Source organism: Peromyscus eremicus, chromosome 1 (genome assembly GCF_949786415.1).
Source record: "Peromyscus eremicus chromosome 1, PerEre_H2_v1, whole genome shotgun sequence".
NCBI lineage: Eukaryota > Metazoa > Chordata > Mammalia > Rodentia > Cricetidae > Peromyscus > Peromyscus eremicus.
Genome location: NC_081416.1, coordinates 77,225,291 through 77,296,392, shown reverse-complemented (window position 1 = coordinate 77,296,392; position 71,102 = coordinate 77,225,291). Strand labels below are relative to the sequence as shown.

Sequence of the window (71,102 nt, the reverse complement as noted above, 5' to 3'; positions counted from 1 at the left end):
CTGGTATCCCAGTCTAAGTCCACAGAATGCTGGGATTACAGGCACACACCACCACAGTAACTCCATCAGCTTTTATTAATGAAAGAATCCCAGTTAAGTTGTTAATAAGCAGGCAAACAATCAATTCTGTAGCTTGATGTTTAGGATGAAGCCTTGTAAAATGGGCTTGATCCACAAAAATGCAATACAGGATGCTCTTTTTGTCTATGTGAGCTACCAATCATGAAAAAGGAACATATTTTTTTCATGATGGGTGATACAAGAAACTACATTTTAGAATGTATTTTTCAAGAGGAAGAAGGAAAAGGATTTCAAGAAAATTAAGGATGAACACAGATCCTGAGAAAGGCATCATAAAACACACAGGCCAGGTGCTTGCACTGTACTCCCCACATGAGATAGAAGGCAAGGCCTGTAGTGGGCATGTGTGCAGGCTACAGTCTTCACTCTCCCTATGGATCACTAGTCTATAACAAGCATCTCACAGTCCATAGCTTCCTACATTCCGTTGACCTAGACATAACCCAAAATATCATATTTGCTCTTGAAAATCTCCAGGAAAACAACACCTAAAAAAAAAATAACACTGGCCATTTTCTCAGCTATTCCAAAACTGGGCTTTGTAAAGGATGCAGATATCAACAAAACCCTGCAATATATTCTCACCCCATTTACCCATGTTAGAAGTCATTGATCTCTCTCTCTCTCTCTCTCTCTCTCTCTCTCTCTCTCTCTCTCTCTCTCTCTCTCTCTCCCCCCCCCCTTCTTCCTCCTTTTTTTTTAATGTTAAGACAGAGATTCTGTGTAACAGCCTTGGCTGTTCTGGAACAAGCTTTGGAGACTATGCTGGCCTGGAACTCACAGAGATCCTCCTGCCTCTGCCTCCCAAGTGCTGGGATTAAAGGCATGTGCCACCGCCACCTGGCAGAAGTCATTGATCTCAATGGGAGAGGTGACCTTGAGTTTAGGGCCGACCATGTACTGACATGAGGAGTCCTTCCCATTCCTTTTTTCCTTTCTCCAGAGACAAGGCAGAGGGCATCTTCCATGTGCCTCCCATTCTTGCAAGCTTAGTGAGCTGTATATTCTTTTTATTGTTTGATAAGTTCATATATGTATGCCATGTGCTTTGATCAAATCTGTCTCCCATTCTCTCCCTTCCAACTCCTCCCCTATTCCCCTCTATCACATTCCCCTCCAATTTCATATGTTTTAGAAAACCCACCAAGCCCACTTAGTGCTGCCGGTGTGTGTGTGTGTGTGTGTGTGTGTGTGTGTGTGTGTGTGTGTAGGTCAATCTACTGGAACATAGGCAGTCTCTCAGTGTGTGTGTGTGTGTGTGTGTGTGTGTGTGTGTGTGTGTGCATGTGTGTGCGTGTGTAGGTCAATCTACTGGAACATAGGCAGTCTCTCAGTGTGTGTGTGTGTGTGTGTGTGTGTGTGTGTGTGTGTGTGTGCATGTGTGTGCGTGTGTAGGTCAATCTACTGGAACATAGGCAGTCTCTCAGAGGCAGAATCCTTGAAGAAAACAGGTTCTCCCTCCCCCAGAAGCTCACATTTGCCAATATCTCCTCAACTAGGGGTGGGACTTCCTGATCCCTTCCCCCATGTGCACTGGAATTTTGGCTGGCTTGATCATTTGAAGGCCGTGTGCATGCTGTCACAGGTGCTGTGAGGTCACACATGGTCCCATTTGTCAAATGTCTGTGCTGTTCAGAAAGTCAGTTCCTGTGTCTATAAACTGAATTGTGCTTAGACTTCAGGGTATCAGGTCTCATGCTGAGATCCTTGATCCACCTGGAGTTGAGTTTTTGCCAAGCGAGAGGTAAGCATCCGATTTCATTCTTCTACATGTGGCTATCCAGTTTGAGCAGTACCATTTGTTGAAGATGCTTTCTTTTCTCCAGTGTGTATTTTGGGTCTCTTTGTCAAATGTCAGGTGGCTGCAGGAGCAGGAGCTTGTATTTGGGTCCTGAGTTCCATTCTATTGATCATTTTCCCTGTTTTATGCCAGTACCAAGCTGTTTTTAATCACTTGGTAATAGACATCAAGGGATGGTGATATCTCCAGTAGTCTTGGTGTTGTTTTAGATTTATTTTTTAATTCATGTGTATTACATATGTCTACATATATATGAGTTTATGTGTACCACATAAGTACAGGTGCCCTGAGGGGCCAGAGGGTTTTAGGCCTCTTGGAACTGGAGTTACAGGCAGTTGTCAATAGCCTGGTGTAGGTGCTGGGAACTGAACCTAGGTCCTCTTGCAAGAGCATTGCATGCTTTTAACTGCTAAACCAACACTTCAGTCCTTCTAGAAGTATTTTATTGTTTACAATCGTTTTGGCTCCTGGGCCTTTTGTGTTTCCATATGAATCTGTATATTTTTTTTCAATTTTTGTGAAGAGTTGCATTGGAATTTTTATGGGGATTTCATTGAACCCGTAGATTGCTTTTGGCAAAATGTCCATTTTCACAATCTTAATCCTACTAATCCGTGAACATAGAGTATCTTTCATCTTCTGATGTCTTCTTTAATGTCTTTCTTCAGTGTATTAAAGCTTTTGTTTGCAAGGGTTTTTTTTTTTTTTTTTAATTTCCTTGATACCTCCTGTCTTAGGGTTTCTATTGCTGTGATAACACACCATGACCAAAAGCAACTTGGGGAAGAAAGGGCTTATTTGGCTTTCTTTCTACATCATAGTTCATCACTGAAGGAAGTCAGGGCAGAAACTCAAATGGGGCTGGAACCTGGATGTAGCTGGAGTTTTCCTGGTCCTGCCTGGCCCACAATCAGGACAAATCTCTCTCACTTGCCAGTCCCACAGCCACTCAGACCCAACCAAGTAAACACACAGAGACTTATATTATTTGAACTGGCCTAATGGCTCAGGCTTCTAACTATCTAGTTCTTACATCTTAAATCAATCCATTTCTATTAATCTATAAGTTGTCACACAGCTCGTGGCTTACCGGTATCTTAATATCTTCTTATGGCAGCGGCTGGCAGTGTCTCTCTGACTCAGCCTTTCACTTCCCAGAATTCTCCTCTCTCCTTGTCCCGCCTATACTTCCTGCCTGGCTACTGGCCAATCAGTGTTTTATTTATTAACCAATCAGGGCAGCACATTTAACATACAAAACATCCCACAGCACCTGGAGGCAGGAGCTGAAGCAGAGGCCATGGAGAGGTGCTGCTTACTGGCTTGCTTTCATGGCTTGCTCAGCCTCCTTTCTGGACCCATCAATCACTAAGTAAGAAAATGCCTTACAGCTGGATCTTATGGAGGCATTTTCTTAACTGCCCTTCCCTCCTCTCAGATGACTTTAGTGTGTGTCAAGTTGACACAACACTAGCGAGGACACCTCCCATTTCTTATTGGCCAGAACTGAATCACATCCATATGCTGTAGAGGAGCCAGAAACGTGACAGTTGACTTTAGGAATTCAGTCAATTAAATTAAGGAATACAGAACCCTGGGCAGGCAGATTTGCGTGCTCTCTCTCTCTCTCTCTCTCTCTCTCTCTCTCTCTCTCTCTCTCTCTCTCTGTGTGTGTGTGTGTGTGTGTGTGTGTGTGTGTGTCTGTGTCTGCATTTTGGGTCCTCAGATCTTCAAAATGGGACAAAATACACTCAGAGTGAGACTTCCAGACATGGACTAAGCCAATAAATATATCACATACCCTTACATCTCTGTGATCAAATACTTAGACAAATTGAGGAGTAGAAAGGTTTGTCTTGGCTCACAGATTCAGACATTTCAGTCCAAGTCCCTTAGCACTGCTCTCCTTATGGAAGGTGACAGAGTCAGAAAGAAGGGCCCAGGAATAAGACATACCTTTCAAAGGAGTGCTCCAGGGACCTTTCTCCAGCCAGACCCCACCTAATGGCCTGCTCAATTAGGAACTCATCAATGGGTCAACCCAATGATTGTGTCCAAGTTCTCAGGACCCACTTACTTCTTTTTTCAAATCAATACACATTTTTAAACTAAAATATAATCACATCATTTTCCCTCTTCTCTTTCTTCTAACACCTATGTCTGCTTCCTCTAACCCCTACTCCCTCTCAAATTGGTGGTGCCTCTTTTTTTTTTATTATTACTGATGTGTGTGTGTGTGTGTGTGTGTGTGTGTGTGTGTAAATATATGCATACAACCTGCTTGGCCCATTCAGTGTGTCTTGTGTGTACATGATTTCAGGGCTGATCACTTGGTATTGAATAACCAGTTATGGGGCTCATCCCTAGGATCCTTCTCTTATACTCAGTTTATTGCCTCTAGTTCTTTTGTTTGTTTGTTTGTTTGTTTCGGACAGAGTTTCTCTGCTTAGCTTTGGAGCCTTTCCTGGAACTCACTCTGTAGACCAGGCTGGCCTCAAACTCACAGAGATCCACCTGGCTCTGCTTCCCAAGTGCTGGGATTAAAGGCGTGAGCCACCACCACCTGGCTGCCTCTAGTTCTGTCTAGGGGGTGGGACCCCGTGAGATTGCCCCTTTCTGTGTTAGCATGTCTATAAGGAATCCACTCTCAGAAGCCCATCAGCTGACAGGCAGACCCTTAATGTAAGCCTCAGGCAAAACCTGAGATTCTAAACACAGAGCCAGTCAGTCGGCATCCTGAGGTCTCCAGCCTGCAGAGGGTTGCTGTAATCGTCCTACCTTTCATCATCGTATGAGCCATGCTCATCTTTTCTAGACAGGCATAGATACACTATTAGTGCTGCGTCTCTGGAGAACCCTGACAAACACAGCAGGAACCCACTAAGGAAAGGCGAACTGCCAGGCCCGATTCATTCCCATGGCGGTTCATGGGCCGGAGAGAAAATAGTTCTATGAACAGAGGCATATCTGAAGAGACAAGAGAGGAAGGGAGCAGGCTGGGATGGTGATGGAGCTGAACCCTTGACCAGCAGCAGCACGTGGGAAAGCTTGCCCTGCACTTTGTCTGGGCAGCACAGCAGAGACGACCCTGTTGATAAGAGCACAGGTGAGCCAACCCTGAGAAAGTGAGCATGGGAGACCTGGCCCCAGCCCTCACCTCCCACATGCTGGCGTGGGCTGGGGAGAGAGGCCCTCCCTTCACCCTGTCCATCAAATAGCAAAGGAGATGGGCGGGGGGAGTTATTGTTAGGATTCATAAAAAGTATTGTGGAGGTCCACAAAGGTTTCCTAGTGAGAGCTGAGCTTGCTTTACCCAGCAGAGCTGCATTAGAGGATTGTTTGACCATGTGCATGGTTACTAGGTGATTGGAAGGGTCTACACTTGGCTGAGCTAGGGGGAGGTCTTTGCTCCACCCCTTGGCATTTCTATAAAAAGCCCTTTGGAAGAGACAGAAGGGGCTGGTGAATTGGGATCCAGGCCCTCCCAAGGCTATCCTGTGTTTCTGTTTCTCTCCCCTCTATCCCTCTATCTAAATCTCTTATCCCTCTCTCCTCAAGAGTACCCTGGGGTAAAATGTGGGAGCCGGCCTCCCAGCTGGTCTCCCACAAAGTACGTCAGAGCAATGGAAAGTGGCTGGGAGATGTCACTTCTGACCTGGTGAGGCAGGTGTGAGGGGCTGGCTGGGACAGAGCACCGGGAAGGGAAACAGGCCGTGAAAGTGAAAATGAATGCAGGATGGGGGAGACAGGCCCCATGTCAGGTCGGGATGGTCACCAGAGCACAGGAAGTGAGAGAAGGAAGGTGACATGACAAGTCACATCAGCTTGCTTCATCGGATGTTTACTGACACCACTCCTGAGGCTGAGCACACAGAAGGAGAAGTGAACCTGGGCCCAGACAGTAACTTTGGCCAAGAGACAGCTAGGTGGGAATGGCCGCAAGGGAAACTCTGGACTGTGTGAACAAGGGCAAAGCTCAAGCTAGAGTCAAACGCCCCAGAAAGCCGTAGGCAAAGCACTCTTAGAGCCTTCGAGTGCATTTTGACACTGCTTAGCCTGCTGTTGGTACCACAAACATCTGAGGCGGGCTACTTCATGAAGAAACGTGGGTTATTTGTGCTGTGGAGGCTCAGAGCCCAGCAGCTCTGTCAGCTCAGTATCTGGCGAGAATCCTCCCTAACACACCACAGTACGGTGGGTGGCCACACGTGGAAGCATGCGCAAGAGAGGGGAAGTCATGTGGCAAGATAGGAATCTAGAGGGACTCACAAGCCAGCCTCCCCTGCCCTCCCCCTTCTCTCTCTCCCTCCCCCTTTCTCCTTTCTTTCTTTCTTTCTTCCTTTCTTTCTTTCTCTCTCTTTCTCTCTCTCTCTCTCTCTCTCTCTCTCTCTCTCTCTCTTTCTTTCTTTCTCCCTCCCTTCCTTTCTTTTTTGAAAATTATTTATTTTAAAGATTATAAAAATTTCTTATTTACTTATTATATGTGTCATTTACATCTTATGTCTTGGTCCCATTCATTTCCCCGTCTCTTTGCATCTGCCCTCTGCCCCATATACCCCCCAAATATAACAAAATTTAAGAGAAAAAAAAGGAGAATAAAATAAAAATGAGGAAAAACTTAAAAGTCTTGTCATGTAAGCTGTAGAGTGACACAGTGATTCACTCTGTGGCCCCTGTGTCCACATAGCTTTACTTGCAAGTGTTCACTGGCAAGAGTCATTGTCTGGTTCAGAGCCTCTGGCTTCTATATCCTATCAATGCTGGGCCCTTACTGGGACTCCTCCTGGATATCCTGTTGTGGTCCTGTGTTGTGGAGATCCCGTAGCTTTGGGTCTGCAGGTCAGGTCCCTTCACGTGCTCCAGCGGATCATAGATGGGGTGGATGATGGGCGGGCCAAGTCATAACCTTGGGTCTTGGCCTGGGCAGCTGTAGGGTTGGTCCACCAGGTGTGAAATAGGGACAGCTCTCCCATGCTCACAATTTCGGGGCTGGCTCACATACACCTGCGCTAACAGGGTTGGCTCTCTCATTCTTATGACCACAGGACCAGCTCTCCCTCCTGCCCCAGGGGCTGATGGGTAGGTAGGGGGAGGGTAACTCTACCCTGCCCATGCCACCACAAGATGGATTGTTAATGGGGACAGCTCTCCCATGCTCACAATTTTGGGGCTGGCTTACCCACACCTACGCTAGCAGGGTTGGCTCTATTGAGCTGTCCTGTAGGGTGCAGGGCCTGCTCTCCCCAGTATTGCAGCTGGTGGGGGTTAAGGATAGCTCTCCCACTCTTATGACCACAGGGCCAGCTCTCCCACCTGCCTCAGGCATTGACGGGCAGGCAGGAGGGCATCATTCCCCTGCCCATGTCACCACAAGACAGATGTGAAGTGGGGAGAGCTCTCCCATGTTCACAACTTCAGGGCTGGCTCACTCACACTTGCACTAACAGGGTTGGGTCTATTGTGCTGCCCTGGCAGAAGTGCAGGGCCTGCTCTCCCGAGTGTTTCAGGTTGTGGGGAGCAGGGGTGGCTCTCCCACTCTTGTTACCTCAGGGTCAACTCTCCCATTTGTCTTAGACATTGATGGACAGGGTGAAGGGAGGGCTTCTCTCCCCAGCCCACGCCAGCATGTGGGAGGTGAGGGGTGGGGCCAGGTCTCCCATGCTCACTTTCTCAGGGTTGGCTCACCTGTGCTCTTATCAACAGGGTCATCTCTGCTGTGCTGCCCAGACAAAGTACAGGGCAAGCTTTCCCGTGTGTTGCTGCTGGTCAAGGGTTCAGCTCCATCACCATCCCAGCCTGCTCCCTTCCTCTCTTGTCTCTTCAGATATGCCTCTGTCCACAGGACCTGAAACATTCTCTCTCTCTCTCTCTCTCTCTCTCTCTCTCTCTCTCTCTCTCCACACATTTATTTGAGAGGAGGGCACAAAACTAGCTGGAAACAGAAGAGGCCGAACCCACCCCACCCCTCATCCCCAGTTCTCAGCAACTCGGGTCTCCAACCTAAGAGTGAAGTAGGGGAGCAAAGCTAGGAAGAAATACTGGTTGAGCACCAGTGATCAAAGCCAGTGCACCCTGTTCCCATGAAGGGGACCAGCTGCCCCGACGAATGACTATGGCTGAGATGAGATGAAATGGAATCAGCCTGCAGACATGAGCTCATTCGCTGTGACTTGACTCCGTCTCCTTCTCTACCTTTGTACTAAAAAAAATGTATTACACTCTCCTTTTTGTGAGTGTACGCGCACACAGGTAGGGGTCAAAGAACAATTTGCCGGAGTGATGGACCAAACTCAGGTCATCAGGCTTGGCAACAGGTGCCTTTGCCACCTCAACACCTCAACAGCCCTCTATCTTTTTTTTAATTTTTTTTTTTTAATTTTGTTTTGCAGAGCTGAGGATGGAACCCAGGGCTTCAGGCATCCTCAAACAAGTACTCTACCACCGAGCCCCTCCTCCAGGCCTGTGCCTTATTCTTCGCGAATCTGCCTGCTCTTTCCTGAGCGGTGTGTGAGGCGGGGCTTGGGAGCAGAGGACACTCTTTCAAGGGCCTTGGCGCTTGGTCCTGTCACTGTCTTTTAACAGTGACTACCTATAAATGTCCACGATCATATATATATTCACTAGAACCAGAATACCTGACTACAAGTCACCTTCATAATGAAGACATTTCAGATCTGATCTGACAAAGTCTTGTAGAGTGGAAGGTCCCAGGCTGGGGGCAGAGCATTCATCCTGTTGACTTTAACCTTAGCTCTTTCCTCATGGTCACAAGATAGAGGCTGTGGCCCCAAGCTTCCCTCCTCTTGCCATGACAGTGTCTAAAGTCTCTGTCTCTGTCTCAGTCTCTCTCTCTCCCTCTCTCTCTCTCTCCTGTCTTTCTCCCCCTAATTATAGAGAAAAACATTCCTAGACACTTCCTACACACTCCTATTCAAGTTCTGTTCCCTCAGATTGGATCAGATGCCCATGTCCCAGCTCCGAGGGAGGCTGGAGCTAGCATCTAGCATGTTTGGTTGCTATGGGAGAAGAACGGAGCTGCAGCGACTGTTTGATGGTGACCCAACATTACAACAATCAGGACAAAAGGCACTGATGCCGTCAGCCATGGGCCATTTTGTAAAAGCTCCTCCATTTTGGTTAAACCACGTCTATCTCAGAAATGCACGCAATGTGTTTTTTTTTTCTAGACTGTTGCCTGCTCCCCTCCATCCACCCAGCGGTGGCCAACAAAGGGAGGCATTATCACTGGGTTCATTGCTCACCTTCTCTCCCTCGCCACCCCTGAGCATAACCAACTACAGCCAAATAAAAAAGTTTGTCAGCCTTCTGCCTTTTAACTACTCCAGTATGTGAACAGACTTCAGCTCTCACTCCTACATGAGAGTCCCCTCCCGTGGGGACATCCTTTCCCAAACAAGCCCTGCCTTGTCTGTCTTCCTCGATGACCTGACTGTAGCTACGCAATCAACAGTCAGTGGCTTGGTTCAGGTCAGCAATGCTGAGTCAACACAAGAGCAATGTTATCGGGGACCGGGAAGATGGCCCAGCAGCTAAGCGCACACACTGTTCTTCCCAAGGACCCTGCACTGAAGTCAAGCTGCTCACGAGACCTGACTCCAGCTCCAGAGGGTTTGGCTCCTCACATGAACATACTTACATACCCCGCCCCCCACATACACATGTAATTAAAAATAAAATTTTTTTTTTAAAAAGTCAGTGTTCTCTCTCCCTTGCATATATAACAATATAAGCTATATCTCCCTTGTATTGGCAGGAAACTGAGACTCAGAGACGAACTGAAGCCTTGCTCCTGGCCCTGTTGTTAGAAAGCCCAGACTCAGCCTTTGGATACTAAGATCAGTGAGACCATCCATGACCTCAGAAGACCACAGTTCAGAAGAAGGCCCAAAGGGGAAATAAGTCTTCACAACACAGTGAGCTAAGATAATAAAAAGGGGTCAGGGTGTGGCCTCTCCTGCAAGCCAGGCTAACAGGAGGGAGGGGCTACTGGCAAGTGCTCAGAAGAGCCCAGGACAATCAGGGATCTTTGGCTTGGGGGCGCTCCCCCAAAACGAAGAAGCAAAGACTCAGAAGACTGTCTTTTGCCAGGTCGTGGAAGTGTCGCGCTGCCTCGATGGACCTTCCCCCACCTCAGTGTCCCTCTGGAGGCACAGGCAGTGTCCCGCCAACCCTGAAAATGGTTTATTAAACTCTGGGGCTTCAAGCCTTGGCACCAGGCTTCATTTTATTTGGAACAACAAATCCTATGGTATTTCATACATTTCGAGAGAAGTCCCACCAGGCAGCTACAAGCCCAGGTCAGTGAAAAGGCGGAAAAGAGGAGAGCTGTTGCCTATGCCTAGGAGGGAATCCAGGGACCCATATGGGGGAGGCTCAGTCACAGTCAGGTTCTCAGGGCTGAGTAGGAGTTCGCCAGGGGTATGAAAGAGTGGGATTTTATCTTGACCTTCCAACCCTGAAGCAGGGAAATACAGCTCTTAAGAAAGGCAGGAATGGTGGTGGCGCACGCCTTTAATCCCAGCACTCGGGAGGCAGAGGCAGGCGGATCTCTGTGAGTTCGAGGCCAGCCTGGGCTACCAAGTGAGTTCCAGGAAAGGCGCAAAGCTACACAAAGAAACCCTGTCTCGAAAAACCAAAAAAAAAAAAAAAAAAAAAAAAAAAAAAGAAAGGCAGGAATGTGTGAGGGGTGCAGCTCAGAGGTAGTGTTTGCTGAGCTCATGTGATGCCTAGGTCCCTCCTGGTCCAGGATCTGCTTCCCAGACCTAACTGTTCAGGAAGCAGGAAACCAGGCCTGCAGCCAGCAGCATTTACACATGGGCAGTTTCTGTTACTGTAAGGAGCCTCTCCCACCGGAGTCAGGTGCAGCCCAGGTCTGATCTAGGCCAGAGGGTGCACGGTTGCATTGCCACCATCACCCCGGTGACTTCCAGACCACGGGCTGCTCTCTACCCTCCCCCAGACCAACGCCCTGGTACAGAATTTAGGTTCTTCCCTGAGACTCTCCTCTCCCAGGGGTCCCGCTTCCCTAGGTACAAGGGGGAACAGTTTCCCTCTGAGATGACTGGGAAGGAAACAGGTCCTAGTCACCCTACCCTATGCCCCAGGACCTTCAACCAGCCCTGAGCTCAAAGCTGGAACTGGGTCTCCATCTCAGCCTTCTGACCCTGGAGCCACAGACACCCTGGCCACATCCTGCTCTAAAGCAGTGTTTTTAAAGTATCCTGCCACTGCTGGAGGATAAATACAATATACAGCCCTGGGAGTGGTGTCACATGCCTATAACCTCAGCCCTCAGGGGCAGGGCCTGGAGGATAACTGTGCCGGTAATCTTCACGATCAACTTATCCGGCTATAAGGTCAACATGGGTGAGTCTGTCTCTAGAAAGGTTTAACTGAGCAGGGATGACCCACCCTAAATGTAGACAGAACCATCCCCATGGGCAGGAACCTCAGAATGCGTGAAAAGGAGCAGGCAGGCTGAGCACCAACACTCACCTCTCGCTGCTTCCTGACCATGTGATCAGCCGGTTCCTGTTTCTGCCGGTGTGACTCTTCTGCCCTGATGGACCGCAGCACAAATTAACCCTTCCTTCTTCAAGTTGTTTTGTATTTTGTCACAGCAATAAGGAAAGCAAATAAAACTCATAGATTTTCTTGCCTCCCCCTCCCCCCACCTCCATAAGTTTCTCCGCCAATGCAGTAAGCTGGGTCAAGCCCGGTTGAAAAAGCACAGCAACAGGTATATCCAGCAAAGCAACTCCTGGGTGTGTTCTCAGGTCCCAGAGATGGAGGCCAGAGAAGTTTCGCACCCAGGCCAGGGCAGGAAAGTTTTATAGAGTGTAGGTGAAGGGTGATGACGTGTCCACCACAAGCTGGATTTGTGCTCAAGTCTGGTCAAAAGCTGAGCATTTAAGTGGGGGACCTTGGCAGCAGACCGCTTCAGGAGAGGAAGCTGCAATAGTCACCAAGAATGAGGAACTGGGCTTCTGGCACCTTTCCTTTGTTCAGAGACTCTCTGAATGGCAGAGTTTGGAGAGAGGGGGTGGGGGATGGGGTTTCTAGGACCATGCAGGGGCGAGCGGGAGGCTCCAACCAAACAATAGCCTCAAATTCAAGGCTAGCTTGGGCTACATAGCAAGATCTGCCTCAAAATATAAAACAAGAGATGAGAGATAGCTCAGTGGATAATGTACGTGCCACACAGTATGTGGACGAAAGTATGAATGCCCAGAACCCGTGTGAAGCTGGGTCCAGTGGTGGGAGCATCTCTCATCCCAGGGCTCCTATCGTGAGACGGGAAGCCCAAAGGCCAGCTAGCCTGGTACACACAGCATCAAACAACAAAGGAACAACCTGCTTCAAACAAAATAGAAGGCAAAGACTGATGGCTGAGATTGTCCTCTGACCTCTACAAGCACACTGCAGCACACATGTACCTACATAACTATACTTCACACACACACACACACACACACACCTTTAAAATTATCCACATATTGGGTGATGTTGTAGTCACTGTTCTATCGCTATGAAGAGACACTATCATCAAGGCAGCTCTTATAAATGAAAGCATTGAGTTGGGGGCTTGCTTATAGTTTCAAAGGTTTAGTCCATGACCATCACAGTGGGGATCCTGGTAGCACACATGGCACTGGAGCAGTGTGAGAGCTACATCCTGATCCTTGGGCCAAGAGAGAGACTCAGGCCTGGTGTGGGATTTTGAAACCTCAAAGCCCACCCCGGTGACACAGTTCCTCCAACAAGGCCACACCTCCTAATCCTTCTAATCCCTCTAAAATAGTGCCACTCCCTGATGACTAAGCATTCAAATATAGAAGCCTATGGAGGCGATTCTTACTCAAACCACCATAGATGATGACTGGTAATGCTTCAATGTTATATTTATTATCATATTTTTAAGATTTGTAATGAAATGACCCCCTATTTTTTATTTGTTTCATTTGGTCATTCATGAATTTATTTATTTTTATCAGTCATTCAACATCTTTTCAAGATTTTTTTTCTTGAAGACCTGTTTATGAATGTGCTCAAAACATACCAAAATGTTGAAAGGATTAGACCCTACTGTAGCGCGAACTCTAATTGGTCTTAATAATAAAATCCCCGAGTCAGATATCAGGGTGAAAGCTGAAAAATCAGAGAAGCAGAACAGCTAGTCATTAGTGAGACTTCTTACCTCTACCGAATCCTCGGCCTGAAAGGTGGAGCTCCTGTCTCTACCCCACCTTATCACTTCCTCTTTCCACCCAGCCATATCACTTCCTGTTTCCCTCTCCCAAGTGCTAGCATTAAAGGTGTGTGCCACCACTGCCTGGCCTCTAGTGGCTAGCTCCACACTCTGATCTCCAGAGAAGATTTATTTGTTAAAGCACAAACAAAATATCACCACACCCTCCACCTAGATTCTACCAATGGTGTATATTTAAAAAAACATTTCTTTTAGATCAAAGAATGATACAGTAAGGTTTACTCTTTTAAGTCAGGTGTGGTAGGATATAATCACAATTACAGAACTCCGGAGGCTGATGCGGGAAAATTGTTGAGAGTTTGAGTTTATCCTGAGTGACATAGCAAGACTGTGACTAAAAAGGGGAGGTGGAGTCTAGAGAGATGGCTCAGCGGTTAGGAGCATTTGTTCTTCCAGAGGACCTGGGTTCTGTTCTCGGCATCCACATGGTGGCTCACAACCACCTGTAACTCCAGGTCCAGGGGAGTCAATGCCTTTGTCTGACCTCCAGAGGCACCAGGCACCCATGTAGTATCCGCACATGCAAACAAAACATTCATGAACATAAAAGAAAAATAAATAATTCTATTTGTTTTTAAAGATTGGGGGAGATGTCTCAGTACGCAAAAGCATTTGCCACCAAGCTCAACAACCTGAGTTCATGTCCTGAAACCCACAGTTGTCCTCCGATCCACACATGTGAGTTACGTGTGTGTACATACCCACACACAAAATAAATACATGTTTAAAGATTTACCCCAAGGTAAATGTGTGTGCATGTTCCTACTTGGGCATGTGCTTGTATTTGTGTGTGTGTGTGTGTGTGTGTGTGTGTGTGTGTGTGTGTGTGTGTGGTGCTGGGGGATGGAGCCAATGGCCTTGCATGTACCAGCGCAATAGCTGTTGTTTTTCTAGAGTGAACAGTAGAGTGCTCTGCCACTGAGCCCCAGCATGCCCTTAGCCTACAGTTCTATGTATAGTTCAGTTTCCACTGCCCCAATCAATGCAGAGTAGGTTACTGAACCCAAAGCATTCTCCCACACCCTTTGCCCTTGACCTTTCTTCTCACGCCTGGCAACCATTGCTCTATTTTCCATTCCTATACTCCCTCACACAAATAGTACCATATGGAAGTTTGCATTTGGAGCCTGGCTCCTTTCCTGATGCATAACTCTGGAAGAATTTACAACCCAACATGGGGCTCTGCATACCAAAGACCTCTGGTCTCATGGTCAAGCCCTCCTTCCCTTGTATGGCCAGATCCACTTTTTAACCCACCAGCTGCTAAGGGGCAGCCAACTGATTCTATTTCTTGGCAGAAATTTCTTGTGCAATGGCACATGTGTGGACATCAGCAGACAATTTGCCAGAGCTGGTTGGAGGCATGTAATTTGCTTTTTGCTTTTACAGGGGGTTACATTTAAGAGACTGCCTTGAGTCTCAGAAGAGGGTTTGAACTTTGGACTTAAAAATAGTGTTGAGATTGTGAAAGACCATGGTGACTTTCAAAGTCAGACTACAATTCTGGTCAATCTTGTCCCCTTCATTCTTACCCCCATTCTATTATGACGTGGTCCCTATTGCTTGAGGATATAAATTAACTTCAAGAGATGATTGCTTCTACCTCAGGACACATTTTTCCTATTGAACAATTGCCCTCCATTTAGATAAGAATAAATAAGTTATGACTGTGCTTTTAAATGTCTTTTGTATATAAATGAGTGTACCTGAACACTAACATTTTAAGAATGCTAAAGATTTTTTTTAACCACTACTGCCTCTTTAAAAACAAACAAATGGACAAATAGATTTTTCAAGTCCTTAGTTTAGCCAGGCAAACATTAAAACAACAACAACAACAACAAACACTAGTATTCACAGAGCTTCTGTCTGTCTCGCAAGTTAAATCACTGGCATCCTCATACTTTCGGCTGTTCCAAGCTAAAATGATCACAGCAGCACCTATTAAATGTTAATATTCCTTCACAGAAAGAGGAGATGAACAGGCCATCCCAGTCGATTTGACACAGACAAGGGGTGTGTGTGTGTCTACATGACTATAAAAGAAGCCCTCATGCACACTGAGTAACGACTTTTCAGAGTGACTGCTCCTGGGGCCGTCCACACTCCCGTCAGTAACCCCTTACCAGTTCTCCACAAGCAAACCTAATAAACTCACAGGTTTCCTCAGGGTGAGCACTCATGAAATCTACCTTTGGTTTGTCATTGGGACCTTATGAGGAGGGGACAGTCATTGCTCAGTCTCCCCTTCCCTCAGGGGGAAAGTTCTCACAACAGACTGTAAACTCATTTTTTAATGCTATTAGGTCTCGTGGTATTAAGAAATAAAAGAAAATATTAGAAGGATGTAAAGATGAAAATTGTTTTAATAAAGGAAGATTTATACACGCTGTGCTGGATAGTTCTGCATCAACTTGACAGAAGCTAAAGTCATCTGAGAGGAAGGAAACTAAACTAAGAAAATGCCCCATAAGATCAGGTTGTAAGTGAGCCTGTAGACATTTTCTTAATTAGTAATTGATGGGGGAGAGCCCAGCCCATTCCGAACTGCCTTTGGGCTGGTGGTCCTAGATTATATCCCTGACTGCAGTCAGATGTAATGCACGAGAGAAAACATTTTAAATTAATAAAAAAGGAAGGGAGGGAGGGAGAGAGAGAGAGAGAGAGAGAGTTAGAGAGAGAGAGAAGGAAGGAATGAAAGAGAGAGAGAGAGAGAGAGAGAGAGAGAGAGAGAGAGAGAGAGAGAGAGAGAGAGAGCAGGGTGAGCAAGCCATGAGGAGCAAGCCAATAAGCAGCACCCCTCCACGGCCTTTGCATCAGCTCCTGCCTCCAGTTTCCTGCTCCATTTGAGTTCCTGTTCTGGCTTCCTTCGGTGATGGACTACAATGTACAACTGTAAGCCAAGTAAGCCCTTTCCTCCACAACTTGCCTTTTGGACATGGTGTTTCATTGCAGCAATAGAAAGCCTAAGTAAATCCTATACAACGATGGCTGGATGTTTTCAGAATGGAGAAGAAAACTAAAAAGGTTTTGCAAGTTATGAAGTTTATTTAAAAGTGTCTGACTTTTAAAATATTATACAATAGTTAAAAGTACCAAACTTGTATAAATGACCTTCTTGGTGTTGAGTAACCATATCTGGAGGCTATCAGTCACTGTCCCATTGCTGTGAAGAGACACTGTGACCAAGGCAATTATTATAAAAGAAGCATTTAATTGAGGGCTTGCTTACAATTTTAGAGGTTAGTCAATTAGCATCATGGAGGGAAGTGGACAGGCATGGTGCTGGAACAATAGCTGAGAACAATTCCTGATCTGCAGGCAGTAGGAAGAGAGAGATACATGAGCCCAGTGCGGACCTTTTAAACCTCAAAACCCACCCCCAGTGACACACCTCCTCCAACAAGACCACACCTCCTAATCCTTCCCAAACAGTTCCACTAACTGGGGACCAAGCACTCAAATATATGAGCTTATGGCAGTTACTCTCATTCAAACCACCACAGAGGTCTATGCTAATGTGGTCAGAGGGATGAAAGGCAGAACATTTTCCCCCTTGCCTCCCAAGGTCGACTAGGTCCCAGGGGACTGTGGAGCATCTCTTGAAGTATTCTGTACCCATGAGGACTCACCTGTCCTCTTCTTCAAGAAGGCCATGGAGACCCCATCTGGTGCATTTTAACTGGTGTCCAGTCTACAAAGAGGAGGGTCAACACAGAGGAGAAATTTCATCCACACTTCTGAATAAAACAGTTGTGGTGATACATTGTGTACCCTAATAAACTTACCTGAGGATCAGAGGACAGAGCCAGTCACTAGATTAGACACAGAGGTCAGGCAGTGGTGGTACACATCTTTAATCCTACCACTGGGGAGGCAAAGATCTATCTGGATCTCTGTGAGTTCAAAGCCACACTGGGCTACATGAGATTGATCCAGTATAGGAGAGAAGCAGAGCCAGGCAGTGGTGACCCACACCTTTAATCCCAGTACTTGAGGTCTCACGCCTTTGCTTGGGAAGCACACACGATTTTAATCCCAGGAAGTAATATGGCAGGGCAGAGAAATATATACAAGGCGTGAGGAAACAGGAACTCACTCTCCTTAGGCTGAGGATTTCATAGAGGTCAGAACTAGTGGCTGGCTGTTCTTCTTCTCTGATCTTTCAGCTTTCACCCTGATATCTGGCTCTGGGTTTTTATTAAAAACCATCTAAGAGTTGAACAACACACAGTGGTCAAGCAAGATCTTTGGCTCACCCTCATATAGATGGACAACTGGTCAAAGAGTTCCTCCCACACCCAAGTGACCCCTTAGGATCAGATCATCAACTGACTTTGACAGAAAAAAAAAAAAAGATTGATTTTGTGGTCTTAAACGCCCAGCAGGAAATATAAGCAAGATTAAAATGATCAGTATGTTTCTTGGACAGTCCAAGGGGCTTCAGTCTTGAGACATTATACTTAGCTATATGAGATGTTATTTGGACAACTATTTCTCACTAATGATTTTCTGATACACATGCACATATATGTATAAATGTGTGTGTGTGTGTGTGTGTGTGTGTGTGTGCATATATCCCAGATATAAGATAAGATCTTGGTTGACTTCAGCACTACAGTATCTGTCCACAGCTGAGAAAAACAGGCCTATCTGTTGTGGGAATTCGCTCCACCAATGACCTTGGGGTATGTGGCTTGATATAGGCATGGTTTTCTCTGGGTACGTGATAAATCCTTGATACCCTTTTAACAGACTCTTGTCCATTCACTAACACTTATCTTCTTAAGTACTGAGACCAAATCTAAAACCTGGGTCTACCAACTATGGGACACTGAAGAGTACTTCCCATAGCTGTAATGTGGCCCCCAGCACCCTAAGCACCCATGTTACCTGATTAAAGGAGGCCGCCAGATACTCTGTCATCAAATGCACAGGTTTGGGAAATTATTCAGGATATTCAAGTGGGTGCATAGGACTTTGCTAGACAGTCCTATAAAAACGTCCCAATAGGATTCTCCTTTAAATTGTCAATTAGATGCTGACTTTAACTGACTTAGGAAGGTGCTTATTCCTTACACAGGAGTCTGATGTAACAAACAGTACAGACAGTTGTACAATTACATTTTATCTTACCAAACAAAATGTATGTTAATTGTGTTAAAATTTTTTTGCTCATTAACTGTGTATCTTAGTGTTCACCACGAGGTTGTAATAGAGGAGAGTCAATGGCCGATTCTGAGCTTATGCTGGCCAATGAAAAATGTCTCATGCTCTTCCATCAAATGTCTCAAGCTCTTTCAATGGCCTTACATCTTGTAGTGGAAAAAAAATCATCAGTCTCACTAACACCCATGACCACACCCTCTGAGGTCCTTCAGATGTTTTTCTTGCCTGTTCTTTTCCTCCAATAAGGGTAAAACTGCCCCAAATATTTTCTTAACTACACTTTCAATAAAAATTATAATAGTACTAACCATCTCACGTTTTGTATGTCACAATAACGAATTCCCCCCAAGTACCTCCCTTGAGGGGATTTCTATCAGGGTCCAGAACAGATGCTACAAGTGGCTAAGGATTCTAATCTGAGGGATATTCAATAAATCTAAGCACACTGAGTTCATTAGTCCATTCACTTTATTCTTCTACACAGTTTCTTTTCTGCTCTCTTACTTAGCTCCTCTCAGTCCCTCCTGCTCTCAGTCCCTCCTGCTGTTTTCTCATGTCTATCTAGTTCTTTCCATCTCTGTCCTCATCTCTGTTTTTCTCAATCAATCCTATTCTTGCTGTTCTCTCATCTCTATCTAGGTCTTTTCCATCTTCTTCTCCCTCTTTGTTCCCCCAAGCTTATATGGGGGAACATTACTAACATTACTAACATTAACAACTTGTTAGTAAAATCTACAAAGTAAACTCTCAGGGACAAGTATTCTGATAAGAGTCACACTTGGCAAAGACTTGGTCAGCTTAATTGGTGACTGACAACAGCTGTAGATTGTAAAAAGGTCTGGCTATCTCTTAAAGAGATAGCTACAAAGGTTACAAGGAAAGAAATTAAACCAATGAGAGATTTAAGGAAAAGGCAAACAATATGTGTACTATTTTATGTGATTAATAATATCCAGACATGGTTAGTCAGTTAACAGTTTTTTTTTTTCTGTTAGTCACCTGAATCTCAGGACCTGTATGTAATTAGTCTACTGAGCCTAAAGTCTTGCATTAAAAACTGGTGTAGAAAGTGTTAATTGTTATTTGAATCAGAGTAGGGAGGTGCTGGTGGAGGAAGCTTAGGACAACATAGGCGCTATTGATCTCTTGAAGGACTAAAATATACCCAGGCCAGACACCTGCACTGTCACTTCTGGTTCACTGTAATTCTTCTGAAGGGTTTTGATCCAACAAAGCCAGGCACTTGTAATTCTGCTCTGTGAAAGTTCTATGAAGATACTTTATCTGGCCTTTTTTTTTTACCTTGTCAGTGGCTAAGGATGGAGAGTAAGACTTCTAAGTGTCTACAGTCCACATGAAGCAATAGATCTAGTATGAAGCATATTTTAGTATGTTTCTATTCATAAAAACTGTACAGTTAAACCATCTTCTAGACTACCCATAAATGTGTGCCCATAAGACTGAGAGGCAATCGTGAGATTACATGTACACATAACATGGAAATGCACAGTAAATGTGGAGATATCATAGCTGTTATTGCATAAGAAGTTTACAAGAGACAGCCAGTTCATTCAAAAGGCAGTAATTCCACAACGCCTTGATGGTTTCCTCTAACAGAACCCTTAGTTCTGATAGGTTGACTTTCTGAACATTAGTAGTCACTGCTGTATACTCTCATGGACTTTTGCTACCAGTGGCTCTCAATATCACAGATACTACCTCTCCCATATAGCACACTCCGAGAATACACATTATCACCAAATGACTCTTGTGTTCTGATCTTAGCATCTATGGCCCCTTAGATGGACCCTCTGAGGCACTGTTAGCTGCTGTCCTTTCTACATCACCCCTACTGTCAGCTCGAAGCAGTGAAGAGACATCTGCACCCTAAAACCCCTACCAGCAGTCCAGGTAACCTCTGAAAGGGACAAATGAGCCATTCAACTTGTCCCTCTTCTTGCCACTCTGGCCATTTTTGGGGACTTAACAGAAACTGCATCAGTTAACCTCTCTGTCTAGCCAGCTCTAAGAAAACGCCAAAGACATTTCAGAACAGCCCAATGTCTTTCAGGACCAACTCGATTGATTCTTTGGCAGCTGCAGCAGTCCAAATTAAAGAGGACACCCCTCCCCTCGTCCTTTTATCTATCCCCAGGGTCTGGAATGAAAGGTTAATGACCTAAACGCCTCAGGTGAACTCAAATTCCAGACAGGATTTGATAACATCTGCAGGCAGCTAGGAGCTGGGAAGCTCCTCATGAGGTCAACAAATCAACCTCCTTCGGTGTTTACAACTCGGAGACTGGAGAGAAACCATGCTACAGGTGCAATCTTCTACCCCCAAAGTTCCTATTTCTGCCCTATAGCCCTTCCCCACTCTCCCACCCCACCCTCCCTTCTCCTAACCATACCTCGGAGCAGTCATGTCATTTTCAGTCATTTTCATTCAACATATATCTATTAATTTATATGTATGCCAGCATTAATAAAACTTATATTTAGCAGTTTATAATAAGCATATTTTGAAGAAATCATGAATTTTATGTTACTCATTATATAAGTGAAATAAAAATTTATATAAGTATATATATTTACAATCTGTTTTGGAAGGCAATCTTTATCATTAAAATTTATAGCTCAATGAAATCTTATGACTCTAATAAATATTTCATATAAACAATTAGCATTTTAAGTTTTATGGAACATTTAATATACCCAAATATATCATTTTAATAGGTTTTTAAGATGTCTAGAGAACCAAAATTTATAAAGTAGTATGTATTTATCAAGCCTTGATCACAATATTTAAATTTGTGATGCTGCACATGTATTTTAATTGGGTATGCCAAAAAAATTTTTTAGTACATAGTAAAAATGACTTTTAAAAAAGAAAACTGAAGTGGCCATGCTTGTTAAAAAAAAAAAAAAGACAGTTTGTCTCTTTGCACAAACATAACAACCAAAAACATTTGTAAGTAATTCTGACACACAGGACATAATTAGATGAGTTAGGTGCATCCAGTTTAGAAGAAAACATTGAAAATTTATTTCTTTAAGATGTGAGAAAGGCTTTGTAACACAAAACATCAAAAGGTAAGGTGTGACTTATAGACTTGAGGCTCTTGAGGACTGACCCTCCCAACCCCACCCCCGCTATAGTTGAGGTGGAAGTCATGTTTTATTGTGTTCCAGGCTGATTTCTAGGAGGCAAGAAATTAGCTTGGGATGTGTAGATGTTACTGAACTTAGAGGTCACTGCTTGTGCCCTAAGTCATCAGGCCAACCTCTTCCTCAATAAAGGCTAGCTAAAAGAGCCAAATTAAAGGTAGAAAGCAGAAAAGAGATTTATTTAGTGTGGCCACATTGGGAAAAGAGACAAAGAGGTCCAGTAGACCCCTCAGGTCCATCTTCAGAGGTCCAAGGATATGCACATCTAAGGAGTCTCTGCCATGCCTACCACTGACTCACCGTTATCTGGGTTTCAGTCTCATCCTGTAAGATGGTTGGACAAGTTGGAATTGTGTGAGATTTGTTTCAGGGAGACAAGCCCCGCCCCCCCAACCCTGGCTGGTGCTTTTTCCTTCTTCCAGCATGAGACTCTTGAGAAATTCCCATTTTTAGGAGGTTCAATTGTGCTGGCTAGTCTTATGTCAGTTTGACACACAAACTAGAGTCATCTGAAAGGAGGGAACCTTATTTGAGGAAATGCCTCCATAAGATCCTGCTGTAAAGCGTCTTCTGAATTAGTAATGGATGTGAGAGAGCCCAGTCCATGGTGGGTGGTGCCATCCTTGCACTAGTGGTCCTGGGTTCTATAGGAAAGCAGGCTGAGCAAGCTATGATGAGCAAGCCAGTAAGCAGCATTCCTCCATGGCCTCTGTATCAGCTCCTGCCTCTAGGTTCCTGTCCTGTTTGAGTTCCTGTCCTGACTTCCTTCAATGATGGACTACAATGTGGAAGTGTAGGCCAAATAAACCTTTTCCTCCCCAACTATTTTTTGGTTATGGTGTTTTTGTCACAGCAATAGAAACCCTAACTAAGACACCAATATTTCAATAGTCTGATAGTCTGGGAAGTACAAGTGTCTCTTTAGAATATCTTTAGTTCTGCCAGACCAGTCACATGGGGAATCAAGGTTTATGAAGATGTTCCCCCGAAAAGACATGTGTTACTACATATGACCCAGGAGCAAAGTATGGATGGGTCTAGAAAATGTCTATTTCTGATGTCAGTGGAACTCAAACATTTAGTGGGTTTCTGGTTAGAAAAACAAGCAAAGGAACACAGAACCCATGTTTAATGGGATGGGTCAGCCAAATGACAGACAGGGAAACTCACCAAGATGCTTAAAGATGGGTCACAGGATAAATCCCCAGGAATATTGTTGGGCAGACACAGACACAACTTCATTTGGTTATCTTTGACAGTCGGTGGAGTTCTCCTAAGCTTTGGGGACCAAACTGAGAGTTTTGGCTTTAAGGCTGAAAGGAATTTTAGGTCTGGTTTGTATAATAAAGATACTTTACTGTAAGCCTGAGAGTTTAAAAAGCTGCTCAAGAAAAACTATAAGATAGGGAGGAGATAAAGGGGTGAGGTCAGAGGAGACAAGTGTGACCTATTTTAGAGTTATTTTTAGTTTTGATACAAACTCTAAACAAGTTTTTAAATTAATTTTTAATTTTAGCATCCAATTTAACTCACATGTAGTTTTTTAGAGTTCTTTATTATCACCAATTACCAATTTATTGGCTTTTATAGATCATTTTACATTTTAATTAAAGCGGGCTGCCAATTTGTGTTTTTAAAAAAAGAAAGAAAAGAAGAAAATAAAAAGGAAAAAGGAAAAAAAATCATTGCCTAGAACTTTGTTAAGCCCACAAGATGAACCCTTTTGGAGGTAGTAAATACTCAGGGTATCTTTAGATATCCCCATTTTCCCAAATACTGGCAAGTTAGTCAGTAATTATCACACATAAAGCTAGCTAGAATAGAATACCAGATGGCAGTTTATCTCCAAACATTTCCCCTTTCCTGGAAACCTCTGTGTGTGTGTGTGTGTGTGTATGTGTGTGTGTGTGTGTGTGTGTGTGTGTGTGTGTGTGTGTTCTCCTAGAAAATATGTGTTTGGGGTCACTTTTTGTTTTGTTTTGTTTTGTTTTATTTTTGAGACAGGGTTTCTCTGTGTAGTTTTGGTGCCTGTCCTGGAACTCACTCTGTAGACCAGGCTGGCCTTGAACTAATAGAGAACCACCTGGCTCCACCTCCCAAGTGCTGGGCTTAAAGGCATGTGCCACCGCCACCCTGCCTTGGGGTCACTTTTGTGTACTGCTTTTGGGTGTAACTTTCTCAGCTTTCACCCTGAGGCCATCTTCTCTGAGTCTCTGGATTATCTTACACATTTATGCAAACATGAGGGGGACTCACGACACTGTGTGATGAATCTCTCACATGTGTCTTCCTGGGTAAGCCAATATCAGTCCCTTCTGATTCAGGAACCAGGGTTGGGTTTCCTTATGAGGCTATTGTATGTCACGGGGTGTTCCCCCTACATTGCCAAATTTGAATGGGAAGGAACAAGTGCCTCTTATCTTCAGTGTCTGATATGGGGTGCTTGTAAAATCCCTAAGCAAAGGGCTTAGCAAGGTCACAGGAGAAATAACAGAAAAAAAATGTAGAATTTACCATTTGAGAAGAAGCATCAGGAGACAAAGACCAAATGATATTGAATCAAAGTATTTTAAAGATAACAAAAACCAAGACAAAACAGAAAACAAAATGCCTTCAAAGTTTCAAAAGTGAACAAAATCCAATGCCTTTAGAGATGCTACAGCAAGCAAGCAAACAAACCTAAGCAAAATGTCTAGACCAAAATGTTTTCAAAGCAAATAAACTAGATACCTAAAACCAAAAACTATGAAAGCAGACCAGAAAAAGGTATCTATCAAATTAGGATCCTTGATTAACCATCTCAGAATAAACAAATGGATTGTCAGCCAAACCAAGGGTGGTCTGGAGCCCTGGAAAGAACTCAGCAATAATACACAGAGGAAATAACAGCAGATGGCCTGGACTCAATGGGTCCACGCAGGTGATTCCGCCCATGGAACATTCTCAGGCCCCAAGTTGGGTGACATAACTGTCAGTCCAAAACACCATAGCTCACATCTTAAAGAGAGTAAGAGATAGTTTATTCTGGAGCCCTTTTGAGTAACCATGACCCAGGAACACAGATTTAGGTTAACCCTAATTCTGTGTTTCCACATGAAAGCAGTTTCATAGTTTTACAGAACAAAAAAGTCATAAATCAAGGGAAGTTTAAAAATACATTGGTGGTTACATCAGAGAGACAGGTACAAGATGGAGGAAGCTTATATAGGCCTCAGATGCTGTGTCAGAGTTTCTACTTCTGTAACAAAACACCATGACCAAAATCAGCTTAGGAAGGAAAAGGTTTATTTGGGCTTACATATCCTGAATTATAATCCACCGAGGGAAGCCAAGGCCAAGACTCAAACTGGGGAGGAGCATAGAGACAGAATCTGATGCAGAGGCTGTGGAGGATTGCTGCTTATTGGCTTGCTACTCAGCCTTGCTTTCTAGTAAAACCCAGGACCGTAAAACCAGGGGTGGTACCACTCATGAGGGGTTGGGCCTTCCACTATCAATCACTGTGGTGGTTTGAAAGAAAATGGTCCCCAAAGGGAGTGGCACTATTAGGAGTTGTGCTTTTTGTTGGTATAGTATGTTTGTAGGTAATGTTCTTGTTAAAGGAAATGTGTCACTGTAGAGGTGGGCTTTGAGAGTTTATACATGCTCAAGCCACACCCAGTGACACAGTCCTCTTCCTGTTGCCTTCTGATCAAGATGTGGACAGCACCATGTCTGCCTGCATGCCACCATGATCCCCGCCATGATGATAATGGACTGAATCTCTGAACCTTAAGCAAATCACCCCAATTAAATATTTCCTTTATAAGAGTTGTCCTGATGATAGTGTCTTTTCACAGTAATAGAAACCCTAACTAACCCATGGGCTTACCTACAGCCTGATCTTATGGAGGCAATTTATCAACTGACATTCTCTTCTCTCCAATAACTCTAGTTTTGTGAGGGCTAAAGTTATGTTTTAAGTTTTAATTACTGTGCTTAAGAGATCTGTAAAACAAAAATGCCTCTACCCACTTTCCCAAGGACAGATAATTTCTTGGAATGCTGGGGGCTGTTGTTCGTGTAAGATAACAAGTCACGTGTCTTCACCTCTATAAACAAGCGTGCTTGCTCCAGCTGCACAGGATTTGCTTGATCACATGTAGGCACAGAGTACGTAGGTAGGAAGCACGTCAGGATGTATGCTTGCCCCGGACTGGATGAAGGCAGGGAGTATGTAGCCTTGTGGATTTTGCCTTTATAAACAATTGACCAATATAGTTTATGACCGTTCTCTGGGAATCCTGGGTATGGACCCAGCCAGTGTCCATAATACAGTAGTATTTAATAAAGCTTGCTTCAAATTTGGCTCAAAAATTGTGGTAGTGGTCTTATTCTTAGCTGGTGAGATTAACAGTTTGTGTCAAGTTGACATAAATACTAGCCAGCACAGATGCTATCTGATGGCATTCTTAGCTTTGGGGTTTGTGGACGCTAGTAGTCTGCTAAGTTGATAGATTTTAAAATGTTTTTTATCTATTAGTCACAGGATGTTAGTTCTGACAGAAGTGGGCAAGGAATGAGTGTTCCAGGGCCTAAAACTAGCCCTAGATAAGGTCATTATCCTCTGGACCTGCAACACCCCAACCTCTCCAGATCATTGGAATTTTAATAAAGCAACCCATGTTTGCAGACAGGGCCTCTTTCCAGGAACTCCCCAGTCCACACGAGCAATGCATAAGGAGTCCAAATGCTTTTACAGTGCACAGAGTTTTCCATGAGATTCCCACAATACCACAAGTTGACTTCTGGGAAAAGCAAGTCGATGCTGAGGCCTTGAGAGTGGTTCGATATTATTTTAATGTTCTTATTTGGAAATACATCTACATTCAAGAGATAGCCTGTGTAAAGTGATGACATGACAGGGGAAGTGTGTTGTTTTATTATTGTAGATATGAGAGAAAACAGCCAGAGGCATCTGAAGTGTCCAGAGCAGAGAGAGAAAGGAGACTGGACATGGCCAGGAGAGAAGTAAGAGCAGAGTACAGCAGAGCGAGAGAGTGAGAGAGAGAGAGAGATAGAGAGAGAGAGAGACAGAGAGAGAGAGACAGAGACACAGAGAGAGAGACAGAGAGACAGAGAGAGAGACAGAAACAGAGACAGACAGAGACGGACAGAGACAGAGACAGACAGACAAGGAGGGAGGGAGGGAATATTAAATAGCAGGGTTATAAGGAGAATGAGGAGCTGGGGGTAGTGAAGCCTGTGAGCTGAAGGGAGTTTAGGGTAGGGGAGGAGGTGAGAAGGGCTAGGAGGTCAGCATGGACTCTGAAATGTATAAGAGGTACTTGGGACACAAAGGCCAGCATGGGCTTTGGTATGCTAATAGGCACCACAGGGAGCCATTTGTCCCTTTAGCCAGTGATTTTGGCCAGTGATAAGGGAAATGACTCCTTTTGGTAGAGGGAACCACTTCACAAGTTCCTGAGGAAAATGCTAGCTTTTATCTAACCTCCAGATATCCTCCTACAGTCCAGGTTGAGCCCAGGTTGGATATTTGGACTGCCATGGATGGAACTTGGGTCATCGGGGTTGGTGGCAAGTGCCTTTACCTGCTGAACCATCTTTGCCCACTTCCTGCTGCCATGCTGTTAGAATCATCAGACAGGTTTACACTTCTCAGTATAACGTTTACAGTGAAACACACAGATTTCTTTTCTTTTTTTCTCTTCTCTTCTCTTCCTTCCCTTTCTTTCCTTCCTTCCTTCTCTTTCTTTCTTTTTTCCTTCCTTCCTTCCTTTCTTTCTTTCTTTCTTTCTTTCTTTCTTTCTTTCTTTCTTTCTTTCTTTCTTTCTTTCTTTCTTTCTTTTTTGAGACAGGGTTTCTTTGTGTAGCCCTAGCTGGCTGTTAGCCTGGAACTTAGAGACCCACCTGCCTCTGCCTCCCAAGTGTGGTGACTAAAGGCTTGCCACACCACATCACAGCTACACACACACACACACACACACACACACACACACACCACACACACACCTTAAGCAGCCTTTCTGATGCATGTTGACAATATGGATTCACCTGCACAATGCAAACTCCCCCTCAGGCTCTAGCTCGCTCACAACCCCCAAAAGTTCCTTATTTTGACATATTTAATTTTGAAGAATGCTTGTACTTGAATGAGCACTGCCTGAGTCAAGGCACAAGGCACTTCCGTCTCCTAAGAGCTTCTCTTTCTCCTCTTCCAGTGAAGCCTGGCCACTCTGTCAATACCCAGGTGGCCACATCTCATCTCAACACTGTGGATGAGTTTTACCCCATATGGGATTTCCCATAAATGGAAACAGATGATAGGCACTGTTTTTTGTGACCAGCTTATTTCACTCCTGACAAAACAGAAAACGGAGAGGCAGCTGCGTGTGAAATTCTGCTCTGACAATCTTCATTTCAGAACATAAATATTCATAGTGTTAGGGAAATAGAGTTCTGGGTGTGTGTGTGTGTGTGTGTGTGTGTGTGTGAGAGAGAGAGAGAGAGAGAGAGAGAGAGAGAGAGAGAGAGAGAGAGAGAGAGAGAGAGAGAGAGAGAGGTGGAGGGATGGAGAGAGAGAGAGCGAGGTTAACTGACTGACTAGCCTGGGTCAAAATAGAAAACATTTCTCATGTAGCCCAGGCTGGCCTCAAAGTCCTTAGATAGTCAAGGACAACCTTGAACTTCTGATACTGTACCAATGGAATGCTGTATGCGGTACTAGGAATTGAACCCAGGGCTTTGTGCATGTTAGGCAAATACTCTACCAATTTGAGCTATATTCCAGCCCTGAAAATATGTCTCTTACTGTGGATTATAAACAAAATGACTAAAAAAGCAGTCAATTCATCCGGGGTTGCAGCTCTGTAGTAGACCACATACCAAGCATGTTCCAGGCCTGCTTGAACCACCAAAGCACAAAGAACAGTAATTCTTTCCCCTTCTTTCTCTTTTTCATCTGGATTCCTGTTGGGAGCACAAAGGTCCTTGTACCCAAGATCTCCAAGGAAACTAGAAATGTTAAGCATACAAGATTGTCCTCTCGGGCCTGGAGAGATGGCTCAGAGGTTAAGAGCACTGACTGCTCTTCTAGAGGTCCTGAGTTCAATTCCCAGTGACCACATGGTGGCTCACAACCATCTGTAATGAGATCTGGTGCCCTCTTTTGGCCCACAGTCATACATGCTGTATACATAATAAATAAATAAATCTTTAAAGATTGTCCTCTCAAAGGAAAGGGTATAAAAACCTGTTTTTCCACCCAGAAAGCTGGGGGTTGGAGGTGATTAATAGCCTGGTGATCTTGATTATCTGTTGGGCCAGGCCATATCAAGCTTCCATAACCAGGACCGGAGGTGGCTAGTTGTAGCTGGAGTTTTCCTGCCTGGCCCACAGTCAGGATAAATCTCTCTCATCTGCCAGTCCCACAGCCGCTCAGACCCGACCAAGTAAACACAGAGACTTATACTGGTTACAAACTGTATGGCCGTGGCAGGCTTCTTGCTAACTGTTCTTACAGCTTAAATTAATCCATTTCTATAAATCCATACCTTGCCACATGGCTCGTGGCTTACTGGCATCTTCACATGCTGTTTGTCATCATGACGGCTGGCAGTGTCTCTCTGACTCAGCCTTCCACTTCCCAGCTTTATTCTCCTCCTAGTCCCGCCTACACTTTCTGCCTAGCCAATGGCCAATCAGTGTTTTATTTATTGACTAATTAGCAACACATTTGCCATACAGAACATCCCACAGCAGCTAGTAGTTCAAATGACCTCTACACTTTCTCTATTGACAGAGACTACAGAAGATGCCTCCCTAGGCCCTTAAGCTAGTACAGATAGCCTATTTCTAGAACCCATCTTCTTGGAAGAGATGACACATACTTTGAGCTGAGTTCCAATGTGATTATGTCTCCTTGTGCACTGGGTATTGCGTTACACCAGGAAATTTTGTTTTTCGAGATTGTAATGTGTTTAAATATACTAGCAATAAACGGCCTGGCATCAGACTTCCAAAGTTTGATCTAGCCTGTCTAAGTCAAGCTGGACCTAGTTTTCATTCTTACCTCTTCACAGACCCTGCCTGCCATGACACCTGCAGGGTCCCCCACAGGTTCTGGCCAAAAGCCTGTGCGTGCTCTCCCTGGCCCTCCGGCTTTCTCGCCGCTTCTCTGAAGGTCTCTTCCTCTCCACCAGGCAGCTGTTTGCTGACCTCCGTTGCTGAACGCACTGGCTGTCCTGGACCCTAACTCAAGTAGACACAGCATTCTTTCTTCCTCATCTCCATGCGTCTTCTCCCAGAAACTGCTGAGCTCAAAGCTGGCTTGAGCTGTGTTTTTTCTCTTAACTCTTATAAAATTGTCCTTGAACTTAAAAAAAAAAAAAAAAAAAAAAAAAGAGGGGGGTGGGTGAGAGGAGGAGGAACTTACTAATCCAAAGTTCTCATGGGTCAGGATTTGTGATTCTTCCCCCTGTCCTGCCACTTGCCTCCTCAGCCCATATCAGCTACCTTCTCTTCCTTCCCTTGGTCTACTCTTTTCAATTCCACCCTGGCCCTGAAGCTAGAGAACTCCTGCTCACCCATCAGATGTCCTCTTGACTAGTCCTCCCTCTAAAAACCCTTCCTTGCTCCTAGTCTCCTCTCTCTAAACCAGCACTACAAATATCCAAGTTGCTTCGTCACTCTCCTCCAGCTGACCGCAGGCTTTGTGGGGACAGGGGCATGATTTGCTCACGTCTGCAGTCTCTAGCTTCTACAGGTGTTGGCATGTCATGGGCATGAGTAAATGCTGACTGAATAACCCGTGAGCCCCAGGGTTCTGGGTGGCAGGGTTGTAATGCGTCAGCCTTATTCTGTTCCTTTTTGGTTTCTTGTTCTGAACCCCCCTGGAACCTCAGTGTCCCACAAGCTCCTCCAGGTCTCCTCTGTCCACCCCAGGACCAGTACTGTCATTGTGTCTCTTCCTGCAGCCACAGAAGGGTCAACGGCTGTTATCTTATATGGTCAATGGCTGTTATCTGTTAGTGGGAAGTGACACTATGCCTTCATTTTCATGACTTTTGTCCTTGAACTGCCCCCATCTTGCCTCAGTTCTGTGTCTATAGAACTTGGAGGTGTGAGGGCCTATGCACACATCTGTGTGGGGGATGCATTCATAGCATTACACATACTAAGTTACGAACTCTGTATCCGCAGTCTTTCAAATCCTGCCTTCTCTTTGCAGGAGGTCACATCTTTTTTGACAACTATTACAAGTGTGCATGTGTGTGTATGTGGGGGTGGGCATACATGCCACTGCACAATTGTGGAGGTCAGAGGACAAGTCTCTGGCATTGGTTCTTGTGGTGATTTGAATGAGAATGGCTCCCACAGGCTCGTGTTTGAATACTTGGTCCACAGTTGTTAGAGTGTTTGGGGAGGATTAGGAGGTGTATGCTTCTTGGAGGAGGTGTGACACTGGGAGTGGGCTTTGAGGCTTCAAAAACCCATGGCATTCCCAGTTATCTATCTATCTATCTATCTATCTATCTATCTATCTATCTATCTATCATCTATAGCTCTCTGTTTCATAATTGTGTTTCAAGATGTAAGCTCTCAGCTACTGCTGCAACACCATGCCTGCCTGCCTGCTGCCATGCTTCTCACCATGATGGTCATGGATTCACCCACTGCAACTGTAAGGCCACAATAAACTCTTTCTTCTGTAAGTTGCCTTGATCATGGTGTCTTCACAACAATAGAAAAGTAACTAAACAGTTCTCTCCGTCTACCTTTATATGGGTCCTCAGATTAAGCGCGGGTCATCAGGCTTACACAGTAAGCACTTTGTCCCATCAACCATGTCACTAGCCCCAAGGCAAATGGGTTTAAAGAGTGAGTGCCAGGGCCCGGGAAGGGAGGAAGTGTTTGTGTTTCCATGCCTTTCAGTTCAGCAACTTCAATCCTCAATGTTTTTCCTGTGTAGACAAGTGTACTCTGACAGACACCACAGTGTGGTTTAAAGTGAGGGAAAGACAGGAAAGAACCTAAGTCTCTACCAGTAAGAGAGTGACTAAATATCCATTGTGTTAGTCAGCTTCCCAGGAGTGCAACAGCAGCTGAGCTAGTTAGCGCGGGAAGAGGAATGGCTTCTTCCGACTCACACTGGAGAAGAGTCCGCAGGTCCATTGGCCCTGGGCCTTGGAGAAAGTAACGCCAAGCAAAGCTTGACCTAGACACGAAGGAAGGGAAAGAAGAGACTCAGGCCCAACAATACCCTCCAAGGGAAGTTTCTTGTTCTTATTTCCATTTGTCTGTTTGTGTTTTTAGAGATGTGACCCAAATGCACAAGAGAATTCACACAGAGGAAAACTTACAATTTACAAAAGGAAAGACTTGTTTTTGCTCATGGTCTCAGAGTCAGAACATCACAGTAGGAAGGCACATGGCAGAGACTGTCTAATTCAGGAAACAGCAGAGAGGAACGGTCCGTGGACCAGGTAGAACCTTCAAAGGTGCATCCCCTGTGATCTACTTCCTCTAGCTCTTTCCTGCCACCTCCCCAAACAGTGCTACTGGCTGGGGACCAAACACTTAACTCCCCTGACCCAAAACCTGTAGGCCCCACCTCTTGTAAGTGATGGTCAGTCTGAATTGTCAACCTGATGCGATCTAGAGCCACCTGGAAGATGGGCCTCAGGTTGGGTTGTCTTGAATAGGTTAGTTGCTGTGGGCGGCACCATTTCCTGGGCCGGGATCCTGACCGTAAGAAGAAAAAGTGACCTGAGCACAAATGTTTACCTCTCTTTCCTTCCCGAGATACAGTGTGACTGACTGCTTCATGCTCCTGCTGGCTTCGTGGCTTTGTGAACCAAAAGCTACTCTTCCTCCCTTACCCACTCTTATGGGATATTTTCTCATGGCAACAAGAAAAAGACAGCTCTGTCACCTCCCCAAAGCACTGCAGAGAAGATATTTAACATGGACGTTTGAGGCCAATCCAAATCCAAATGCAAGTGCCTGGACAGTGGGCCTGCATGCTGCCAGCAATGGTGGAGGGCTGTCTGTGGTGGGTAGCAGACCTTCTTCTTAAGTGCTGGTGAGTACCCAGTGAGCTTCGTGGGCCACATGGTCTCTGTTGCCTCTATTCAAACCTACTAAGGTTGTGCTAAGGCAACTGCAGGTGATGTGTGAATGAATGGCTGTGGCTGTTTACCAATAAAACTTTATTCATACTTGATTAGTTTTAGAGTCAAGATGCCAAGACCATTTTTTTTTTTCTCATTTAAAAACAGCAGAAGAGCAGATGGGCCACCAGACTACAGTTTGTTGAGTTTACATGACACAGAGACATGGCCAGTTGTTGGTGAGCACTTGAGTTGCTTGGGTGTGACGTGTATATGTAAGCATTGTGTGTGGATTATTCATGTGCGCACGCACACGTAGAGAGGTAGTTATCAAAACATCACCAGTCGTGACTTCTGAGATTTCACATGACTTCCAGTTACATTTCTGTACTTTTCTGCATAGCTTCAACTTTTTAATTGAAGATTGTGGCATCTTTGCTGATGTCATGCTTTGAAAGCTGTGGTGGCATGTGGCATGTCTGTGGCTCCCAAAGTGGTAGGTGTCACATGACTCTGATGATCTTGTCTGGGCTCTCACCTGGGCTGACTGTTTCAGATTGGCTTTAGTTGGGACTGCTAGGGCAACCTTGCTCTCCATGTCTTTTTTCTTCGAGGGAAAGCCCAGCCCTGAGACATTCTCCCTGCAAAGCAGAAGTACAAGTAAGTCCAACCATAAGACTGAGTAGGCTCTTGGTCCCTTGCCGGATACTAACATCCATTGGCCAAGACAAGCCCTACCACTGAGCTCAGAGCCAAAGAGAAAGAGGTCACCCGTGAGACCAGTGGAGAGGGACCTGGATGAAGGAAGGGATAAGAATTGTGACCGTCAGTGCAGACATGCATGCTTTTGCAGTCAGCAAAAGCAGGGATGTCGGAAAGAAGTAGGGTGGCTACCCAATCTTCCACCTGCCTCCACTATGTTATACAAGTGACAAACACCCACAGAAAGGACAGTGACTTTATCTCAGCATCCCAACAAACCTCAGAGGGCCTCCTTGGCTCTAATTGGGCCACAGAGCTGTCTCTGGGCTCATCAGAGGCTGGAACCTTGCTGTACACTGATTGGCTACCCAAGAATCATCTTCTGTTCTGATTGGCCTTCTTGGCACCATCCCTTGTTCCCATTGGTCACCCCAGCATCATCTACTGTTCTGATTGGTCATCCCAGCATCAGCTTCTGTCTGGTTAACTACCTTGGCATCACCTACTATTCTGATTGTCCCCCCTGCCATTACTTGCCCACTCTGCTGAAGGGGGCATCAATTCTATCAGTATGGATAAGAACTGAGGGTATGGTTTACTGCAGGCCTATTAATGATGTGTCCCCTGGCAGGTGTCTGACTTAGGTTAGACATCCCCAGCAGCTGGCCTGGGGCATACACTGTGGTGAAAGTGGTTCACCTGGAGGGTGACCACAAGGGACACTAGGGAGGAGGTAGGAAGTCAGTGGAGAGGTGAGGAAACCGGTTCAGTGAGCATTACGAGCAGGTTGATGCTAGGGGAAGTAGGACTGCCTGGGTACCGCCCTGAGCCTGCACACACACAGACACACAGACACACAGACACACAGACACACAGACACACACACTGAAATTTCCTGGGGTGCAAGTAACCTGAGACACTCACCTGCCATTTCCATTCACAGTTGGTTGAGGGCTGTTCCTGGGGACATTACTTCCACGGCCATTGTGGCCTGCCTTGGTGCAGGTCGAGCAGGCCTGTGGCTCAGGCAGAGAATCACAGGTGCTTCCAGCAGGAAGTTGCTAGTGGCCAGTGCTGGGGACACAGATGCACCAACTCCTATGGCACTGGCTTATTTCGTTCTGTGAGTTAGTTTGTCCTAACCCTGTGACAAACATCTGAGGGAAACACGTCTCGAGCTGTGGGTGCATCATTCCCTGGGCTAGGATCCTGGACCGTAGAGAGAGAAAAGTAGGAATAACCTATTTGGGCCTGCTGTCTCAGAGGGTTCAGTCCGCCATAGTTGTGGGGAGGTTATAATGGAGCAGAGTGGTTCTCCTCATGACACCCAGGCAACAGAGAGAGGAACTGCCAGCCGCCAGGGCCTTCCAGCCCACAGGCAGGGCAGGTGTCCCTTCGGTTAATCCTTTGTGGAAATGTCTCACAGACACACCCGGACACGTGCTTTCCTAATTTGATAGGCATCTCTTGATCCAATCAGACTGATTATCAAGAAGCATAGCCACCTGCACACTGTCTTCCAGGCAAGGAAGCCAGAGGTGGGGCCTCTGGACAGAAATCCCAAAGAGGAAGTGTGGCCCAGTGGTTCCAGCACACTGTGGGGGCGAGGGGAGGGGGGCGGGTGTGTAGGCTGGTCTCTGCTTTGCCAGTTCTAGCCAGAAGGATGTGGACACTGTTTTTTAAATCTCTGGGCCTCATGGCAGTCAACAGGTTCTGAAGGGACTAACTGAGCACCAATGAGCAGTTCATTTATATGATAAGCATGTGGGAAGGTTCCAAGAACTGAGAGCTACAGGGCTGAGAACAGTCTGGAACATTCCTGAGATGAATGTCCAGATGCTCCAAGACAAGGAGAAGGGAGAAGACACCGTGAGAGAGACCTGAGCCAAGGCTGAGGACATGGGTGGACCAGAGGGACAGTGAAGGACATCACCACAATGAGCGGCACAGATGCTGGCTACAGGCCGAGAGGGGACCCAAGAGCAGCCTGGAGCAGGGTAGCCACGCTGTGTGGGGGACCTGCCGTGTCCCTTTTCAGGAAACCTGGTACCACCTTCCAATCCTCTTGCAAAAGAGCCAGAAGGGGAGGTAGGGTGCTGCCCTGCTCACAGCCTAGCTTCGGTGTCTTCATGCTTCCTTTCCTGGGGACCAACCCGTCTCAGCTCAGTGACAGTTAAGATGGAAAATCCAACCAAGTGGCCTAAGGAAATAACCCAAAAGTCCAAGTAAAGGGGTGGGCGGCAGACCTGGCTGCATCCCCAGAAGGAGTGCATTTATTCATTATTTATTCCATATGGAACTGCAGTCTGGCAGGGCTCAATGGGGGCAGCTGTCCCCGCTCTTCTTGGTGTCGGGTTAAAACAACAGCCACATTCATTTTGCTGATGATTCAGCAAACTAGGTCAGAGTTCAGAGGGCTCAATTATCTCCGTTTCACTTGGTGTCAGCTGGAATGACTCAGGGCTGGCAGTGGGAGTCATTTGAAGACTTGCTCAAGTCTCAGTATTATCTGGGCAGTTCCAAACTCCAGTCCCCATTGTCCCTGGGCTCCTCACGGCATAGTGGCTCCAGGCTAGTGGACTGGCTGCTCACATGTCACTCAAGGATCTCAAAACATGTGGAGAACTGGGCATGGGAGCACACACCTGGGACCCAGAGGAAGAAGAGGCAGGAGGTCTGCATGGCCAAGACCAGACCTGGCTACAGAGTGAGGGAAGGGCGCTGAAAAACTCTGATACTCAGCTCAGCTTTAGAAAGCACAGCGTCATTTCTAGCACATTCTATCCATTGAAGAGTCACTGAGTCTAGCCATGGTGAAGAAGGGGAAATTAGACTCTTTTTTTTTTTTTATGAGATTCCATGAAGGATGGGAAATGTTTTAACAGGAAAATGTTTGGACCCTGGCTCTCACTGACATTGGAGATATAAAGCATTATGTTGGAGGAAGAATGAAGCGGGTGGAGAAGTGTTTGAAATACCTCCTTCTGAGTGTGAGGGGTGCAGCTGAGTGGGGTCCAGTGCTTGTCTAACATGCATGATGCCCTGGGTTTGATTCCCAGCACCGCATAAACCAGGGGTAACGCTGCACGCTTGTAGTCCCAGCACTCAGGAGGCTGGGGCAGGAAGGCCAGAATGCAAGGCCATCCTTGTTACTACATTAGTTACTTTTCTTGATGCTGCCTCAGTCTAAGGAAGGAGGAGCTTGTTCTTACTCAAAGGTCCAGGGGTCTTGTGCCAACCACACGGCTCAGCAGGGAAAGGTGTAGCCATCAAGCCTGTCAACCTGAATTCAATCTCCAGGACTCACATGGTGGAAGGAGAGAACTTTGGAAAGTTGTTCTATGACCTTCACATGAGTGCTGTGGTACATACATATGCATACATATGCACTAGATAAGTGAATGAATGAATGAATGAATTCCTGGGTACAGTCCATCACAGCAGTAGGAACTTGAGGCAGCCAGTCCACAGTCAGGAAGCATAAGAGCAGTGAGTGCTGGTACTTGGTTTGCTTTTTGCTCTTTTTTTTTTTTTTAAATGAAACTTAGGACCTCATCCCAGGGAATGGCGCTGCCCACAGTGAGGATGGACACCTCCATTACCTAGTCAAGAGAACCCTTCACAGACATGTACAGAGATTTTGTCCTCATCAGATTGCAATCAGTATAAATGATATCAGCCACATAACGAACTCCAGGCCGGCCTGAGATCTATGTGACCCCTTTCAAAACAACAAACCTGAGAGATAGGTCTCCCAGCACAAAGCAGGCTTGGAATCGACCCCTGTGTGTTATGGTTCAAGTCAGGCTCTGTGTGGAAGGTGAACACAGCCCGGTTGCACCAACAGTTATTTCTGGATGCTTGGTATTAACTGGGTTATACAAAACAGTCACCCTTTTGGTTGATATTAGCCCTGTGATGCTGCGATCAGTCACTTTTTGGACAGTTGATATTAGCACAGTGATATTACCAGTGAGCTCTGGAAGGGTATACAAGCCCAGTTAAACTAGGAGCCCCCATTGAGATGGTTTCTCAATGCCTAGTTATACCATCATCAGCCCAGTTCACAAGCATTTGCTTTCAGGATGGTTGAGATAGTCCCAGCTTCCAGCAGTCACTCTTTGAATGGACTGTATCAACCATTCACTGTGACATTTACCTGCTCAATGACTGATACTAATTCAATCACACAAGCATTTTATTATTATTATTATTATTATTATTATTATTATTATTATTATTTGGTTTTGTTTCCATTGCTTCAAGACAGGATCTCACACTGTCGCCAGCCTGGGCTGGTGCTTCCTGTGTACTGTATCTGGGCTTGAATCATGATCCCCAGCATCCTCCTCTTTTGCTCCTCTTTTTCTACTCTTCTTGTCCTTCTATTTATTCTCTCTGTATGCCAACCCTGCCTACCTTTTCTCCTGCCTAGCTATTGGCTGTTCTGCTGTTTATTAGACCAATCAGGTGTTTTAGGCAGGCAAAGTAACCCAGCTTCACAGAGTTAAGCAAGTGCAACATAAAAGAATGCAACATCTTTGCATCATTAAACAAATATTCCACAGCATGAACAACTGTAACACATCTTTAACTAATGTTCTACAACAAATATTATGAGCAATTCTCTTGCCACAATTTTAAAAAGTTTTAAATTCTTTGATTGTATGTGTATAGGTGCTTTGCCTGCATGTATATCTGTGCACTGTGTGCATGCTGAAAGGACCAGGCAGACGCCATAACAGGCTGCTCAGTCTTCTCTCAGAGACCAGGTCTCAATTTCAGTTTCCTGAGACTGAGCAAGCAGTTTCTGGGAGGGCCAAAAACAAAAGACAATTAATCACTTATGCCCCTGTCAGCAGGGTCAGAGAGATAGAACACACCGAGCCTGGGCTACTGAGCCAGCACCCACAGTCAGTAGTGCTAGGCCAGCCAGTCTCCATGGCAGCTCAAGGACAAAGCCTGGGACTTGTCCAGGCCTGCTCAGAAATGTAACTCCCAACTAACCCTAGCCAATTAGAAGTTACTAACATGATTGCCACTCACATAAAACAATCCTGAGTCTGTTCCTATGTAGTCTGTAGACCCCAAGTCCCCTCTTGCTTTAAAAACCCTGCCCCATTGCTACTCAGGGTCTCTCCTGCTCTGCTGCTCAGATGGATGTGGAGTCCCAAGTTAACTTGAAATAAAAAGAGTCTTTGCTTTTGCTTCAGATTTGGTCTCTTGATGGTCTTTGGGGGACTCTGGGTACAACACATGCAATGTCCTTGGAACCCCAAATAGATCTCAGAATTGGAGTTACAGATGGCCATGAGCTGCCATGTGGTTCTGGGACTTAAACCTGGGTTTTCTGAAAGAGCAGCCAGTGCTCTTAACCTCTGAGTCATCCCTCCTGCCCTCTTATCACAAATCTGATAGATTATAAAACAGATTAAAAATCTTTGAAACATACAAATTACTACAATTCAAGATGGAGAAATAACTAACTTAATTTACTTGTATCTATTAAAGCAATGGAATCAATAATTAATAATATCAAAAAGAAAGCAGCAAGGTTGGGGCTGGCAAGAGGGCTCAGTGGGCAAAGGTGCTTGCCTCCAAGCCTGATGACTCGAGTTCATTCCCTAGGAGGAGATGGGAGGGGAGAACTGATTCCCAACAGCTGTTCTCTGGATGCATGCACAAAATGAGTAAATACAACTTAAAAATTGTTAAAGGTCCAGATGGTTGCAATGGTGAATCCTAATAAACATTTAAGGAAAAAAATGATGCCAGTTATCTATGACACTTTCCAGAGAATAGTAGCAAAATGAGTTCTGTCTAAATGATTCTGTGTGACTGCTGTTACTCTAACACCAGAACCAAAAATGACATGAAATGAACACTGCCAATCAGTATGTCTCCTAAGCATAGACACAGAAGCCCTCAGCAAAGTGATCAAGTCAGATCCAATTTCGTATGGGAAGAATCATAAGCTGCCATCCAGCAGGATTTATCCCAGCTGTGTAAGGCTGATTCAACAGTTGGGAGTGAATTAACACCTTCCTTCACATCCACAGGCTGATGAGGAAAACATCTTATCATGCCCAGTGAGTCAGAAGGAACGTTTTACAAAAATCCAATGTTCATGATAAGAAAAAAAGGGTCACTAAAATCTCTCAGAAAACTAGGAATTGAGTGTGGGAAAAAGAAGAAGAAAGAGAAAGAGGAGGAGGCGAGGAGGAGGTGGAGGAGGAGGAAGAGAAGGAGGAGGAGGAAGAAGAAGGAGAACGAGAACGAGAATGAGAGGGAGAAGGAGAAGGAGAAGGAGACAACGATGACTAAGAGCAGATTGAAATTTCTTCAGCTTGATAAGGAACGTCTGCAGAAAGCCCCACAGCTAGCATGTCCCTCACTGGTGAGCTTCTAGATGCCCTTTCACACAAGATCAGGAACAAGGCAACAGTGTCCCTTTCCCCACCTCAGCATCACACCAGGTATCCTGTCTAACGCAAAAATACAAAGGAGGCCAGGTGTGGTGGTGCATGCCTTTAATCCCAGCAAGTGAGAGGCAGCGGAAAGCAGTTCTCTGGGAGTATGAGGGCAGCCTGTTCTAGGTAGAGAATTCAGGCCACCCAGGAGACCCTGTTCAAGCAAGCAAACAAACAATAAAAAAAACAAAGGAAGGAAGAAAGACAGCTTGAGAAGGAAGAAATTAATATTATTATTTATATTTTAAAAATCTGGGGACTTGAGAGATGTCTAAGTGGTTAAGAGTACTGGTTGCTCTTCCAGAGGGCCTGGATTCAATTCCTAGCACCCATATGAAGGCTCACAAACATCTGTAACTCCAATTCTAGGGGGATCTGAGGCCCTCATCTGTCCTTCATGGGTACTGCACTCATGTGGTACACATACACTCATACACGCAGGCAAAACATTTAAACACATACAAATAAATAAATCTTTTTTTTTTTTTTTTACTCCTAAAAAGTCAACAACAATAAACTCCCCGAAGTAGTGGCTGTTTGAGGCAGAGACGCATGACATAAGATTAATAAACAAAAAGTCAACTGCTTTCCTGTAGGCCAGGCAGGAAATGTTGGGCTTGAAGTTAAACGCACAAAGCTAGTCACATTTGTAGCAGAAAAGGAAGGCATGGTGCTTCACACCAGCATCCCAGAGCTCGGGAGGATGAGAAAGGAAGACTGACATGCATTGGAGGGGCCGGCCCGGTGCCATATAATGAGATTCAGGATATCCTGAACAGCACAGCAAGACCTTGTCTCAAGGAATTAAGGGAAGGAAGCGGGGGAGAAGAGGTGCTGGCAGACTGCAAATAAGATCTACAAATGGCAATTTACAAGACAGAGCATATGAAGAGAGTGGCTAAAATCCAAAACTCAACAGCACCAAATGCCAGAACAGATGAAGCACAACCGAACGGATATGTTGTCTAACTGCTTTCTAAAATATTCCATGTTTGTATCCATATATTAGGGCTGTTCTCAGCCTTGCTCAGACAAACTTCCTCCTGCAGTGGGCAGCAGCTAACACAGACTCATAACTGGTCCAAGTGCGAGAAGGAATGACTGTTGTGTGCATGCTCAGTCCTCCACAGGTCATCTCTGTCACCGCGCCCAAGGTGGAAAGCCGTTGGGGATGGATGCTGTGAAACACCGTCCTCTGGACACGACACGGCCTTTACACTCAGGAGACTACAGCGGCAATGGTTGACCTGCACAAGACGGTGTCCTTCACACACTCCATGCTAGAGGAGAGTAAATCCTGGGAGAGCCAACCTCTCTCTGGGGAGCCATTGGTAGTTAGTGGCTACCAGAGGGGAGGGGTTATTTGCTCAGTGGTATAGCCACTGGTTAGCTGTCCACGCCCTGATAAATACCCCCCAACCATGCTCGTGCGAGAACCTTCATTAAACTCAGTGGGTCACAAAGAAAAAGACATGAAACTGGGAGGAGCTACAATAAAAAAAAGGGTTCAGTGGGGGGGGGGGCTCAGAGAGGCCCTGGAGAATATACCTGCATAAAATCACCAAATAATACATTTTGTTACATTTATTTATTTATTTATTTATTATTTATTCTCAGGGAAAGAGTGCATGCCACAACACATGTGTGGAGATCAGAGGACAACCTGAAGGAGTTGGTTCTCTCTTTCCACTGGTGCCAGGGATCGAACTCAGGTCATCAAGCTTGGCAATAAGTGTTATTAGATGAACCATCCCACCAGTCCTGTTCTGTGGGTTTTGCTGAATGCGTGATGTATGAACCTATGTAAAGATGGAAGGAGCGAACCGGCTCCACAAAGTAACTCTCTCACATAATCTCACATGCCTGTGATGGCACACATGCACCACCCTCCAACAATAACAAATAAAATAAAGGGTTGTAAAATATTAAGGTGTGTTACTTTTGTTTGTGCTCTGGAACATTTGTTTAGTGGTGCAAAGACATGTTTGATTAAGTAAAATTCATCTGCGGTCAGGAAGCCAAGTTAGCTAGCTGACGGGAAGTGGCAGGGAGGAGCCAGGGGGAGAAGGATTTCTAAGAAGGGGTGAGGAGAAGCACGAGGGCTTTTTGGAGGGCGTGAGCAAGGGGAGGAGGTGAGCTACTTGCTATTCAGCCTCTCTGAAGAGCAGAGTTCTACCTTAACCTTTGAATTTTGAGTTCTTTAGCGGGACAGAGATTTAGTTAAGTTCCCTTGGTAGCTCTGAAAGAGTCAGAGCTGGAGGGAAACAGAATTCCCACCAGCGACGGCCCTTGCGGCTTAACCGCTGCTGGTGGAGGTGGAACTGCAGTTGCTGTTTCAGACAGCCGTGGCTTCAAAGGCAATAACAGTTAAATAAAAGGACAACAATAAAGGTTAAAAAACACTATGCCAGAGGAGAGTGCATATTAGCACCGAGTCGTTGATAGTACCACATTGATTTAACAAAAGGCTCCACTCTATGCAGAATGATGATAACTGGGGAGAGTGTGTGTGTGAAGTCCATGTTTGAGTTAGCTGTCATCTTGTCATCACTGTGACAAAGGACCTGGCGTAACATCAGCAAAGATTTGTTTTGGTTCATCTGCCCAAGTTTTGGCTTGCTCCATTGCTTTTGGGCTTGTCTAGCTGAGCTGGTGAGATTCAGGCTCAGTATGTTCACATTTGACGGTAAAAGGGCAAGGTGGAGGAAAGCTGTTCACCTCAAGGCAGGTGAACAGAAGCCAGGAAGCAGAGAGAGAGCGAGCAACAGGAAGCAGCCAGGGACAAATCTACTCTTCCAAGGCGCATCCCTGGTGACTTCCTTCTCTGGCCAGGTCCTGCCTCCTAGAGTCCACCACTTCCCAGTTGCGCCATCAGACAGGTCAGTCCAGGGAGCAGGTCAGAGGTCACCCCTCAGTGACCGTGTCCACAGGTTGGAGACCAAGCTGCAGCACGTGAGCTCTTTGAGGATTCTTCCCATGCAGACCATTGCAGTACTACATGCTCAATTCTTTGCTTCTCTTGCGTGTGTACATACATGTGCAGGCGCCTCTTTGTGCAGGTGTACACACCTGTGGAGCGGAGAAGTCAAGTTTGGGTGTTGCTCCTCATGAACTGTCTGCTTTTGTTTGTTTGTTTGGTACCGAGCATTCAGCCTGGGTCCTCGTGCATGCTAGGCAATTGCTCTACTGTTAAGCTATGGCTCCAGCCCTCACCTCGCTGCTTATGCTTTTGAGGCAGGATCTCAGGTAGCCCGTGTTGACTTCAGATTTGCTAAGATGACCTTGAACTTCATCTGCCTCCATTTCCCCTCCATTTGCAATCCTGCACAGAGATTACACACATGTGCCACCTCACCGAGGTCATGTAGTGCTGGGGACTGAACCCAGGGTCTCACTCATGCCAGGCAGGTTCTCTACCACCTGAACTACATCTCCAGCCCCATCTTGGTTTTTGAGACAAGGAACTAGGCCTCACTGATCAGTCTGGATTGGCTGGCTAGCAGGCCTCAGGGACCCATCTCTGCCTCCCCATTGCTGGGACTACAAGTGTATGCCACTATGCCTGGCTTGTGTGGGGGATGTATGTGTGTGTGGTGTATGTGCACATGCGTGTGCACTGGGTGTCCTGCTCTATCAGTCTCCACTTTATTCCCTTGGGAAAGAGTATCTCGCTGAACCTAGGCGAGGTTGTCAGCCAGAAAGTCCCCACAAACTTCCTGCGTCCACTTCCCACAGTGCACAATTACAGGCAAACTCAGCTTTTCACTCCCATGCTGGGATCCAAGCTCAGGCCCTCAGGCTGGTGCGACAAGCGCTCTTATCCACTGTGCCTCTCTCTTGCTCCACTCTCAGGGGAGCTGGGGCTCAAACTCAGATCTGCTGAGGGGATCAGACTGAGCATTCTCCCCAGCCCTGTGTTTGGTTCAATTATTCTATCACACTGCCACTGTTCCCAAAACATTCTCTTGTTAAAAACTGAAGTAAGCTCAAAGGCAGCTCTATCGCTCTGCTGGAATGTGCTCTGAGCTCATAAGGAGGCAAGCCTGGGAAGCCCCTGCAGTGAGAGATGAGCCTGGCTTATCTGGGCTCCCAGCTCACTCTCAGGCCAGGCCGAGTGGTCACTCAGGAAGTCTAGGACTGTGATGAGAAGGTCCGTCTTCTTGGCCAGCTTCCTCAGCTCTGTTTTGACATCAGCTCAGATTCATAGAAAAGCTGCAAGAGGAGTGCTAAGAATCCCCTTCACTGTGCCCCCCCCCCCCCCCCGACATTTCCCAACGCCTTCCCTGATCACATGCACACTGGCCTTCCGGTCTGTCAGCACTCTCTAGATTCTGATTTCACAACCAGGCATGCAGGCTCTGGCCCAGCTGCTTTCTTGGCCTAGTTCTGCAAGAGCCTCTCTGAGCACCTAAGCCAAGCAGGGCTGGTTCCAAGCACCATCACAGGCCAGCCCATTTCTGCCACATGTAGATGCATCTCACATGGTCCCTCTTCCCAGGTCAGGGCCGTAGAGTGTGGCAAGGGTAGCCACACTGCTCTGAGTCATCCAGTCACCATAATGCAGAGTTGGTGCACAGACAGGTGGCCCAGGAGGGACAAAAAGGTGGCTTAGAGACTCAGAAGACAGCAAGGTATGGTGGCTCATGCCTGCAATCCTAACTTGGGAAGCTGAGACAGGATTGTTGTAAGTTCAAGTTCAGACTGGGCTACATTACAACAGCCGCCTAGCAAGATCCTGTCTAAAAAACTAAGAAAAACCAAACCATAATTCAAAAAGTAGGATGGCAAGCCAGTGGGATGGCTCAGCTGGCAAAGGCTCTGGCTGGCCACAGTTGCACCGTCGCGGGGTGAGAGGACGACTTTGTGGAGTCAGTTCTGTCGTTTTTCCCTTTTACATGGGTTCTGGGGATAGAACTCATGTCCTCAGACTTGCAGGCCATCTCACCGGCCCCTGAGCAAGTTTCTGAACAGCTCAGTGCCTCTGTTTCTCCATCTGAAAAGGATGGCTGCACACGATTCCCTTCGTAAGGTAGTGGCAGCATGGAGTGCCGGGGCCTGACAAGAGCACTCGCTCCTGATGGATGAGCTGTTTTGCTTTCTAGTTTCTTTGGAGCAGACGCAGGGTAAACATTAGAAGAGTGAGCACACATCCATGATCACAAGCCGGGCTGGTCTGTTGGGCCAGGGCAAAAATTCGATTCCTGAGGTCCTCATAAGCCAAAGTTCCCGAAGGTTGCGGACGCGTGAGGTGGGGCATGCAAATAACCCGGCGACAAAAGGAGGCCCGGCGGACCGCGAGTGAAAATGAGAAGACGGCAGGGCGGGGAATGTAAATGACTGGGCACGGGGCGGAGCGTCGCATGTAAATAAGGGGCGCCGGACGGCGTAGGAAGCCGGGCGAGGTCCAGCGCGCAGGAAAGCCCCGCGCAGCGCAGCGCGTGGAGCCTGAGCGCACAGGTAGGAATGGGCGGTGGGGAAGGCTCAGGACCAGCCAGAGGTGACCGCGGAACCGAGCAGGGCTGGGACCAGAGTCCGCGGATCCTCGGGTGGGCGTGGGGCTGCCGGGCTCCCCTCCCGGCCAGGGTCTCCTGCGGTCGGGCGCGGGTCGAAAGCAGGTGGACCACCCACCCGCTGGTACCCAGGCAGTCTCCGCGGTCCCCACCGGGACGCTAAGAGGGTCTACTAGAAGCCGAGACTGCCTAGCTCCTCCCAGGTTCCGGTTCAGTAACCCAGGAACCTGAGTATTTATTGTGGCAAATTGGACGTTGTATAAGCCAGCCAGCCAGTCTGAGGTTCAGAGCCTGTCCCTAAACCAGCATTCCTGGTCCCTGCTTTTCCCCAGTCCTCTGGAAGGTGTGGGGCCCACTGTGGCCTTCCCCTTACAGGTGGTTTTTGGGAGTCAAGGGGTATTTGCTGAGACATTTCTCCCATCCTAAAGTCTGATGGAGAAACTGAGGCTTGGGATATATCTGGCCAGATATAAATGAGATTCCACAGTCCTGGCAAGGCCTCTTAGGAATCAGCTAGAGGAGTCATGACCGCAGTGGGGGACACTGAGGAAGAGATGGGAGGTGACCAGTATGCCATCCATTTGTTCTCCAGCTCATCCACTCTCTGTTTGCTGTTTTAGGCTCTGCCCTCTGAGGGAAGAACACATAAGACAAAGTTAGGGTATAATGGGCAAGACACCTCTTCCTGGGGAAATGCAATCCCCGAGCCAGTTTGGGGTGTGGGAGAACACTTGGCAGGTTGAGAATCAGAGGCAAGAGAAGGCATGCTGAGCTGTGGGTACAGCATGGGCAAAGGCTAGAAGGTAGGAAAGCTCACTATGCCACCTAGCTAACTTAGGAGAGCCAGATTATGTGGGAAGGTAATGCTGCCGGAGGTCCTGGGTGCCCTGTTGGAGGGCTTGGGTAAGTCATGGGCCGATTCCTGGGCTTGGCCCTGCTCCTGGATCTTCAGGGCAGGGGTGGGGAAACCTGAGTGAGTTGTCCAAATGACCACACACTGGTAATTGGGCAAGGCTGTGATCATCTGAGGGTTTGCAGTATCGGGCTGTGCTGTGAAGTGCTGGGGTCTTCTACAGTGCCATCCCAGAATGGGGAAGGCTGGGTGGCCAGGGAGGCTGTCCCTGAGGAAGGCACAGTGGCCTGCTGTTACACTTGGGGACAAACGAAGAGAATGCTTGTCCTCATCCACACTGCACCCTACTTTGCTGCCTTTGGGGCCTGGGGCAGGGACCCAGCTGGGGTACACATTCACATTTGGTATACGTAGTAAGAAGCTTGTCATGATCCCCGTGGCCCAGGAGGTCTGCTTGGGAAGTGAGGCTTGGAGGTTGAAAGCCAGAGCTTCTGACCCAGCAAAGGCTTGATTTGTGTCTTGCGTGCTCCAAGCCCAGTCTCTGTTGTGAAGTTCTGAGGACACTCGAGCATTGTGGTGAGGGCAGATGAGGTCATTTATACCCCATTCAGAAGTGCACCTAGGCGCAGCAGGTGCTAAGGATTAAGTGAACAGATCTTTATTGTTACCCGCAAGGATCCATTTGGCGAAGCGAGAATACTGACATCCAGTTATGTGTGCAGGGACTCTGCTGGGGGTCCCGCATCGGAGAGTGACAGAGGTAGGGGCCGGAGGCTCCTTTCCTCTTCACCTGGCACCGCACTGTGCCTGTGTCTGCCGTGACAGGACACTCTTGAGTATTCCTCAGTTGAACCTCTGAGGTCAGTCTGGCTGTGTCTGACTGGATTTCCACTTCTGGGCTGGTATGTCTGCATGAGGCTTGCCTGGGTGGGCACAGACTCACCTGACTCAGTCGGACATCCAGCATGGATCGGGGCATCTTTGGAGTCCAATATTCTGGTTCTCTGAGCCTGAGGCAGGGAGCGGGCGTAGAACTGAAGACGGGGGGGCCCAGCCTCAGATCTAACCTTGCTGCTCCTATCTGTGTGATCTCGGAGAAGTCACTCCACCTCCCATTTGTCAGAGGTGTCTGGGATGAGGATGGTCCTGAAATGGTGTTTCTAAACCATTGCTCATGGGGGAGGGGGGGCAAGGCAGTTGATTGTCTTCTCCCACTTAGGGGGACATCGCTTTACCAAGCTGCCCCTGGCACTTCTTTGCTCTGAGGGACCAGGTGTGCCAGGTGCTGTATCAGGACAGACATGGGGTGTTTGACAAAGCCCTTGTAGTTTAGACTCCCCGAGAGGAACAGACTCTCACACCGGATCCACAGCCCTGCTCCACTGTGCTGAAGAGTTATCGGGGCTCCTCCATGGCACCACGCTTGCAACTGATTGACGGGCGATGCCAACCCCGTTGGGTCATGAGTAGCATCTCCTACACACCATTAGAGATGGCATGTCTAAGCTCCTGGGGCTTCACAGGCACCACCAGTCAGTGACAGGGGTCCTGCAGGAAAAAAAAAAAATGGGAGAAACAAAGGTCAGCAGGAGTCTCTTGGAGTGGTGAGGCAGGGCTTCCTGTGGCCTGTGGGCTACGGGTGCAGTGCAGTCTCTTGAGCATAGCATGTCTTTCTAAGAAGCGCTCATGTCAGGCAGTTCCAGGTGCTGCCACCACTGACTCATGCTGCCTCTGGGGCCCACAGCCTCCCCAGCTGAGGGACTCCTAGTTGTGTGGGCATTGGAAGGGAAGAAGTAGGTCTCATGGGGTTGGTGGGAAGATTGAGGGGGGGGTGCTCTGGGACCGAGAGCCTCCAACCGCCAGAAGTAGTTACCGAAAGAAAGTCATACGTGTTGGCTGTCAACCAAAAGGCCAGGGTCAAAACCCCAAGTGACCCAGCAGTAGAGGCCCCCAGGAAGCTGAGGTCCCGAGGAGAAGGTGACCCAAGTAGGAAAGAGCAGGTACAAAGGCTCTAGGCGCGGAGCAGGCTCCTTGTGTTTTGCCCACAGCAGGGAAGCGGTGGGACTGGATGGGATTGAGGGAGCAGGGAGGGGCAGGAGTAGAAGTCAGGGGAGGTGGGAGGAGCCAGCCACCTGTATTATCTTAGTTTGTTTAAGCCCTGGCAGGCAAGGGTCTGTAAGACATTCAAGTTTTCTGGATACAGTAACTTATTTAGGGTCACACAGCAAGCCTCCCGTCTTTACCACATGCAACTGAGGTCAGTTTTTTACTTGGCTGTGCCCAATAATCTTGTGAACACTGCCAGGCCTCCACCCAATCAGTCTGCAGATTATTGTTAGATGAGCCCCTTCCCCACAGTCCCAGGGAGTGAGGAAGGTGGGGGGGGGGGCAAGTATATAAGTGTGTGTTGGGTTGAGCGCCTATCCCCAAGGAAGAAAACAGGCTGGTGTAGAGACCTGCCCGGGAACACTGTGATACCAGTCACCCACAAGCGTACGTGCTTAACCTCTGTTCAAGCTCCCTGGTGGAGGAGGAGAGTTTATAAGAACAAGATTGTCTTGGTTGGATCCGGGAAACATCGTTTACTGGTCCGTTTTGGAGAACTTGGGCGGCCTGAGGTTTCCTAGGGCAGCCAGAGGGGTGTTCCGCCTTTTCAAATGAGGAAGTGAAACCCAGGGAGGAGAGCCATGGCCATGGCCATGGACTGGATATCCTTCCAGCCAGCAGAGTTACAGTCTCCTGTCCACTTGCCTCTGGAACAGCGCGGTACTACCGCATTGCTCTGGGGATGACCACGGATGACCACTGAGACCAGCTTTCCAGGAACCTCAAGTTCTTGGCCCTGGTTCAGCTCCCTTGGAGGTACTGACCATCCTTCTGCTCCAGCCCAAGGTTCCTCTAGTACGGGCTGTTCAGCTACAATTATTCTAAGTGTTCCTTCTACCTTTGCTGACTTTTGAGTTCAGTCTGGCTTTGGATTTGACTTGGTTGGAGTCCTTTGTAAAGCCCTCTTAGTCGAAGCTGAGGGAGACCGCCACCTCCTTGTATCTGGAGCGTGTCCTGTCTCCATGCTGTCTGCGGCCATAGTTGATGAGAGGCAGCAGCCCCCTTGGAGGTGTTTGTAAGGGTTGCGCTGAGGGAGCCTCTATCTTTCTCTTTAGTGTTTCTTCCTACCTGAAATGTTTTATTGGAGGCTACAGTTGTTTTCAGTCTTTCTTGTTTTCCAGTATACTTCTGGCTAAATAAGTCTGTGCTGTCTGTCTGTCTGTCTGTCTGTCACTGCTGGAGAGGTGCTAATTTCTTCTTGTTTCTGCTGCGGGAACTGTTTGGAAGTGGTGTGTGCTTTTGGAGTGTTTTTGCAATGGGTAGCATTTTCTGTTATCTCTGCCGCTGGATGCTAAATCTGGTCCTTCAGGCTGCTGTGGTAGAATCATGTGGCTTCTGTCTCAATGGTGGAGAATTTGTTGGTCTTTTAAAAAGGATTTTTCTGACCATTTTTTTTTTCTGGACATTCTGATGTGTTTGAAAGGATGTATGTGTATGTGTGCAAATGTACATGTGCATGAAGTCCGGCGTCTTCCTGGATCGCTATCCACCTTGTATGCACAGCTGGTTTATCCCCCAGAGTTTGCTAATGGTGTTTGTCTCACTAGCCAGCTTGACTTGGGGATACCCTATCTCTGCTTTCCTAGTGTTGGGAGTACAGATGGCTTGCTACACCCAGCCATCATCTACATGGGTGCTGGGGATCCAAACTCTTGTCCTCACGGTTGCCCAGCAAACACTGTAACCACCGAGCTACCTCCCCAACCCCAGTGATCAATGTGTTTGATGTTCACCACATACACCTGTGATCTCAGCACTTGGTCGGCTGAGGCAGGAGGATCCTGAATTCAAGGCCAACCTGGAGGATATAGCAAGTGACCCTATATTTTTAAAGTGTATGTTTTCTATTGAGAGTGAAGTCCTGGAAGACACGTCTGTCAGTGTGAGCCCACTAACCACACCAGCTGTTTCCCCTAACTCAGCGCTCTCCTTCAGTGTCTGCTGGTCTCGACCTAGCTTCTGAAGTGGTGTAGTCAGATGCGCATCGAGCAGGCGCAGCAGACTCTGGATGTCACCTTCCCTCTCTCCATGTGAAGCCGCCTGAGCTCTTCCCTGCCACATTTGAAGTGTCCTTCCCCCTGTCAGTCACTCCATGCCTGCCACACTTGCTTTTTCTCTGGTGACTTCATGCCCGTTTGCTGCTAGGGGACTAGCACTCCAGGCTGCTCAGGAACCAGGATTCTGAGCATATTGCTTTCCCGTTCATAGAGTGGGATATGGCCTGCCCTGCCTGTCTGGGGTGGGGGTGTATCTCCATGCATGGTAGAGCACTTGCCTCGAATGTGTACTTATGGGCCTGGACTCAGTCCCTAGCACCATAGGGAAGAAAATGCGATACTGAAGAAATCAGTCATTGCGGACCTATCATACATGCGTTCATCCTCCGGCGCAAAGCTCCTTGGCTGGTATTTCAGACAGCGAGGCCGGCACAGGCGAAGGCCCGATAGTGGGAAAGCACCTGGCCAGGATGAATGTTGTGAGACGGCGTATGACTCCAGCCTGGCCGCCTCCTCTTTCGAGGACATGAGACATGGACCTTGAGGGACTTTCAGTTGAGAATTGGCACAGAACTGGCAAAGCTCAGAGAATGGAAAGGAAAGGGATGGTTAGACAGTGGAAGGTAAACTGAGTAAGGAGTAGGCTTGCCCGTGGTGGTAGAGGTGTGGTGAGGAGGGCAGTGCCGGGGGAGGAGGGTGGGAAGTGAGGGAGACAGTGTAGGTGACCCAGCGAGTGGGACTGCCCACGGCATACTTGTTGACCTGGGTGGCAGGGGAGGGTGTGGACTTAAAAGGACAACTCTTCGGCTCCTCACCTGCCTAGTGAGGGCTCTAGAAGTTCTCTGACACCTTGATGAGCAGGTGAGGAGGCATCTCCAACCCACCTCCCTTCCCGTCACCGTGGCGCCCAGTATTGGGGTATGGTAGTGGTCACAGGGACAGAAAGGGTGGACTCTCCCTGGTGCTAGTTCTAGAATGGTCCTGGGGTCCCCTTCCGCCATTCTTTTCCTCTTGCTGGGGTGTCCCAGCTTCTCAGGTCAGCTCCCACCCACTGAACTAACGATGGTGGCCACATGGGGACCACAGGCTTAATTTAGTTACTTAGGAGTTATTTCATTATTGTTGGACATAGGGCCAGGCACGGGCTAGGCAGTGCTCTGTTCACAGATACAGAGAGCTGACTACTGTTCTCTCCAGGCCCTTAGGTCATCGTAGGGGGCCTGCGGTTCTTGGGCACAGTGGGGTGACTGTGGAGTGTAAGGGACCTGTGTGAATGCTTGAGGAACCTAGCTAACACTAAAGGGTCCTAAGGACCCCACAGGCCAAAGTATTTGTTGATTCCCCAGTAGAATGACGCCAGAGACTCATCTTTTTTCTTCACTCTGCCTGTTTCTATGAGATAACTCTCAGGATGGAGATCAGGCTGGCCTTGAACTCCTGTCTTGGGCTGCCCTCATGGCTGGCTGCAGGGCACCCCCTCATGGCCTTTCTGTCAGCTCCCTGAAAACAAAGCTCTGGCTAGTAGTGCAGCCTGCCCCTCCACAGCAGGTCCTCTGCTGCCTCTTCAGTCCCCCGTCTCCTGAGGACGTGCTCCTGGCTTCTCGTCCTGAGATCCATGTCTGTCCATCATGTCCTCCGCCCGTGCTGTGTGGCATGGAATTGGGGATCTGGTCCTTCCGAGCCTGTCTTCCACGGCGGGAAGGAAGCTTGGGCCTGTGACCCTTCTCCCTGCCGTCATGGTAATGATCACTTTTAAAGTCTCAGGCTTTTCTCAGTCCGTAGAAGTAAGCCTTCCTCCCTTCGCCGTAAACCCTGTCCCAGGCCATGTCAGTATCTTTGCTTCCTCAAACCTGCTCACGAAGGCACGTAAACCTGTTCCTACTTCCCAGAGGAGGAGACTGAATTCTGACCTCAGCCTGCAGGTCTTGGGCGGTCAGGGTGGAGTTGCACTTTGTCCCAGAGCCTTGACCCATATCTTAGGCGCTCTAGGGTCCTTGCCCACGTGGGAGGCCCTCTGTGCCAGGGCTCAGAACAATACAGGGTTGAGACAGCAGGAAAAATGCAGACGAGTGCCCCTTGCCCTCACCACGCCTGTCTGGCACACTGGGTATTTACCTGTGTCCAGTGTCTCCTACTGTGGGTGTGGGGGAGGGGCACAAAGTCCCAGTTACCACTAGACATGTTTTCTATTGAACACTGTGAAAACAATGGCAGAGCCTGAATTTTGGTCCCACCACTTCCGGCTACCTCTCTGCCAGACACCGGACCAAGAGTTCCGCAGTCAGAATTCAAATCCATAGCCCCAGTAGTCACCAGCTGTGCATCCGGAGGCAGGTTCAGCACCTCTCTGGGCCCAGGTTGCTCCATCTCTAAAAAAAGGGCTCATTCACCTGGATTGACAGTCTTCTCAGTTGGTGTCAGAGTTCAGTGGGTCCCCGAGAGGGAGAGAGGGAAGCTGCACCCCGCTGTCGAGAGGTGGGAGGATGGGGGGACATGCAGGGGTGATGGTGCTGGCTTCTGCAGATCTCTGGAAGCAGACAGAATGTAATCAAGGGCTCAGGAGCCAGGCATCCGGTTTCTGGAGCAGTAAGTAATGACCACAGTGGAGTTGACCACAGCTCGCTGGCCACAGCCCAGAGCCCTGCTGTGGGCCAGAGATGGAAAGTTCTAGCAGAGGAGGGGGCCTCATGCGTCACCGTGGAAGCCCTCCGTACCCACTCCAGATGTCCTAACAGGGTGTTGGAAATGCAGCGACAGCCCTAGCTGCTGGGGAGCTGCCATGCAGCACATGACAGAGCTGCCACCAGAGTTCTGGAGGAAAGGGCTGGCCAGGGACGGTCAGCCTGAGTGGAGCTGGGCTTAGGTGTTCTCTTGGCTTCCAGAATTTTCCATAAGATGGGCTTCGGGGATCCTGGTTGGAGTTGCCTGAAGGCCTCCCCAAGGACGCTGTTGGCTCTGTGTGTTTACAGCTGTCAGATAAAGCTTAGCATTTGGTGAATCTGTCCTCATGAGAGTTCCCCTGTGCACAAAGGGAGCCCAGGATTTCCTGTCTCTTCTGGAGGAGGCTCTACTCACTGCGCTGCACAGCCTCCTGGGTTTTAACGTCCACCTCCTCAGCACTCTCAAGCTTTCTCCAAGCCACGAGAACATTCTGCTCCTGGGGCCAGTGGCTCCTTGGACTAGCGTCCACAGTTCATGCTATTCCTGTAGGCTCTTCCGTGGCAGGGTGCCCAAGCACAGCCTCCTCTGCACCAGTCATCAGGTGTCACTGGCCCTGCTCTTTATCCAGCTCCAACGGGGCCTCTTCTCTTCCTTCTTTAGAGTCCTCAGTGGCTCCCTATTGGCCCCAGACAGTCCTGGAGTCCCCGCCCTGGTAGACAGTGCTGCCACCTGGGCCTGCCGTTATTGCCAACCACACCACAACTCACTCCATCCGAGAGTTCAGCTGCAGGCAGGAAGCTCCAGGCCCTCACTGGTGTCTGGTGGGTTAGTCACCTTCCTTACCTCCAGGCCTCCTTGAGAATTTTCAGAATCTGTATACCGGGCTTAGGAATTGTTCTGCACTCACAGGGAGCTTGGGAAGCTGACTCTTGGCTCAGAGATCTGCCTGCTTTTGCCTTCCGATGCTGGGGTTAAAGGTATGTGCCACCACACCCGACCTTTGTGTTAGCAATTCTTGATGGTGAGGGCTTCAGTCTTTCTTTCTGCATCGTCCCTTCCACCCTCGTGGGAGCCCTGGGACCTCTTGCTGGCACCTGCGTGGTGGGCTGCTGCCTGGCCTCACTTTGGCCCCTGACTCCTAGGTCCTGCACACCGCCAGCCACAGGATCATTCCTAAAATCTCACGTTTGCTTAAAACTCTCCGGTATCTTCTCATCTCACTCTGGCGTTTGTTAAAAGAATCAAATAGTGAGACCAGCTGGTGGTCCATGCCTCCAGCCGCTCAAGAGGCGAAGACAAGGATCACAAGTTCAAAGCCTGTCTGGGCTCCAGAATGAACTTCAAAGCCAGACTCGGTCATGTAGTAAGGCCCTGTCTCAAAACACACACACACACACACACACACACACACACACACACACACACACACACACACGGCTGGGCAGTAGCTCAGATGTAGCGTGCTTGCTCAGCCTTGGGTTCAATCCCCTGTACGAAGAAAGAGCAATAAAGGAGTTGAACAGCGATATTTACAGCTGTAGGAGGTGGTACGTAGTGAATGCTTTCAAGTCCTCGTGACCAGAGAGGGTACACAGGAAAGCAGGTGGCATCTATGGGCTTACTGGCTGCTTCTCACTCCAGTGACAGCAGGAGCAGCTGTGCCAGCCCCTCCTGGGCTGAGCCAGCACAGATAGGAGCCCTGACTTGCCCTGCCTCCCTGTCCGAGGTGGGGCTGCTGACGTGGCCACCATTTCTGGGAACCCCAGTGGCTGCTGCCTGGGAGCAATGTGTCCTTGGCCCCCAGCCAGCCCAGCCCAGCCGTCTTGAAGTTGGGAGGAAGCCGCAGGCCTACTTAGACAGGAATCTTGGGTCAGTCACTTCAGAAGGCACCCCAGCCCCTTGACCTTGGCTTCCTCTGCACGTGCAGCTTGTCATGCTGCCATCTGCCCCACATTTGCGCTGTGTTTCAAGAGGCAGCAAGGTGGTCAAGCCCACGGGTTGTGGGTTTCATTCTGGCTCTGGGACCACGGCAGGAGTCCTACCAACTCCTGCTTCAGTGTCCTTGCCTGTGGAATGAGAGGCTAATGGCACCTGCCTCGTAGGGCGTCTGGGACGTAAGCTAGGGGAGTAGTCAGCATCCCATACAGCCATCTGGGCAGAGGCTTGGCCCAAGGTCTGTGTTCGGATTGTTGGATTTGCTCTTGCCTGATTCTCACTGCTCACCCGCTAACACACAGTCACCGAACACACACTATATGTATATATAATATTTATATTATGATATGCCAGGCGGTGTTCTGGGGACCAGGGACAAATGAGTGATGATAGAGATACAAACCAGTCTTCTCATGTCTAGTACTTATGGAGACAGACTCACAGTAGCTCTGGTGACACAGACGTGATTTAAATGACCGGTTCCCTTTCCTTTTCAGGGAGGGGTTGAGAGTCTCACTGTGTTGTGCTGGCTGCTCTTGAACTTAGAATCCCCCTGCCTCTGCCTCCCAGAATGGGATTATGGGCACTCGCTGCCATGCCTGGCCACAGGTTACCCCCCACAGTTCCATTTCTCAAATCAGGAGCATCTTAAGGGGGGGTTCCACATCTTCCTGCTGTCCCAGCTTCTTTGGTAAACTATTTGTATGCTTTGACTATTTTTCTCAAAGAAGTGTCACACTGGCTGGCAGGATCTGTATATTAAAGCTATGAACTCTTTGTTGCTTCCTCTCGTCTTTTTCTTGTTTTCATTTTCCCTCTTGCATGGCTGGGGATGGAACTTAGGGCCCTCTGGAGGCTCTGGCATAGCTTTACCACTGAGCCACATCCTCAGCACCCTTCTCTCTCCAGTCAGGTCTCCCTCTCTCCACCGTCCCTGTGCTGGGGACAGAGACATTTCTGCTTAACCTCCCTCGTCTGGGTGGAGGTTTGTGCCAGGCTGAGGCTGGGGTGATTGCTCGGTGGTAACAGGGCCAGGAGAGCCCTCAACAGGGAGAGGGCCAGACGGGGCTCACAGGAGTGTTTCTGGGCTGTCAATGAGAAGGGAGCTGGTAGCCACTGCTCAGAGGGCCCTGGAGGCTTGTGGGGCCTCAGGAGGGTGAGTAGAGTCTTCCAAGTCATGTCACGAAGGAATTGGAGTTTGTTTGTTTTTTTTTCTGCTTCCTCAAATTTAAACTTTATTTTCAGATAATTGAAGCTTTAATGCAGTTTTAAAAATAACAGAGAAGCAGCGAGGGCCCTTAAAAGCCCTCAGTTCCCCCAGTGTTGATCTTGCACGCATATGCGTACTCGAGTGTGTGTGTGTGGGTGTATGTGTGTGTACCTTGCCTAAAGAGGGTTTGGCTTGCACTTTTTTTAGTGACCCCCTCAAACAAGGACGTGGGCTTCTAGAAAGTGGCTAATAGCAAGGCCTCCACCATGAGAGGCACATTCAAATCCTAGGGCTTCTCCAGCTGTGCAACCTTAGGCAAGTCACTCAACCTCCCTGTTCCTTCATCGGAAAAGGAGGGAACGGATAGTACCTCCTTGATAAGGCTGTTTTGAGTGGGAATTGGGGGGAGGTCGAAGAAAACAGTCTGGAGCAAATAGCTGCTTACGTGAGTGCTGAGGCTGCAGCGGGCAGAGCTTTCCAGGTCCTCCAGGACATCAGGTCATCATAGTGTTCCTCTCCAAGAGATGCACAGGCTCACTTGGGTACCGTCACCTCCCTTGTCCTGTGTCTCGGTCTCTGTTAATAGGAGCCATGAAGACCATTGTTCCTAAGCAGCTGCTGCACCATTGGCCAGTTGTGAAGCCCTTGGCCTTTCCACAGCGAAGCCAGGCTTCAGCCCTTCACACAGGCTGTTCCCATTTGAAGTTGACAAGTGTGAGGGTCAATTTTCTTGGCTGATTTTATTTCATTGTTGGGTTGAGGCTGTAGTCCTACAAGCTGAGGGACATACTTGGAGCTCAGACGCAGATGGACCTGGCTTCTGGCTTTGGATCTGCCTCCTTGAAGGTTCTAGGGCTGTGTAGCCCAGGTTGGGCTTGACGTCATGATCCTCCTGTTTCAGCCTGCCAGCTGCTGGCATCTCGTACTCTCCAGGCTGGGTTTCCTGTGTCTTGCCCTGTCCCCTTATTCTTGGAGCACTCCCTTAAGCTCATCTGTTGTTCACCTTCCTAAAGTTGTCCGTTTCTCTCTGGAGCTCCAGGTCCCTCAGTGTGGAACTGCAGAGTCACATGTAACGACAGGTTACGATGGACTGGTGTGAGAGGGCAGCCGCTAGGGTTGCAATGGAGCTGAAGGAATCTAGTGCCTAGGATCGTAGTAGCTGTCGTGCTGTCACAGCAGGCCCTGTCACACCCTGAGTGCTGCACATGCAAGCTCATGGAGCACAGTGACATTAGGAATTCACACTCGGTGGCAGTGCAGACACGTCTCTGCCTTGAGAGCTCACCGCACCACGGGGACAGTGTCCAGCAGGGTCGTTGATGGCGTGAGCCTTTCTTTGGTGGCTGGAACTGGATGCATGTGTGACTGACTGGGTGTCCACCTTGTGTCTTGCTTCCTGTGTGTGACTCTGCCAGGCCCAGCCTGCCAGGTCTGTGCAGCAGAAGGAGGCAGAACCCAGAAGCTGAAGAACCCTGCTGCGGGGGTCACAGCTGCTCAGGGGCAAAGTGGGCCTGGGACTGCAAATTTAGATATGGCCCTGAGATAGAGACCCAAGCAGGAGGGGACACGGGGGACCAACCCACTGCTGCTTGGAGGAGAATGGCACAGGCACACAGCTTCCCCCTCGCAGCATCCCCTCCCCGCCTCCCTTCCCTTCCTCTTCCTCCCATCCCCCCATTTCCTTTCTTTCCTTCTGCTTTGAGCCTCTCCCTCCACCCCCACCATGCTGGCTGTGGAACCCAGGGCCTGCCATGTGGCCAGGCAAGCGCTAAGCTGCCCAGCCCCTGAGCACCCCCAGATCTTCATGTCATTTCCCTCCCTGGGACCACCCCCACCCCAGCCTGGGTTGCCTTTATCACTGAGCCAGTTGAAGCACTTCCAGACTGTTCCAGCTGCAGTGTGAACCCTGCTGGTTTTATCTGTTCCTTGAAGCTGCCAGCACCCCCTAAGTTGGGACGTCAGTAGATGGGCACTTATCAGATAGGGATGCTCAGGCACTGTGTGCAGCTTGCTCGCGTTCACCGCTGGTTTGGGAGGGAGCCAGGGTTTGAACTTGAGAAAGTCGTGAATGTATGCCACCGCTCGTCTGGGCCAGGTGAACAGTGGTATGGTCTCTGGCTGTGTGTGGAGAGGACACAGAGACATGGGGGAGAGAGGCCATGCCACTAGTGACATGAGCCCCACTGAACCCAGGTCAGCACTCACCCGCCCTTTTCTCCTGCAGGCACCTTTTCATCCCCAATGGGGTGGCTTTGCCCCAAGTTCCTGTCCTGGGTGAGCTGTCTGATTTTGCTGTGGGTGGCTGGCTCTGGTAAGTCACCACCTCTCAATCATGTATCCATCAACCGTTACTGACATGTCAAGGTCCTGAGGTTCATCAATGAACACAACAAAGCCCTTGTGGAGATTGTGTGGTCGCGGGAGGGGACAGCTAATGACAAATGTCCTAAGTTATTTGCATTGACACTAATTCAAAGTGAAAATTGAGGTTGTCCTGGAAATGCGTAGAAAACACTTGGAGTTATATGGCAGAGGTCATCCAAAGATGGTGGGAAAACTCAGAACCGAGTTGCGGGGCTTGAGGGCCGGGGTGGAGAGGGGGGAAACGCAGTTTAAAGCAGGGTGCTCAAGGATGTTCTCTCAAGGGACAGTGGGTCCAACTTGAAGGAAGGCAGGGGACGGCATGACGGTGCCTGCAGGTGTGTCTCTGGTGAGGCCCCCGGCAGGGCCTACCTGGCATGTGTGTGGAGGATGACACACGTGTTACAGGGCCACTGAGTCAGAGGAGCTGGGAGGATCTGAACTGAGGACTTGGCAGTCGAGTGCAGACCGGGGTGGAGTGGAGGGCTGGGAAGAAAAGAGGTTTCTGGATCAACCTAGAAGGTCGCTGTGAGGACACATGGGAATTAACTTCAAGGTTTTTCATCCCTGTGGTCAGGTGTGGCTTACACCTGTCAGCTCAGCACTGGGAAGACTGAGGCAGGAGGATTTTGAGTTTGAGGCCAGCTTGGGCTACATAGTAAGGCTGAGGCCAGCCTGAGGTAACTATAGAGACACTGTAAGAAAAAAAACAAATGGACTCACAAATTCTGCCCCAAGCCCAGACAAGGGCAGACTGTTCTGTGTGATGGGCAAGGCCAGAGCAGCTGTGGGGGAGGCGTGGGGTCAGGAGGTCAGAGTTTTGTTTGCTGTGTGAGCATTTGCTCCATGGCAGGCCACACCTACTGGCATGTACATTGTGGCTCTGTCTGGAACGTGGCCATGCAGGGCCTGGGTCAGAATAGTCAGAGCACCCCATAGTTAGCAAACCCCCACGATCGCTGGCTGTACCGCAGCCCCCTGGTCTCTGAATTATTGGCAGGGAGCTGACAGATAAGTGCCTGTCCCCTCCTCCTGCCCTGCTTCAGTCTCTTCTGTTGACTAAGCCTCTTAGACACCAAAGGACAAGAGCCTGAGCGGTACAGAGCAGGGTCATCCTCTTGCCTCAGTGGGTAAGGGGTAAGGGAAGGAGATGTGGGGAGTGGGCGGCAGCACTACAGGACACCACCTCTTCCTCTGGGCTTTGGGGTGGGTGCTTCTGAGGTAGAGGGGCACGTGTGTGTGTGTGTGTGTGTGTGTGTGTGTGTGTGTGTGTGTGTGAGAGAGAGAGAGAGAGAGAGAGACAGACAGACAGACAGACAGACACACACACACACGCACACGCACACATGCGCACAGGCATGAGTTCTTGGTCCTGTTTGCACTGGCCTCCCTCTTACCTTGGTGGTGGAAGACCCTCGCCGTGATTCCACCACTCAGGCCATCTTGTCTTTGCAGGGGGCATTACGCTCCTGGGTGAGCCCACCTGCTTCTCGGACTACATCCACAATTCCACTTGTGAGTGGCCGCTGGATGGCGCTGTCGACTGCAGATCTCAGCTCCACCTGTTGTACTGGCTGGACTTCGAGTTCTCTGAGTAAGGAGAGTAGGGAGACAGTGCCCAGAGGTCTGTCCAGGCCTTTGCTGCTCTAGGCGGGCACCAGGATATGTTGTGCTGTGTGGCTTGTGGCAACTTATGGGGTGGTGTCTGAGGTGGAGCCGGGTCTGGGATGAGGTATCCTGTGTGATACTACAATGTAGCCAAGCTTGGAGCTTGGTGGTGCAGACCTATAGCCGAGCGACTTGGAAAGCTGAGGTAGGAGGGTCACAAGTTCAAGGCCCACCTGGGCAACTTAGTGAGATCCTGTCGCAAAATTAAACAAGGGAAAGGGCTGAGGATGTAGCTCAGTGGTAGAGTACTTTCTGACGGATGACCCTGAGTTCAGTTGCCCGCACCCTACCTCCACCCCCACCCACAGGGTACAGGACACTGAGGGACTCTGGACCCACTGTCACTGGATCGTGTGGCTGGAATATTTGACTAGACCAGCACTTTTCTAACTTCTTTTGCACCTGAATGTTAGCAAGGGCTGGAGCTAGAGCCTGTCTCAAAAAAAAAAAAAAAAAAAAAATCACAAATGAGGTTGGCAGGATGGCTCAGCTGATAAAGGCACGTGCCTAATGGCTTGCGCTGAATCCCCGGGATCCACATGTTAGGCAGAGAGAACCGTGGGAGTCTGACTGGTGATCCCTGAGCACACTTAGCCCTGGGGCAGGACTTGGTGGAGTTTGTTGTGAGGGTAGATGGCAGGGTGTACAAGCATGGTGTCCAGGCTTGTCCTGAACCATTCCCTAGCACCCAGGTGCCCTGTGAACATTGTGCCTAGGACAAAACCAAGTCCACAGACCTAGTACTCCAAAGACACAGACACAGCCCTAATGCCTACGAGGTGACCCTCCACCCTCCTGTTGCCTTAAGACAAGTGAGCTGTGCTTTTGTCCACTGGCTCAGACCAGACACTGGCAAACTATGGACCTCAGGTCAGTTGGCCACTACTTATTTTTTTGGTTTTGTTTGTTTGATTTTTGAGACAGGATCTCTCTGTGTAGCTCTGGCTATCCTGGAACTCACTATATAGATCAACCTGGGCTCAGACTCACCGAGAGCTGCCTACCTCTGCCTATGCTGGAATTAAAGGCGTATGCTACCACAGCAGGGTAGACTTTATTTTATTTTGTGAATAAAGTTTTATTAGCATGCAACACCTCATTAATTTGCATCTTATCTGTGGCTGCTTTGGGGATGAATCAGCAATTTGTTGTGGTGACAGCAACTACATTGTCTTCAAAAGCCTTCAATTTCCTGTCTGGCCTTTTACAGAAAATGAGTTTTGGCCCCTGGCCCATGAGATGTAGGTGGCCTATTGGCAGAATTATACTGGTGTGTATAGGACAGGAGCCTGTGGGAGGTGTGCTGGGCCTTATCACAGTCCACTGTAAACTGAGGGATGCTGGGACACCTTGAATTTCTTAATGCTCTCAAGCTAAGTCCTGGGACTGAGGTCTATAGCCAGAGCAACACGGGAGGGTTCAGAACGAGGTGGGACAGGGCTGTGGCCAGCAAGATGCTAACCCCAAGTCAGGTGCCAGCCCGGTCCGGCTGCTTAGGTCTTCCTGCCAGGTGGTTGGGAAGCTGGTGACCATGGGAAGTTCCCTAATTCAGCCTGTGTCTGCAGAAACCACACATGCATCCCGGAGAACAGCGCCAGCACCACGTGTGTGTGCCACATGTCCACAGATGAACCAGTCCAGACAGACACCTACAAGCTGGTCCTAAAGACTAAGGGGCGATTGCTGTGGAATGGCTCCTTCAGGCCCAGTAGCAATGGTAAGTAAGGCCTGGCTGGCTGGGCGCCATGTGCAGGGGGGGTGGGGTGCACACTGGCAGGAGGTCAGCTGCTGGTTCGTCAGTATAGCCTTGACTCTGGAAGGTCTGCAGCAATCCTTAGCATGAGCTTGTTCCCACGTACTTTTATTTGTATCACTGAGGACGGAACCCAGGACTTCACAGGTGCTAGGCAAACACTCTGCCGCTGAGCCGTACATCTCCATGCAGGTGTAGTTGAAATAGGAATCCAAAGCAAGAATTTGCTGCTGGGTGACCTGGGTGACGTGACTTACCGGAACCTCAACTTGCAAAAGAGATTGAGTGCCCTCATCTTGTAGATCAGAGAAGGCAGGCAGCCTGCCTTAGGCCACACAGCTTCTTCTCAGTACCAGGGGCAGAATTGAAGAGCATATCTCCCTAAGATCCCAGGGTTTTCTGTCTGTGGTTAGAACTGCTGCCCAGACCACTGGGGGCCCACAAGTTATTAGAATTGACCCATGAATGAGTTTAAAGTCATTTTCACATTGACTTGAACATACACGCGACAGCTGTGGTTTCACGGATGTGGTGACATACGAAGTGACGAAACTAGCTCCTGTAATCTCAGCACTCAGGAGTCAGGAAGGAGGGTCAGGAGTTGGAGGCCAGCCTCCCCTAGGAAAGAAGACGAGATGAAGTTGTTAATCGGGACATTAAAACAAAATAGATCTCGGGGCTGAAGCCCCTCACGCAGACACCCTTTCCCCCCAGTGAAGCCCCTGGCTCCAGACAACCTCACAGTTCACACCAATGTCTCCAATGCATGGCTGCTAACATGGAGCAACCCGTACCCATCGAAGAACACCTTGTACAAGGAGCTCATCTACATGGTCAACATCTCCAGAGTGGACAACCCCGAGGAAGTAAGTGGGTGCCATGGGTCCCTGCTGTTGCCTAGGGATGGGGCTGGGAAGGAAGGCGGCTCCTTCTTTGGAGTGGGGAGCTTGGGAGGTGCTATAGGGTAGGGCAGTGGACTAGAGAGCTCACTCCTTGCCAGGCTCTGCCCCAGGCTCGTCTTTCCCCTTCCTGGTCCTCCATTTTCAGTGTGCCGCTGTGTTGGCCAGTTTTCTATATCACTAAGATAAAGTACTGAGATAATCAACTTTACGAGGCAAGGTTTATTTAAGTGCATGATTTCCTAGAGATCAGTCTGTGGTCACGTGGCCCCATCACTCCGGGCTAGTGTTGAAGCAAGCACTATGGCCAGCGTGGAGCAAAGCCACTCCCCTCACGGTGGCCAGGAGGCGGAGGCACACACAAGCCTGCACCCATTGCCCCAATGTCTCCTAAGAACATGCCCTGTGACCCACCTTCCTCACACTAGATGATACCATCTCACAGTAGCTCCACTCTAGGGACCAAGCCTCTACCACGTGGACCCTAGGGAACATTCTGGATCCAGACTGTAGTGTCAGGAAGAGGACGGACCTATCCCTACCCTTTTAACTCTATTAGTGAAGGGCTTTGAGCCACACCTGCTTCCCAGAAGGGGACAAATGAGATTATTGGTGGCAGAGTGGTCACTTCAGGCTGGGCGTACTCCTGGTCACTTTTGCACACTTTTGTGTGTCATTCATGGTGACCTGTCTTCTGTGCATGGGTGGCATCACAGCTCCTTGCCGAACACACATTAATGTCTAAAAGTAGAGTTGAGCTGGGTGTGGTGGCACATGGCTCTAACCACGGCTCTCAGGAGACTGAGGAGGGGGTGGGAAGTTCTAGACTAGCCTGGGCTACATAGACAACAACAAACAAATAATCCAAAACATTTCCTACACAAGAAGGTGTCCTCAGGTAGACAGAGGCAGGTGTCTGCAGGGGCTGCCTAGGTCCCTGCTGTAGAAGCAGGTGGGGGTCATTGCCTGCCACCCCTCCTACCTCTCCTTCCTAGCATTCCCAGCGGTGGGATGACCTCCAGAAACCAAGGCGTGACCCTGCCGAGGTCACTTACTCAAGGTCATACGGTTTAGCCTTAGTTTACAGTGTGTTCAAACTCAGTTTAATCCATTTGTCCGGATAATGGTTGATATCACGGCTAATCCTGGGAGGAGCCAGGGGAGGGCTGGCACCCCCTGTTTCATTCTGCGGTGGCAGGGATGTGGGAATGATCACATGCCCAGCTTGGAGGGGTCATTCAGGACAGCAGCCAGGCTGGGAGCCAGCACGCATCCCTGCCAGCTGTCCGCTCACACGTCCTTCTCTACTGACAGTTCATAATCCATAATGTGACCTACATGGAACCCAGGCTGCTCCTCCCAACCATGACCCTGAAGTCGGGGGTGCACTACAGGGCGCGGGTGAGGGTCTTGGCCCAGAGCTTCAGTGGCACGTGGAGTGAATGGAGCCCTAGCATCATGATATACAACCGTAAGTATCAGCGCCCTGGGCTGTGAGGGTCTCTATAACCATGTGTGCTCCCTAGTCATGAATTCCCTCTTCCTGACCCTCAGGCTTTTCAGTCCTGGAATGCCTCTAACCGTACAAACCCCCTGTTTGTACGGATGTGGTATAGTGGTCAGGGGCTGAGGAAGCAAATAGGCCCACGATTCCATGGTGGTCACTGTTCAGTCCATTGTGAAACAGGGTCAGTCTGAGTCCTCGTATCCAACACAGGGTAGCTGCGCAGTCAGGGCTGGGGAAGGTGAGGAGGTTGGCACAGTGGTACTGCTGAGGGGGCGGGAGAGCTTGTACAGAGTGGGCACAGTAGATGGCACACGTTTCTCCAGCCACCATTGACACCCTGTTACTGAAGGAGCTTGAGGCTCCAGCAGTGCAGCAGGCAACACCGGAATCTCAGAGCAGCGGAGCTGACGTGCCTCACAAACAGAAACGCGGGGTTCAGGCGATGGTTCTGTGCCACGCGAGTGAGAGGACCTGAGTCCCCAGAACCCGTGTAAAAGCCTGGCGCAGTAACACGTGTGTGCGTGTGATCCTGATGGAGACAGCAGACCTCGGGAGCTGGTGACCAGCGAGCCTGTGTAGACGGTGGTGAAAACAGACCCATCTCCAACAATGTGAAAGGCCAGGACTGACAAACATGTGCCGTGGCTCATACACTCCTGCACTCAGACCCTAACACACACATCCTAAACAAAAGATTAAAAACTGATGAAAAACCAAAAATGTAAGCAAAGAAACCAGGGAGAGCCAGATGATGGCATGTGCCAGGAGGGGAGGGAGGGAGGCAGAGTGGAGGGTGGAGGAGATGGTGGGAGACAGTGCCAGAGACATCTTCTCAGAGTCAGTGAACAAGAGACGCCTGTGCTCACGGTGAATGTGTGACCTTTTAAATCCTGTGGCCTTCACAGCCTGTGAGAAAAGGATGTTTCTAAGCCCACTGAGCAGATAAGAACCCCCAAGGGAATAACCAACTTGCCCACCCCCGGGCTGCTCAGCGAGGACTTGATAGAGACAGGTTTTGAATTCAGACCCTCCCACATGTCAGTGAACTTGACCTCTGAGCTTTGGGAAGACAAGAGCAACAGCTTCCAGCTGTTGTGATCTGGACTTGGATGGGGGACAGTGAGGACATGGGTGTGTAAGAGGGAGAGTGGAGGGGACAGGTGGGAGGGCTGTCTGCAGCCAGGTAACCGAGGGTCCCAGGGGAACCCCAAGTGAGTGGAGGCAGACTGCACATGGCCCCGGGCGGGCTTCAGGCTCATGGCTGTCCTTCCCCTTGCAGACTTCCCCCTGCCCCTGGAGCAGCGCCTCCCACTGGGGGTTGGCATCTCCTGCGCCTGCATCCTGCTTTTCTGCCTGTTGTGCTATGTCAGCATCATCAAGTGAGTTTCTGCTTTGGCTGGTGCCTCAAGTTGGCCCTTCCAGTGTGCCAGGTGTGGGTACCCTGCTTATCTGTCTTGGCTGCCATAATACGTCACGGAATGACCACTGTGCTGCCAGACACAAGGATGGCAGGGTCCCCGGTCCGAAATCTGCCTCTCAGGGCAGGTCAGCCAGTGGCTGGGCGTTTTTCACAGTGACTGTGCTCTGGTGGAGAGAGCTGGGGGGGGGGGGGGGTGTTAGTGATGGTGGGTGCTCTGGAGGGAAGGAACTGGCTGGGGCTGGGGAGGGAATCTTTCTTTGACATAAAGGAAATGGAGCTGTCTCTGGTCCCTCTCAGTACTCACGGTATGGTCCCGGCATTGGGCCTGTGGTGGGAGCAGAGGAATTTGAGCAGATGGTGTGAATGCAGTAGGATGTGAGTGAGGCCTAGTGATAGTGCTTGCTGGTCGGTGGCTGGCGAGCTGCCCAGAACCTCAGCTCTTCTGTAGGCTCAGAGTGACTTTGAGACCAAAACCTCCAGGGGAGCCTGGGCAGGGCTGGTAGATGGGGAAGATCTATTTCTGGTGAGTTCTACCTTGGAATCTTAGGCCTGGGGCCATGTTCTTTGTGAAATGAGATTAGAAGTAACTGAGGATTGGTACCAGGGAGCTGCCCACACTTGGCTGAGTCTTCGGGGAATGCCAGGTCCTCTCTGTGACTTGCCTTTCATGCCCAAGTCACCCTGAACTAGGCACTGCTGCTCTGAGCCTCAGTTTCTCTCTACCTTGTTGCCCTTCCCTTCCTCCCACCCCATGACCCTGCACTATTGTTGGAGGCTTTTGCTCTTTGGGGGGGGGGGCTGCCACCCAGCTCCCAAATAAATCACACATAGAGGCTTATACTTAATTATGAATGCCTGGCCTTAGCTTGACTTAGTATCTTGCCAGCTTTCCTTAAATTATCCTGACTAATTTTGCCTCTGGGCTTTTCCTTTTCTATTCCTGTATACCTTTGTTTCTTACTCCGTGGCTTGCTGTGTAGCTGGGTGGCTGGTCCCTGGAGTCCTCCTCCTTCTCTGGCTACTTCTAGCCATCCTTTTCCACATTTTTCCCTCTATATATTCTCTCTGCCTGCCAGCCCAACCTATCCTTTCTCCTGCCTTGCTATTGGCCAGTTCTTTATTAGCCCATCAGGTGTTTTAGACAGACACAGTAACACAGTTTCACAGAGTTAAACAAATGCAGCAGAAACAAAAGTATCACACCTTACAATAATAGTCTGCTGCACTGCACCCAGTGGCCAGCACCTCTCAGAGGCACATGACATGTTCTTGGTCATGTCCCCATCCTGAAAGTTCTGTCCCTTGACCTTTCCTGGGTTATTCCTGATACTCCCAGCCCGGCTTCTCTCTCCCACTTTCCTCTCTACACCTCTACACTGTTATGTTTTTATTTTTTAAATGTTTTGGAACCCAGGGCCTCACACATCCCACTCTATTCCTGATCTCCACCCTGGCCTTCTACTTAGTTTTGGCCTCAAGACAAGGTCTTGAGAAGTTGTCCAGGCTGGCCTCGAACTCACTTCAGCCCAAGAAGGCCTTGAACTCTTGACTCTTCCTGCCCAGACTCCTCTTCAGTGGCTGGGACGATACCCAGTCACCATGCCTGGCTGTGGTCTTTGCTCGTGGTGAACGAGTACCACGTGACCATGTCTGCGTATGCTTCTTGTTTCTCTTCAAGGCGACCCACAGGGGCTTTGCCTGGCTCTTTGTCTACCTTGATCCCCGTGGCCCTGGCCTGGCCCAGTGATGGATGCATAGTAGGTGCTCAGCAAATACTGTGGGAAGATGGTGGAGAGAGAGCCACTGGAGCCAGGCAGTCCAGGAAGAGAGGGAGAGCCTGCTTCTCCATGGCTCCTGGCCTCTCGGGCCTGTTAAAGCCAGCATGGCAAATGCTCCTGCTGCTCCCAATAAGCGACTGTTGGGGGAGTAGGATCCTTGCTGTGTAGCCTGAGTCTTGGCTTCCTCAGAGACTGCCATAGTGTGAGCCTGCAGCTCTGCCAGCACCACACTCGCCCTGGGCCCCTCTCCCCATCTAGAAGGGCCACGGCGGTAGAAGAAATCACCCTCAGCAGGTTAGGACCGAGATTGTCGTTCCGTATCCGAAATGGAGTCTGTGTGGCCTCCGTGGCCTGGGAGGAGTGCTTGCCAGGATGCTTGCAAGAGCACCTTGGCCACTGTTCATTCAGAGACCGACCCACTTCCTTTCCACCCTCAGGATTAAGAAAGCGTGGTGGGACCAGATTCCCACCCCAGCATGCAGTCCCCTGGTGGCCATCATCATTCAGGACTCACAGGTAGGAGGATGCGAGTGTTCCGTAGTGTGACTCCCAGCCACGGGTAGGGTGGGGGCAAGGAGCAAACCACTGGGACTCCAGAGCCAAGGAGGGTAGTGCTTGGGTGCTGAGACACCACACAGTGGACAGACAGTTGTGAAGCTTTGTCCATGTGGGCCCAATATTATTTCTGCTATGTTGTGCTGGTCACAGCGAGTACTATGGCCAGGTCAGAGTCAAGGATGGGACAGGGGAGCCAGAGTGTCCGAAACCATTTGCTATCCCCAATGCACTTTCATTCATTGGGGTGGGGGAGTGGGGGGGGCGTGGGGGACGTGTGGGGGGTGTTAAAGCTCCCAGAGCTCTGTGGGGCCTGTGTGGACCTCAACTGTCCAGGTACAGTTGCTGTCCATGAAGACATCAAGCCTTCTTAGCTGGGTTGGGCTGGCAGACATCATCCCATTATCTCATTGACCATCTGTTCTAGGTGCCCTTGTGGGAAAAGCAGGCCCGAAGCCGCGAGTCAACCAAGTGCCCGTATGTATCTGAACTTGAACTTGGGTTGTAGCTTTTGTGGATTTGGGAAGTGTGGTGGTTACTTGGCTGACAGCGGGGTCATTCTTCCTCTCTGCCCTCCACACAGCTGCCTTCTTTCTAAGGGTGGCAGGAGGTAACTGTGGGTGACTGAGTCCCCATTCTGCAGTGAAAACAGACTGGGTGTTGATTATAAAGTCAGAAGTCGTGTCTATAACACCCCCATATCAATACAGGGTGATCCCATGCAGGTTTTATTCCCTGAGTAGGAGTTTTTCGAGGGTGGCGAAACTGAACCCTGAGTTTTATTTCTGCAGACGCTGGAAGACTTGTCTGACCAAGCTGCTGCCCTGCTTGCTGGAGCATGGCGTGAAGAGGGAGGCAGAGTCCCCGAAGGCTGCCAAAACTGGGCCTCTCCAGAGTCCTGAGAAGGCAGCCTGGCGTCCTGTGGAGGTCAGCAGGACCGTCCTCTGGCCAGAGAATGTCAATGTCAGTGTGATACGCTGTATGGGGCTGTTTGAGGCCCCGGTAGAGACCGAGGAGGAAGAAGAGGAGATGGTCAAGGGGGACTTGAGCATGTTACCTGAGAACAGCACAGGTGGATTCCAGGAGGGTCAGGCAGACATCATGGCCCGGCTCACGGAGAACCTGTTTTCAGACTTGCTGGAGGCTGAGGATGGGGTCATTGGCCAGTCGAGCCTGGCGGAGTCATGCTCCCGTCTGCCTTCAGAAAGTGGGCAAGCTTCTGTGGCCTGCGACTGCTTCCCCATGGAGTCCCAGGAGGCCACATGCCAGGCCACGGGGCAGTCTTCACACCTGGGCCCTCCTTCAGGCAGCCCAACCCACAGTGCAGCTGACCCGACCTGCACACAGGTGCCACTTGTTGTCACAGACAATCCTGCCTACCGTAGTTTTAGTGACTTCTGTAGCCAGTCCCCGCATCCTGGAGAGCTGGCCTCCGAACAGCAGCAGGCTGGCCACCTGGAAGAAGGGGACCCTCCACGCCCAGCTGACCCCCGTTCTTCAAGCCCACCTATGCACCAAGGGGACAGCTGGGAACAGATCCTTCACCTGAGTGTCCTGCAGCACGGGGCAGCTAGCCCTGCCCCAGCCCCTAGTAGTGGCTACCGGGAGTTTGTGCAGGCAGTGAAGCAGGGTGCCTCCCAGGACTCCCAGACACCTTGCTTCGGGCCCAATGGCGATGCCGGTTACAAGGCCTTCTCCAGCCTGCTCAGCAGCAGTGAGGTCTGTGCAGACACAGCAGGACCAGGGACTGACAGTGGGCACGGAGGCTACACGCCGTTCCAGAACCCTGTTCCTCACCAGTCCCCTAACTCCATGCCCTTATTCACCTTCGGACTGGATGTGGAGTTGCCATCCAGCCCTCTGAACTCAGTCCCACCCAGCAGCACCCCAGAATGCCTTGGTCTGGAGCTGGGACTCAAAGGAGGTGACAGGCTGAAGGCCCCTCCTCCTGCGGATCAAGTGCCCAAGCCCTTTGGGGATGACTTAGGCCTTGGCATTGTCTACTCGTCCCTCACCTGCCACCTCTGTGGCCACCTCAAGCAGCACCACAGCCAGGAGGAAGGTGGCCAGATCCACGTGGTTGCTAGCCCCTGCTGTGGATGCTGCTGCGGGGACAGGTCACCATCCCCAGGGAGCCTCTCAGGGGCTTTAGAACCCTGTCCTGGGGAGATGCCACCAGACGCCAGCCTCACCTCAGCACCCAGGACACCTTCCAACTCGTCAGTGGAGGGCAAGCCCCCTGGTCATGCTCCTTTGTCCAGCCAGAGCACCGAGGTGTCTGCGGGCACCCTGGGCATGGCAGTTTCTTAGGTGAGTGAGGTGGTGGTATTGCTGAGGTCTACACTGAGGCCAGGGTTCATCCAAGCCAGGGATGTGCCTTCCGGGAGACAGCCCAGCTGGCAGGCTTCCCAGGAATCCAGAGAATGGTGAATTGAAGATGTGAACTTAGCCTGACCCTGGGGCTCAGAGCCTGGCTGCCTCCCCACCACTGGCCAGGGCTCCCCTCTCACAAGGGACGCGAGGGCTCGGTGTGCTGTGTCTCACAACAGTACTGAGGGTCCTAAGCCCTCTGCTCTCCCAGTTGCTGCTCTACCTGCTCCGCCCCCCCCCCTTTTTTTTTCCCCCACCAACTAGACCTGTTGCCCGGGGCTCACAGCAGCCCTGGCATAGCGGCTTGACTCTCCTTGAGCCGGAAGCTGAGCCTAGACACAGCTGCCTGGCAGTGACTTGGGAGGCCCTAAAAGTGGGTGGAAATGGTTGGTTCAGGGAGGCCAGTAATGGGCCCCAAGGTGGCCATTCATTGACCAGCTACTGTGGGTTGAGTCTGGAGGCAGAATCCTCTGTCCCAGCTAACTCAGAGCAGCAAGGCTAACAAGACATTTCTCAAGTAGCCACAGCCCCTGCCAGTTGCCCACACGTGACCTGCAGCCAGGGCTCCCGGAATGTGGAAGTGGAGATCCCCCCAAAACAGATGCAACTGCCCCGTGGTGGGTCCCAGTGGACACCACTGCTGGCAGTCAAGGCGAGACCACAAGGGAAGGAGGCTGTTTGTGGGTGGTGGCCGGGTGGTGGGGGTAGCAGACGACAGGCTGAAGTC

The 71,102-nt window shown here is 49.0% G+C and overlaps 1 protein-coding gene across 1 annotated transcript; it reads left to right on the top strand.

Annotated features, from left to right (window-relative positions):
* The first annotated feature begins 45,171 nt into the window (after window positions 1–45,171).
* On the top strand, window positions 45,172–70,608 carry Il4r (interleukin 4 receptor). The gene is made up of 10 exons (XM_059251148.1): window positions 45,172–45,249; window positions 58,289–58,375; window positions 59,881–60,019; window positions 61,659–61,810; window positions 62,561–62,712; window positions 64,060–64,216; window positions 65,532–65,631; window positions 67,888–67,966; window positions 68,433–68,482; window positions 68,797–70,608. Exons 2-10 carry the CDS (start codon window positions 58,306–58,308, stop codon window positions 70,313–70,315), a joined length of 2,418 nt encoding a protein of 805 aa, XP_059107131.1. The 5' UTR covers window positions 45,172–45,249; window positions 58,289–58,305; the 3' UTR covers window positions 70,316–70,608.
* The last annotated feature ends 494 nt before the right edge of the window (window positions 70,609–71,102 follow it).

Excerpts from the sequence above, each read along its gene's own strand:
- Il4r (XM_059251148.1), top strand. The coding sequence starts at position 58,306 with ATGGGGTGGCTTTGCCCCAAGTTCCTGTCCTGGGTGAGCTGTCTGATT. Across the intron at positions 61,811-62,560 it reads CTTCAGGCCCAGTAGCAATG|TGAAGCCCCTGGCTCCAGAC; the intron begins GTAAGTAAGGCC and ends CTTTCCCCCCAG. Across the intron at positions 68,483-68,796 it reads CGCGAGTCAACCAAGTGCCC|ACGCTGGAAGACTTGTCTGA; the intron begins GTATGTATCTGA and ends TTATTTCTGCAG.